Below are 72,089 nucleotides of genomic sequence, written 5' to 3' on the forward strand. Positions count from 1 at the left end.
GCCTTGACATTCTTGACCCCAGGGCGAAAAGTGACAATGAAATTAAATCTGGTAAAAAACAAAGACCATCTGGCCTGCCTTGGGTTCAAACGTTTAGCCGACTCCAGGTAGGCCAGATTTTTAGGATCAGTAAATACAGTAATGGGATGACTCGCTCCTTCTAACCAATGACGCCATTACTCAAAGGCCAACATAATGGCCAGCAGATCTCTATTGCCAACTTCATAATTTCTTAGAAAAATTTCTTAGTTTTTTTAGAAAAATAAAGCACAAGGGGGCCATTTGCCAGGAGAAGGACCCTGCGACATCTATCTGAACTTCTAAGATCTCTCCCAGAGCCGGCAGTGACAACCTAAAAGCAAAGAATTTGGGATTCTGTGGCTGGAGGTACATTAGGCGGTCACAGGATAAATATGTAACTGTCGTCCAGTACAGGCCCCAAAAATTAGCCAATAGGGGTTCACCTGACAGCAAAGAACGTTGAATTCTGTGGCTGGAGGTACATAAGGCAGTCACAGGATAAATATGCACTTGTAAAGGAACCACAGCACTCTCCAGTCCTCAATTTCCAAAGGTTTATTCACCAACACAATGCAACGTTTTAACCTGTGTGGTCTTTTTCAAGCAACTGACAATGTGAACAAAGCCAAATACATATACCCTCTCAGATAGGTCACATGACCCAATTAATTATGCTAATTAACAATTACATATTCAAAATTTGTGCAACCTCTTTCTGTGTTTCCCACCTATGGTAACTATTAATCACCTAGTGCCAAACATAATACTATATAATACATTAAGAACGTACTTACTGCAATACTTGACGAGGACCTGGGAAACACATCGCTAAGGAGACCATTCACTTAGTGTATATCCAACGGAGGTACATGCTCCGCTCGGCGTACCTCTATACCTAGTGTGCATGCATGCCATTGTCCATAGGGTGTGATGCTATCTCATGGTGCCTGCATAGGGCACACCCAGCAGGTGTCATGGGAACCGGACGCCATGCAACCCTGCGTCTCCATGCGTACTCTGCGCCTGCGCGCCCGACACACGAAACCACCGGATCTGATGTCAGGCTCTCTGTTCCTGCGCAGTGCGTCCCCAGCCGGCGCCATGGCAACACAATAAATAGTCCTGATATCGCTCTCCTTATAGTGTATCGCCGCAACATTTCTCTTGGTTTAATCAGTGCGGCATTCATATTTTTAATAGCATGTTCTATTATATTTTATATAAATCTCTCAGTTGGTTATACCATTATTAGTGCCATTCTTATTTTTCACCCATATTGACAAGGGCAACCCTGCCTTTCGTCCACAGGATCCATGGGGGCTAGTTGGAAAAATAATCCAAAAACTAGGAGTCCAAAATTTGAGCATGATTCAAGGGTAGAGTACCTAGTCCCATTTTAATAAGATTAGCTTCATGGTTAGACAGTAGTAGAGGGCTCATATGTTCATTCTATAGGGGGGCGTCCCCCACCCCGACCAAGTAGGGGTCATTAACCACCCTTAATCAAGAGTGGGTCATTACCCTCCCTCATAGAACCACTCTAGTGTCCAAATGGGTGGCACATCTCCCCACATCAGACATATGGGGTGGACGTACCCACCACGGGCACATAACAAACAGTTCAAGGTGGGCGTATACTCCATCTGGTAATAGGAATGCCCCTCCTCTAATCCAACCACAGCTGACCTGCCTAGTCGGGTGGTAGGGTTACCCGTCCCCGGGTTACCCCTCCTAATCTCAGCTAGGCCGTCCCATTCAAACCAACCCCTTTTAAAAACCATATAGGTAATGGGCTAAAATAGTGTAACTTAAATTCCCAATCATGGCACAAACTGCAGAATCCTTATAGTAAGAAACATTTGATTCTTAATTATCTCTAGGCCCCAATAGAACCAAAATGTTGCCAGACCATATGTTTGCCCTTTCAATGGGGTGAATGGATAAAAAAAACAAGGTATTTTAGATCTCTTTCAATTTTAGTGCTACCGTATAGACTTCCTGTGTCTGGGTCTCTTCTCAGTATATGTCCCCAGGTCCCATCAGTAACGCAGATTTCTGTAAAAGATAAAAGTATTATTAATACTAAATCATTAATAATCAATCACAGCCTTTAGGTTGGGTACAAAACTTTATTAAAAAAAATACATCCAATCAATGGATGGGGTACAGTATTCATAAACCAGTGAGGTAAGGACAAGAGCCCGTACGGCTCAGTAGAGTGGACCGAACTTTAACTCCCTGTTGAGGCCTCTGGGTTCGAGCGTTTGTAGTTCGAAGATCCACCTCAACTTCAACCTCTAATAATTTTTCCCTGTCACCTCCTCTCCTTTGGGGAGGTACTCCATCAATCACACGGAACCAGAGTTGTGAGATATTATGTTTGTGTTTCAAGAAATGCTCTGGTACAGGTAGTTCAGTCCTTGAAGTGTCAGTCTCTCTTTCTCCTGAAAGTAATTTCCGTATGTGATAACGGTGCTGATTTAGTCTGTTTCTGAATTCCTGGGTTGTTTCTCCCACATAAAAAGTCCACATGGACATTGAAGCACATAAATCACAAATTCTGATCTACATGTGTAGTAATTCCTAATTTGGTATCTCTTCCCTGTCCTGGGATGTGTAAAGGAACTCCCCTTTAATATTCCATTACAATTGCAACAGCCCAGGCAGGGAAAGCATCCCTTCCTCTGGACCTTGGGCATAGTAAGATGTTTAGTGTCTGTATGTATTAGCCTATCTCCCAAATTATGTGGCCTTCTATAAGACATGAGGGGAGTGGTATGAAATGCCTCAATGTCTGGAAATGATTGTGCAAGAATGTGCCCGTTACTTTTGAGGATATGTGCTATTTGCTTGCTACATGCTGTGTAAGTTGAGACAAATGGGACACTCTGGTTCTCCTCTCGCTGTTTTTTACTTTTTAATAGTTCTTCTCTTCTCAGCTCATTAACCCTCTGCCTATGCCTCTGTACCATGGCTCTTGGGTAACCTCTATCATAGAATCTATTACACATCTCCCTCAATCTAATGTCAGGTCAAACTGTGTCCATTACTATCCGTTTCACCCTGAGTAATTGACTATAGGGTAATGATTCTTTCATGAATTTGGGGTGGTCACTCTTAAACAGTAGCATGTTGTTTCTATCAGTGGGTTTTACAAACAGATCTGTCCGCAACACCCCCTCAACACACTGCACTGTCGTATCCAAAAACTGCAGACTTGTCTGTGAGTACACTGCCGTGAACTGTAGTTCTGCATGGATTGAATTAATGTGTCTTTGGAACTCAAGTAGATCTTCCAAAAATACTGTCCAGATAAAGAATATGTCTTCTGTATACCTCATCCAGCCCCTCACAAAGGTAAAGAAGCTGGATGGGTATATAAAGGACTCCTCAAATCTACTCATGTAAATATTTGCGTACGTTGGGGCCACATTGGACCCCATTGCAGTCCCACACTGCTGTATATAGTAAGTATCCTCGAATAGAAAATAATTACAGGTGATTACTATCTCTAGTAGGGAGAAGATAAATCTTGTAATGTCTGGTTTGATCCTATCCGTAGAGAGGGGCCCATTCAACTGAATCTAGTCCCTTGGTGTGGTCAATACTCGTATAGAGACTGACCACATCAACTAGACCAGATATTGTCCCTCTTCAATATGTAATGTTTGTAATTTATTAAGTAAATCTGTTGTATCTTTCACATAAGACCTTGCAGACATGGCATAATTTCTAAAATATTCATCGAGAAAAGTGGCTGCGGGTGAAAAAATGGAATCAGTCCCAGAGACTATGGGACACCCTGGTGGATTAATCAAACTTTTGTGTATTTTTGGCAGTCTATACAGTAGTGGTGTTACCAGTCTTTCTACAAGCAGATATTCCATGTAACTTATCGTCTATCAAGTCTGAGGCATAGGCATCATCAATTAACAGTTTTAACCTCCTCTTAATAGCAAATTTGGGGTCAGCATCTAATGGTCGATATACTTATCTGTCACCCAATTGTCGTTGTATTTCTGCTATATATTTATCTGTGTCCATTATAACCGTCGCCCCACCTTTATCAGCTTTTTTAATAGTGATCTATTTTCTACTGCTTAATGTTTTTAAGCCCCTTTTCTCTCCCTTGCTCATGTTGTTTTTACTGTCATTTCTATTGACATTGGTTTTGATTCTTTCTACGACTTTTTTGACCAGGTCTATATATGTGTGTACTGCATCCTTAATAACAGGGGGTTGAAAATCACTTTGTAGATATAGGCCCATATCCCTCAATCTCAGCGTCTCTGTGTTACTAATACCCTGTGTGTTAGTAGTAGTGTTGAGCGCGAATATTCGAATATCTAATTTTTTTCGCGAATATCGGCACTTCGCTAATTCGCGAATATTTCTAATATAGTGATATAAATTCGATATTTCGAATATTCTTTTTTTTTTTTTATTGTTATATTTTTTTCTTTCCCACTTCCCTAAAGTTGTTCTTACCTGTCCTTAGGATTCCTGGCTTCCTGGCAGCTCCAGTCAGTGCCCGTTGCCGCTTCTGCCGACTTCCGTGCTCATGGAGCGTCCCCATCACCATGGGAACGTCTCCATATACTAGAATGTACTGTCGGATTTGAGAATTACGTTGAAATCACAATTAGATTATTTCAAGTTATAATAATCGAATTTCGATTTTAACTTAAAGCCTACTCTCCTATTGAAATAGCAATGCGATTAATTCAAGCTATAAAAATCGAATTTCGATTTTAACTTAGCACTGCTATATTCCATATTCGTTAATTCTAGCCTAATATGGAATATAGCAGTGCTAAGTTAAAATCGAAATTCGATTATTATAACAAATTAATTGAATTGCGATTTCAACTTGGACCTGGTTTACTATGGTTGGTAGAATTAGCGAATATGACGAATATATTTGTCATATTCCACAAAACGAAGATAACAAATGTATTCTCCATCTTCGTTTTAGCTTCCTATTCGTCAACTTCGCTAATTCTAGCAATCAAATATGAAAGTTTACTAAAGAGACAGATAAGTTTAATTCGCTATGCGATTATATGACTGCTTTTTTTTTAATAAATAGTATAATTATAATAATTATCAGGTATTATAATTATTCTATTTATTAAAAAAAAAAGCATAGCGAATTAAACTTAGCTGTCTCTATAGTCAACTTTCCTATATGATTGCTAGAATTAGCGAAGTTGATGAATAGGTAGCTAAAACGAAGATGCAGAATACTTCGTTATCTTCGTTTTGTGGAATATAACGAATATATTCGCCATATTCGCTAATTCTACCAAGCCATTGAAGCCAACCATATATTAAACCAGGTCCAAGTTCGCATGGCGATTTTAACTTAGTAATGCTATATTCCATGCTCATGCAGCGTCCCCATCACCATGGGAACGACTCCATATACTAGAATGTACTGTCGGATTTGAGAATTACGTTGAAATCGCAATTTGATTATTTCAAGTTATAATAATCGAATTTCGATTTTAACTTAAAGGCTACTCTCCTATTGGAATAGCAATGCGAATAATTCAAGTTATAAAAATCGAATTTTGATTTTAACTTAGCACTGCTATATTCCATATTCATTAATTCTAGCCTAATATAGAATATAGCAGTGCTAAGTTAAAATTGAAATTCGATTTTTATAACTTGAATTAATCGCATTGCTATTTCAATAGGAGAGTAGTCTTTAAGTTACAATCGCAATACGCGATTATTTAAATCGCATATTAATCGCGATAACAAGAATAATGACGAATATTCGATTTCGACGAATATAAAACGAATATTCTATCGAATATTCGCGAATTTCGTCGAAATCGAATATGGCACCTGCCGCTCATCACTAGTTAGTAGGAGTAGTCACATTCTGAGTATCCTTAAAGAAAACTTGCAGCTTAATGCGTCTAAAAAAAAATTCCAAATCAATCTCACAATTGAACTAAACTATATCAGATGTCGGACAAAAAGACAGCCCTTTTCTAATAAAGATATTTCATCATTAGATAAGTCAATGGATGATATATTTACCACTAGAGTGTTTTCTTCCGTTTCTAGTTCCATTGTCCTTATTTCGCTAGTTGTTTCAGGGTAGTCTGTCCATGTCTGTAGTCCAATGGTGGCTTTCTTGAGCGAGTCATCTTTGTCATGTCGCTTCCTCTGCCTGTGGTGTTTACGCCCCCTCTTCTTGTTGGTTTTTACCGCTTTGTGTCGTTTTCTGCTCTAAAAAGCGCTGGTCCTCACTTTTTCCCCCAGAAGATTCTGCATCTGTGTTATGGATCTTCCTTGTCTGTCGTCTCATAAATATTTGTCTCCCCTGAGTTTTCTTTCTTTTGTCCACCTTCAGTGGCATTTTTTTTATATATATCACACTTCAGATAATCTTCCTGGTCCCGGAACCACTTTTGTCTTTTTGAGGTCTCAATATTAGCCCTGTATGCCTGGAGGTCTTTATCTGATTGTTCTTTTATTATTGTATAATCCTGAATTGTCATCATAGATTTTAATTTCAATTCCAATCCCTCTATCCTTTTCTTATTTTCTATCAATTCTTTTTGTAAGTACTCCATATTTAATAGCATTTTGTCCATGGAATAGCGGTTTGAAATCTGCATGAACTTAGTGCAAAAATTGGTATTGTTTGGTAACAGGATTGGGTTCTCAATCCTCGTGGAATCCGCTCCGCAACATAATATTCTATCAAAGTGGAAAGATGCAGTTCATAATTAATATATTGTTTTATCTCCAACTCCTTTTTCATTTTGATCAGGTCATTGGTTGGTTTATTAAAAAACTAACCATCTCCCACCGTGCCATCCAAAATTTGTGTCGCCTCATCACTGGAAAAAACTGATTTGCTTGGTGAATCCATTGTAGACTACCACATAAAACCACAAATGCAAAATAATGTTGATATGTGGTACCGTGTGCACGCTACCAGACTGCTGCTACACTTTGTTTTTTCATGTCACGGGATAAATATGTAACTGTCGGCCAGTACAGGCCCCAAAAAGTAGCCAATAGGCATTCACCTTACAGCAAACAACTTTGTAGGATTCTGTGGCTGGAGGTACATTAGGCAGTCACAGGATAAATATGTAACTGTTGGCCAGTACAGGCCACAAAAATTAGACATTCAACGGACATAAAAGGCCTTTTATGCCGCTGTATTTACCTAAGACAGGGACCATGATTTGTTCTGGGTGGTGGCGGATATTTGTGGGTGTAAATTTAATCAAACATGGTCGACTCGTCACATGTGTTGAATTCCTCCGAGATCCATGCCTCATTCATTTTTAGAATTGTGAGGTAGTTCACACTGTCGTGAGCTAGGCGAGTGAGCTTATTGGTCACAATCTCCACTGCTGCCCTGAACGTCCTTTCGGACAGGACACTGGACGAGGGGCAAGCCAAGAGTTCCATGGCAAATTGTGCCAGCTCTGGCCACGGGTCAAGCCTGCACACCCAGTAGTCCAGGGGTTCATCGCTTCTCAGAGCGTCCACAACAGCCGTTAACCCGATGTAGTCAGACATAGTGATAGACGAACATCTGCCGCAAGTTCGCGGCGGGTCCCATTCATTTTAATGGCAGGCGAACCTGAAAAACCTTCAGCTCATATTTGCAGCCAAGAAAAATTTACTAGAAGTGCACAAATAGCCCCACAACATGGACCGTTGCATACCAGATGTATTATTTAAACTTGCAATCTCCATTCATTTTATAACACCCCGCTTCAATCAGTTTTTTGGGAGGATGACTGGTATCTCACACCAGTAGAAATTATTTTTTCCAATAACGCTTGTCCCTCTATATACCTGCAGTATCGCAGCAGAACCGCACACAACTGCCGCACAATACAGATGCACTATAATATACTGTCTAACATAGAAAGTATATTATAACATTGTACAAGGAAGGTAATCCATTAGAATATACATAAAGATAAAACGTAACCTTTAAGAATTTTTACTATGAAGGTCCATTCACACGTCCGTAAGTTCGCAATGTGCATTCCGCAATTTGTGGACCGCACATCGCCGGCACTATAATAGAAAATGTGGTAGGGCACACCAATATTCGGAATCACAAGGATAATTACAATATTTTATTATTAGGTGACATACACTGTTAAATAGCACACATAAAAATTAAAAACTATAAAATACAATAAAATAAAAATAAAACAAGCATATAAATCAATAATCTTACTGATGTTGCCCTAAAGTCGATTTAAATAGTGAATGTTATCTTTCCAGGTGGGTTAGTTAGCCCAATCAATGTCCCAATAAATAAATGAAGTGGGAAGTAAATCCGCTGTTTGGATAAAGTCTTTTCTTTAGTAACAGATATTGCGACTAAGTAGTCGCTGCGCTTACGTGAGCGCTACAATGTTGCTGCCTGCAAAGGCTGTTGTACTCACAGTTTATGGTGAAAATAGAGTCGGCTTGCTGCTTCACAGGTGGCGTCCCACGTGTGATCAGCAGTAATGATGCAGGTTACAGCAAAGTAGATTCGGGATCTTCAGTGCTTCTTATATGGACGTGCTGTCTCGGAGATTAGCCGACAGGTATTTAAGCTGATCTTTTTCCAAGAATAGACCACAAAGTCGGCTCTCCCAGTACGCCAATTTCACACCGATCCCTTGCGTCTTTACTTTTCTTTTCTTTTAGCGCTTCCAGTCCTCCGGTATTATGTTCTGTTCCATAGGATAGTTACCAAACGCGTTTCGGAGTTAACTCGGACTCCTTCTTCAGTGGCTAACCTATCCATGGGAATGACTAGCTTTTATATCCTTAAAACAGGTGCGGATTAAATTAATTAATTAACTTGAAATCGGAAGTGACGTGCAGTCTTTCTCGAATCAGAAAGGGCAGATATATCGTTTGCATAGTTCAATATAAAAGTACTAAAAGTGAATTAAATATATACTGCATGTGTATCGCTATGTATGTATATCACTATCAAACTACAATATATGATATCTATTTAAAAACATTCGCATATATTTATACAAACTGCAACACAGAATATACTCTACTTTAATGGTTCAGCATCAGCTATTCTATTTCATTTCTTACTATTCATTTATACTAATGGAGAGAAGGTACTAATTATTACTGAATACCACATAATATTTATACAATAAATATTATAATTTTTTATGTTGCGGTTTCATTGCGTTTTTATTAATTCTGTGTGGCGGTTTCGTTGCGTTTTTATTCAAATTCAATGTAATTTCGGTATTAAACTTTCCAAAGTTTATATTGACTTCTCAATATATAATAAAACAAAAAAAAAAAAAAAAAAAAAAAAAAAAAAAATATATTATCCTAAACATGTAAAATAATTGCTATATGCATAAAAATTCATAAAATTACATAAAAATATATATAATAACTGTATATGTGACCATGGACAAAATGAAGAAAATGAGGAGGAAAGTCCATCACCGGGGGAAGGCCCGGAGATCAAGAATACTCACGGGTCTCTCCCCGGTCAAGGACCCCCCCCCCCCCCCCTCCTTAAAACACGGCTATAGAACAGATTAAATATCTGCAGACTGTTACCCAGTATATTCTGAGTCATAACTACTTTTGGTTTGACTCGAATATATATCTGCAGATATGTGGGACTGCAATGGGTACCAGGTTTGCCCCCAGCTACGCCAATCTTTTTATGGCGAATTGGGAACAAGAAGTTATCGATCCGAGGCTGGGGACAGACCTGGTACTCTGGAAGAGGTACATCGACGATGTCCTCTTCATATGGAAAAATGACCAAGAATCACTTGATAGATTTTTAGAAGATATAAATAAAAATGATTATAACCTACGGTTCGTAGGAAAAACTAGTCAAGAAATGGTGGAATTTCTAGATCTAGAAATTAAAATAGAAGAATCCAAAATAATTTGTAATACATTTCGGAAGCCAACATCAAAAAATAGTTATATCCTTTACAATAGCTGTCATTTACCACAATGGCTCCTAAACATACCGACAGGACAATTTAGAAGAATTAGGAGAAACTGTTCAAAATTAGAGACCTTTGAAAAAGAAGCTGAAATTATGAAAAACCAATTTTTGGAGAAAAAATATCCCACAGAAATTTTGGAAACTGCATTAAATAAAGTTAGACAATTAGATCGGCAGTCTTTCTTTGATACAAAAATAAGGGAACAGAAAGATGAGAATATAAGATTAATTGTCCCTTTTAATACTCAATATAAAAAAGTAAAATATATATTGAATAAACATTGGCATTTTTTAAATAAAGATAAAGTAATAGGCCAATTAATTCCAGATTTTCCACAAGTGATCTTTACTAAAGCTCCAAATTTAGCACTTATGGTAGCACCCACGATCCCAAAAACCAACAAAAATAAAGTAGATCCGTCCATACAAAAATGGACGAATACTACAGGTTTTTTTTCGATGTGGAAAGTGTATGGGATGTAAAAATACTATGTTTCCAAAAAAAACAGTGGTAGTAAAATCTACAACAAATAATCATCAACATACAATTAAAGACTTTTTTACATGCAATACCAAAAGTGTTATTTATGTTATACAATGCCCTTGTAAGAGACAATACGTGGGAAGAACGAAGAGACAATTAAAGGTCCGTATTGCAGAACATATCTCTAACATTAAAAAAGGTTATGTAAAACATACGTTGTCAAATCATTTTAAACTCAAACATAACCAAGATCCTAAGGGACTTGTTTTTTCGGCTCTTGAAAAAGTTGAAGCTGATTGGAGGGGTGGAGATCATATTAAAAAAATGTCAAGGATTGAATCACGATTCATCTTTGACTTTAATACATTACTGCCGGCAGGATTAAACGCCGAAATTGAAATATATGGATTCCTATAGCCGTGTTTTAAGGAGGGGGGGGGGGGGGGTCCTTGACCGGGGAGAGACCCGTGAGTATTCTTGATCTCCGGGCCTTCCCCCGGTGATGGACTTTCCTCCTCATTTTCTTCATTTTGTCCATGGTCACATATACAGTTATTATATATATTTTTATGTAATTTTATGAATTTTTATGCATATAGCAATTATTTTACATGTTTAGGATAATATATTTTTTTTTTTTTTTTTGTTTTATTATATATTGAGAAGTCAATATAAACTTTGGAAAGTTTAATACCGAAATTACATTGAATTTGAATAAAAACGCAACGAAACCGCCACACAGAATTAATAAAAACGCAATGAAACCGCAACATAAAAAATTATAATATTTATTGTATAAATATTATGTGGTATTCAGTAATAATTAGTACCTTCTCTCCATTAGTATAAATGAATAGTAAGAAATGAAATAGAATAGCTGATGCTGAACCATTAAAGTAGAGTATATTCTGTGTTGCGGTTTGTATAAATATATGCGAATGTTTTTAAATAGATATCATATATTGTAGTTTGATAGTGATATACATACATAGCGATACACATGCAGTATATATTTAATTCACTTTTAGTACTTTTATATTGAACTATGCAAACGATATATCTGCCCTTTCTGATTCGAGAAAGACTGCACGTCACTTCCGATTTCAAGTTAATTAATTAATTTAATCCGCACCTGTTTTAAGGATATAAAAGCTAGTCATTCCCATGGATAGGTTAGCCACTGAAGAAGGAGTCCGAGTTAACTCCGAAACGCGTTTGGTAACTATCCTATGGAACAGAACATAATACCGGAGGACTGGAAGCGCTAAAAGAAAAGAAAAGTAAAGACGCAAGGGATCGGTGTGAAATTGGCGTACTGGGAGAGCCGACTTTGTGGTCTATTCTTGGAAAAAGATCAGCTTAAATACCTATCGGCTAATCTCCGAGACAGCACGTCCATATAAGAAGCACTGAAGATCCCGAATCTACTTTGCTGTAACCTGCATCATTACTGCTGATCACACGTGGGACGCCACCTGTGAAGCAGCAAGCCGACTCTATTTTCACCATAAACTGTGAGTACAACAGCCTTTGCAGGCAGCAACATTGTAGCGCTCACGTAAGCGCAGCGACTACTTAGTCGCAATATCTGTTACTAAAGAAAAGACTTTATCCAAACAGCGGATTTACTTCCCACTTCATTTATTTATTGGGACATTGATTGGGCTAACTAACCCACCTGGAAAGATAACATTCACTATTTAAATCGACTTTAGGGCAACATCAGTAAGATTATTGATTTATATGCTTGTTTTATTTTTATTTTATTGTATTTTATAGTTTTTAATTTTTATGTGTGCTATTTAACAGTGTATGTCACCTAATAATAAAATATTGTAATTATCCTTGTGATTCCGAATATTGGTGTGCCCTACCACTTTTTCTTCTGATCCTGCCACTTTTTACTTAGAGGATTGGGTGAATCCTCTTGGTAGGTGCACCCACTTCCACTCTTGATTATACAGGTGAGCCCTCTCTGAATATTCATATTTTTACTATAATAGAAAATGCCTAATTTTGTCTGCAATTGCGGAGAAGAATAGGACATGTTCTATTATTTTGCGGAAACGGAAGCACAGATGCGGAAGTGCGGATCCGTGGATGCGGATAGCACATTCCGGCCCCATTGAAAATGAATGGGTCTGCACCCGTTCCGCCAAATTGCGGAACGGATGCGGACCCATTTTGCGGACGTGTGAATGGAAAAGATATACTTTAAATTGAAAATAAATTAAATTATTAAAGTTAACCAAAAAGCATAGATGTGGGAGGCAATAACAAGTGCTCGGCGGCACTAAATCAGGTGCTCGACGGCACCAAATCAGAAACCATATGTCCTACCACAATCCGGGGGGTTCCAATGCACATCGATGAATCCAGGAGGGAAAGCAAAAAAAAAAAACATCCCTGGGCTAGATGATGATGTGGTATTGAAGGACAGGGTGGGCAAAGAACTGTCCCTGATATTGCTCTACAGGGGGGTGCTATTCTGGCCCTGATAGCCTAACCACAGACCACCCGCCCTGATAAGAGCGACCCCATCTGGAACCTTACCCTATATAAAAATGGCCCTAGTAAGCCCCTAGCCCCTAAGCCCCTGACTTCCAGGTGATCACTATATAGATCTATGTGTTTTTGACTCATTATAAAAGTATATTATAAGTATATTGCACCCCTCTGTGTATCACACCTATCAATAGCACACCTGTACTAGTCCTTAAAATGACTTTTGTGGCCCTATTAGCTAGCGTTTGGTGTCCCTAACAGCCTGTCCCTGCTCCACACAGCAACGTCTCCCTACACTGGCAAAACACTGAATGTAAAATGGCGGCCAGATCAGGTTTATTTATAAGGTAGTGGGTATGTCCATGTGCTGAAATGTCTCAATTAGCTGTCCTGTACCACCTGATGGATGTGTCATGGGTCAAAGTTCTTCATAATGTAAAAGAATATGGCGGGCACGAATTTCTTCATATGTTCGGCGGATTGCGAACAAGCGAAGTTCGCCGCGAAACTAACGCAGGGCGAACTGCAAGGCTATCTCTAGTCGGACACCTGTCGTCTTGGTGTTCTTTGAGGCTGGGTCCGGAGGACGGCTGTCGATGGGTTGCCTGCAAGAATGATCTCATATTCAAAGTGACCAACACATCATCTTCCATGCACTGTTGGATTGGTACCCGCAACTGTTTCTCTGTGAGTGGAAACTCCTCTGCCAGCGCCCGCAACAGCAGACTGCAGCATTTCTCGAAGCAAGGCCTGGAATTGCTGCATTCTGACAGCCTTCTGTGATGGTGTTAACATCTCCGCTATTTTGTGTTTGTATCAGGGGTTTAACTACGTTGCCACCCAGTACTGGTCCTTGCCCTTTATGCTTTTTATACGGGGGTCCCTCTTCAAACACCTTCCATTGCAGTGTTCCAATGGCCACAAATTTTCTAAAGGCCTCCGAGTCCACCAGTTTATATAGCAGTAGCTGGGAGGCTAGCAGTTCTGACAAGCCAGCAAAATAGCCGTTGGGCAAGAGAATTATCCGGCATCATCATCTTTTTTCACTTGAACATTTGGGGCAAGGAAGCCTGCCTTTTGCCAGATGAACGCGACGACGGCACGGTGGAAGGTAGAGGGGAGGATAACTAAGAGGAGAGAGGAGAAGGAGAAGAGGCAGGACGGTGAGTGGCGGGAGTGTGGCTTTTTGGGTTCTGACGGTGTTGCTCCCACAGGGCTCGGTGATGGGAGGCCAGGTGCCTTCTTAAGGCGGTCGTCCCTAGGTGAGTGATGGGCTTACCGTGAATTATGTGTTGACAGCACAGACTGCAAATGGCAACACTATTGTCAGCAGCGGACACATAAAAAAAAAAGCCCACACTATGGAGCCATGTGCCGGCGTCCTGGGAGCGCCAGATGTGAACGTGCATGGTGGATGTTCGTTCCAGATACACTAGCAGTCTGCTTTTTGCCTCCTGTGCACTGTAAGTTCTGCCTGCTTCTCCTCCCTATCTCCTGCTCCGTCTCTCCCTCTGAACTCCCCTCCTCTTCCTCTCTTGTGGGCACCCACGTGACGTCCATTGACACATTATCATCGGATTCGTCACCTTCACCACCACTGACATTAGAGATCTCGGAGTAGGCAGCAACAGTGGGGACCACCCTCCTTGGGCTGATCTGGGTACTGTCGTCAGACTGCTGGGTGGCGACCATTGATACCTCCTCTTCCTGATCCAATGCCAATAATGGCTCCGCATCGGTAAGGTCTTGTAATTGACAGGAAAATAATTCCTCTGACTCGAGCGGAGGGGATATGGTGGTGGTGGTGTCTTTGGGGATGGACACAGCAGAGAGTGAAGAGGGTGCAGATAGAGACGATGAGGAGGGTGCAGAAGCGGAAGGCTGAGTGAGCCACTCAACCAAGTCTGTTGCGTCCTTTGACGTAATCGCATGCACCTTCTGCAACTTCCAGCTTAGGCTCCGGCCTGGTGCACCTGCCCGACCCCTACCATCCCTGCAGAATGGCCTGCCTCTTCCTCTGCCTGTCATTTTCAAAATGACCCTGTGACAAAAGTCCCTATAGAAGAGCAGTATTTGTGGAAGAAGGTATATCACACTCCTTTTTGGGGGGCAACAAGTATATCACACCAGTAGAAATTATTGGTTCCACTGGTGTTTGTCACTCTGTGTAGATGCGGTAACGCAGCAAAACCGCAGACAAATGCTGCACTACCCGAATGCACTATATAGAAAGTATTTTATTGGTATATAAAATCCCTGCTTCAATCAGTTTTTTTGGGGGTAACTGGTAGGTCACACCAGTATAAATTATTTCTTCAAATAGTGTTTGTCACCCTGTGTAGATGTGGTAAAGCAGCAAAACCACAGATAAATGCTGCACTACCTAAATGCACTATATAGAACGTATATTATTGGTATATAACACCCCTGCTTCAATCAGTTTTTTGGGGGGGCAACTGATAAATCACACCAGTAGAAATTATTGTTTTCAATAGCGTTTGGCACTCTGTGTGGCTGCAGTATTGCAACAGAATACAATTGCACTATAATATGCTTTCTATGTTAGAAAGTATATTATATCACACCCCTCAGTAAGCACACCTATACCAGTCCTTAAAGGGACTTTTGTTGCCCAAATAGCTAGCGATTTGTGTCCGTAACAGCCTGTCCCTGCTCCACACAGTAATCTCTCCCTACACTGGCAAAAGACTGAATGTAAAATGGCGCCCAGATCAGGTTTATTTTTAAGTTAGGGGGTGTGTCCATGTGCTTAAACGTCTCAATTGGCTGTCCTATATCACCTGATGCATGTGTCATGGGTCAAAGTTCTTCACAATGTAAAAGAATATGGCGGGCGCAAATATCGCCATATGTTCGCATGTTCTGCGAATCGCAAACGCACAAAGTTCGCCGCAAAACGACCGCTGGGCGAACCGCAAGACCATCTCTAATTGTATGCCATCGGCTCGGCTCCACTTTTCAGAGAAGTTGAGCTTCTTGAGAACAGTCAGCATCCACTGCCCAGCCAAGATGTGGAGAAGAGATCTGCTGTTTCTTCCGGTAGGCAGGCAAGTAGCGATGATTAGAGTCACTAGGGAGCTGGTATTGCAAGCAGAATTTTTCATCAAACCACCAGTGGAAGCCAGTGTGGCCTTTTTTTTTTTAACTGTGGGCAGAAGGCGAAGCTTAGCCTGGCTGCCAATGTTGGCACCACATTTCTGCATCAACACATGCAGCGTCACCATAAGGTGGCCTGTGAAAACCGTGGTGTTAATGCTCCAGCAGTCAATGCTCTACCACCTCAGCAGAAGGAAGCTGAATTTCCTTCCCATCATCTACTGATCCTGATGCTCCTGATCCTCCTCCTCCTTCAACTCTTTGTCACTTGTTTTGTCAGCAATCACTGAGGCGATTACAAAAATAAAATTGTATGCGTGAACTCATCCAATGGCGCAGAAGCTGAACGTGCTCCTGGCCAGGTTGCTGGTACTACAGTGCCTCCCTTTCCATTTGGTGCACTCTGCACCTTTCAGAGAACTGATGGCTTCTGCTTAGCCAAGGTGGAGAATACCAAGCCAAAATTTATTCTACAAAAAGGCTGTACCAGCCCAGCACATACAGTATATGTTGAACAGAAGGTGGGCCAGTCCTTGAGCCTGTTGGTGTCTGCTAAAGTTCACAGCAGCGCTGATATGTGGAGCTATAACTACAGTCAAGGATAAGATATGTCCTTTACGGCTCAATGGGTAAATGTGGTTCCTGCCCAGCCACATTAGCAACTTTGCCACGTGACGGCACTGCCGCCTCCACGTTCTCAAGCTTTGGGTCCTGCACCAATGTCATCCTCCACCTTTTCCTCAGCCTTCACTGCAGTAACAATTTGGAGTGCTACTCCAGCAAGCCACCTGTGCAGAGCATGGCGGTATCACAGTGTTCTGCAGCAGGAAGAAACTGCTCCATGTCCTTCAAGAGAAAATCAAATCCTGGCTCTCTACTCGCCAACTAATAACCAGAACCATGGTCACCGACAATGGGAAAAAACATTGTGTCGGCGATGCGTAAAGGAGGGCTGAGCCATGCTCCCTGCATGGCGCATGTCTTTAATCTGGTTTTAAAGCAGTTCCTTAAGATTTCCACCCAACCGCAAGACATTTTAAAAATGGCCAGAAAACTGTGCATGCATTTTAGCCACTCTTATACTGCAAAACATGCCATCTTTGAGCTGCAAAGACAGAATAGTGTTCCCTAACATAGCCTGATATGCAACGTATACACCCATTGGAAATTTACCCTCCACATAGTGGACCAACTGTATGAGGAAGGCCGTAAATGATCTCTTGATTATGCAGGAGGACAGGAGTACTCCCCTGTATGACTTAGACATTAGCCAGTGGCAGCTTATGCGTGACACCTGCCATTTGCTCAGACTCTTTGAGGAGGCCACTTTATTTGTCAGTCGCCAGGACTATGGGATGAACAGAGTCATTCCACTCCTTCACGTCCTGGAGCAGATGCTGCTAAATAGTGTTGAGCGCGAATATTCGAATTGCGAATTTTTTTCTCGAATATCGCAATTTCGAGATTTCGCGAATATTTAGAATATCGTTCTATATATTCGCGAAATCGAATATTCGTTTTATTTTTTTATTTTTTATTATTATATTTTTTTCTTTCCCACTTCCCTAAAGTTGTTCTTACCTGTCCTTTGGATTCCTGGCTTCCTGGCTGCTCCAGTCAGTGGCGTTTTGAACTTACTGCTATATTCCATATTAGCTAAATTACAATCCAATCTATATGTGTATTTTACGAAATTTCGCAATAGTCGAAATTGCGATGCGAGTAATATAACACGAAATAATCGCATGAAGATTTCAACTTAGCACTGCTATATTCCATATTCTAGCCTAATATGGAATATAGCAGTGCTAAGTTGAAATCTTCATGCGATTATTTCGTGTTATATTACTCGCATCGCAATTTCGACTTTTGCAAATGTTCTTAATATTGCTCTAACTTCGTCTTTTAGAATATTACGAATATTCTAAAAGACGAAGTTAGAGCAATATTACGAAATTTCGTAAAATACACATAGATTGTATTTAAGCTAATATAGTGCTATAGTAATATTTTTTAATAGTATACATATTTTACAAAACTTAAGTTCAGAAGAGGCAAAAAAACATTTGAGGAAAAAAAAATGATTATAGCACTATATTAGCTAAATTACAATCTATATGTGTATTTTACGAAATTTCGTAATATTGCTCTAACTTCTTCTTTTAGAATATTCGTAATATTCTAAGAGACGAAGTTAGAGCAATATCACGAAATTTCGTAAAATACACATATTAGCCTAGCCATAGTCAATTAGCATAGGAACGTTGCCTTATACTATCAAGATAAATAATCGCAATACGCGAAAAATAAATCGCATATTATTCGCGATAATTGGAATAATTAAGAATATTCGATTTCGACGAATATAACACGAATATTCATTTGAATATTCGCGAAATATCGCGAAATCGAATATGGCACCTCCCGCTCATCACTACTGCTAAATCTGTTTGGCCAGGAGACATGGCTCCTACATCTTATGGCCACCTGATACCTTTGGGGGCTGAACTAGAGAAGGAGGAGGAGAAGGACAATCACGCACAAGCAATGTATACAGAAATGAGTGTTTTTTTTCTGAAAAAGTGACAGGAGAAGAGGAGATGAAGGAGCAGGAGGAGCTAGAAGGAAATAAAAAAGATGAGGCAGATGACCCCGAAACACAGTGGCAGTATGCAGTGAAGATGGAGGCAGGTATTACCTCAGAGTCCCTTGTGCAAATGGCACAATGCATGTTCGTTTGCTTGTGTAGTGACAGCAGAATTGTCAGAATTCCGCAGAGGGATGACTACTAGTTCTTCACCATGTTAGACCCTCGCTACCGCTCCAAAATCGGGGCCTTTTTACACCCGCTGCCTATGACATTGCCCATTCTCATAAAGGTCTGACCGGAGGGCCCACTGCATTCACATTACACTGTCATGGCTGCTGGGGGTGGGGGGGTGCAGGAGCAGTACCATCTCCATAAGCAGCAACCTAAGTCTAGAGTCTCTGATGAGCAGTTTTCTTCACCCGCCTAGTCAAGAAACCACCCACCAGCAGCAGCAGCTAGACCTGGAGCAGGACCTGAATAAGCAGGTGGTGGCATACTTGGACTGCACCCTGCCATCCCACATGAAAGATCCCCATGGTGCCACCCAGAGACCTGCTTCAGTCACTATTCGGATGTTGCCACCTGCCTGATGCTACATACTTGCTGCCATGTTCTCCTACTGACACCAGCCATCTTGTGCTGTTACTGCTACTGTATTTGCCCCCCACCTCACCACTCTGTGACAGGGCCACTGTGTTGAGTCCACATGCTATTGCCACCTCACCACTCTGGGCACTGTGTACTATGTTGACTCCTCATGCTGTTGCCACCCTCACCACTCTGTGACTGACCACTATTTTAACTCCTCATGCGGTTGCCATTCTCACTACTTTGTCTTCTTGGCAAATACATTTTGTACAAAATTATTTGGGCCCGTCTGCCAAACGTCAAGGAGATCTCTATAAGACGGAATTTAACACTACCTGTTATGTGCCATAATGGCCACTATAAAATTCAGGGAGTGCAGGTTCCACATACATGATGGATCCACTCTGCCTTTTACTATTTTTGGTGCCATAATGGCCTCCATCAAATCCAGGGAATTCAGGTACCAACATGCATGCCGAGCCCATTCTATACCTCTCCTGGTGGGCTCAGCATGCATGTTAGTACCTGCATTACCTGTTGCATTGAGTTGTTTTTTTTTCTTTATGTTTCTAGCCTTGGCGGCGTGCACCTGCACATTGGGATGTGCTGACTGACCCCCTTTTTTTCAGTTACCCTCACCACTCTGTGATTGAACACTGTGTTAACTCCTCATGCTGTTGCCACCTCACCGTTTTTTTGTAACTGCGCAAATAAGTGAAGTGTGCAGTGATTCTAAGAGCAACTCCTGTCATCTGCATGTCATACAGCAGACTCCCTATGCATGTTACTGCAAAGGACAGTGTTCTACACCACTATACAGACTCTCTGCAGCCAGGAAATAGCCGTTTTTTAACACAAATCATCTGAATCAAATTTTTAAAAAATTCACTTATCTCTAATTGTGAGCCAAAACCAGGTGTGGGTCAAAAATTCTGAAGAGGTACAAATCATTCTGTTATACCTTATCTATGTGGAGACTTCACTATTGTTTTTGGCTCAAAATAACTGATGGAAATAACTAACCAAATAACTGAAGTGTAAACTTGAACTTTTTTTCCCACCTAGCTCATGTTACACATAGCTATGTCAACCAAACTATGCCATGTACAGCCTTCTATGGCTGGTTAAAGCTTTAAGTACGTGTTGGAAATTGAAAAATATGTAATACTGTCTTTTTTGGGTCCCACTTTTAGGGCTCGTTCACACGAACGTTTTTTGCGTTCCGTATATGGGCCGTTTATTGTGTTCCGTAAATGGTCCGTATACGGAACCATTTATTTCAATGGGTCCGCAAAAAAACTGATGTACTCCGTGAGCAATTCTGTTCCGCTAGATTTTGAGTCTTGTCCTATTCTTGTCCGCAAATCACGGTCCGTGGCTCCATTCAAGTCAATGGGTCCGCAAAAAAATGGAACACATACGGAAATACATCCGTATGTCTTCCGTATCCGTTCAGTTTTTTGCGGAACCATCTATTGAAAATGTTATGCCCAGCCCAATTTTTTCTATGTAATTACTGTATACTGTATAGGCCATACAGAAAAACGGAACGGAAGAACAGAACCGAAACGGAAACACAACGGAAACAAAAAACAGAACAACGGATCCGGAAAAAACGGCCCGCAAAACACTGAAAAAGCCATGCGGACGTGTGAAAGAGGCCTTACTTTGTTCGCTGTGCAATAAAATGACTGGTGAATTTTTTCAGTAAATCATTATGATTACAGACATGTCACATTTATATAGTTTTTTGTTATGTTCAATATAATAATTCAACTTCAAAAACAACAAAAAACAAAACATAAAACAGATCTTTCTACTGACAGTCGTGGGAAGTTCGAGAAAGCTGTAGTTTTGCTTATACCATTTTTGTTTGCAGGTGATTTTTCGATAACTTTATATTAATATTTTGGAGGTGACTAAAAAAAACTAAGAATTCTGGAATAGTTTTAATATTTGGGATATTTTTGGATGCAGTGATTTCAATTATGTTTTTTTTTTTAAGTTATTTTTTTTATTTTCTCTGTGAGAAATGGGAACAAGTTTTATTTTTATTTTTTCATATTTATTTTCTAACTCTTTTACAAACGTTATTCAGCTGATTTTATTGTTATTATATTAGCCTCCTTAGTATATAATTTGACCACACGTTTTATTCACAGCAACACTTCTGTAACTTAATCAGCATCCTGTTAAACCCTTCATAGGCTACCCCGCTGCTATAGCAACTGAGCATGTTGTGGCGATGCCGAGGGGAGGGCAGAGAGAACGCATTCTCTGGGGGAGACTTATCAAAACTGGTGTAAAGTAGAACCGGCTTAGTTGCCCATATTAACCAATTAGATTCCTCCTTTGATTTTCCAAAATGTAAGGTGGAATCGGATTAGTTGCTATGGGCAACCAAGCCAGTTTTCCCTTGCCACAGTTTTGATGAATCTCCCCCTCTGTCTTACTGCACTATAGTGACCTTCCGGATCTGAGGGTTTAAAGTGTCAGGATTGGATCGGGATGAGTTTGTGAGCTGGTTTCAACGCACTTTGCCCCATCTTGATTGGTGGTCTTGACTGCAGGGATTAGTGTATGAACAGTACAGGCCTGAAGCTTGTTGGACGGCAGGAATCTTTTCTGCTCATGTGTCGATGACGTCGCTGTGCACTCAGAGGAATTGAACTTCATCTGCAGTACATATTCCTTCTGCCTGGCCAGGTTCAGGCTTGTACTGTGTGTGCAATGATCCCGAAGGTGAATGCACAGGCTTGAGAGTTCATGGCCAGGTGTGATTAAAGGGTATTCTGGTTGCTTAACCTTTTGACGTCATGGCATTAGGTTCCTATCAATAATATGGCATTAGGCTCCTATCGACATATAAAGGTGCCCCGTGCTGCGATTAGACAACTGCAGTCACAGGGAGAACTCACAAAGTCAGCAGGAGTGGTCAGGCTGTGATAGATCCTTGAAGCACCCTGCTACAAGGACCTATCACAGAGTTAGGGCGGGTTCACATCTGCGTTATGGATTCCGTTATTGCTTTCCGTTATAACATGGTTATAACGGAATCCATAGGTCGGACGTCAAAACGGAAGCATTTAAGAGGAATTCCTTTTTGATCCGCCATAATACAAGTCTATGGGAATCATAACGGATCAGTCTGGTTCCCGTTATGCAAGTCAACAGGACTTTGTTTTCTGTCTTTCATAATGGGAACCAGACGCATCCTTTGTGATTCCCATAGACTTCTATTATGATGGAAAGCAAAACGGAATGCCTTATAAAGGCTTCAGTTTTGCATTTCGTCATAATGCAAGTCTATGGGCAGCAGAACGGATCCGTCCTTGTTTCTGTTATGCAGGACTGGACTCCTGCATAATGGAAACCAGGACGGATCCGTTCTGCTGCCCATAGACTTGCAGTATGAAGGATGAAAATGGAATGCCTCTTAAAGGCTTCCATTTTCACGTCCGTCTTATGGATTCTGTTATTTATAACGGAAAGCCATAACGGAATCCATAACGCAAATGTGAACCCACCCTTAAATGTAAAAACTGGCAAGGAGCACTGATCCTTATGTAAGAGCACCGTCTGCAGGCTGTGAATTAACCACTTCCAGCCCTGACTGTAGCAGAAAGGGGTTAATTCACTTAAAATAAATAAAAAGTAAAAATAAATAATTAATAAAAAGAGAAATACAGAAAAAAAAAAGTTTTAGCAATAGTTACTAGTATTAGCAGTAGTATAGCAGACTATATGCATACCCATAAAAACTCCCCCGCCCTTTTTCGTTCATTAAAATAAAAAATGTATTAATTTTAGCAATAGCATAGTGGAATTTATGTGTGTATAATATACAAACACACACATTTTTATTTATTTTTTACTTTAAAAAGCTAGGCATTTGTTTTAGCTATATTTTGTACAGCAGGGCTTTTTTTTTCTACGCAAAATATACAAGCGGACGCATATTTTTTTTATTTATAAAGGTAAAAAAATAAATAAAAATTACCTTCAAATGTCCAAATTTCCCTAGGATGAATACTAGTGATGAGCGAGCATGCTCGGCCGAGTACCACATGTGCTCGAGGGCCATGCTCGAGTCTCCTCCCGGCACGTTTAGCGCCAGGGAGTTACATAGAATCTTATTTAAATGAACCACGCAGGCGCCAAATATATCTTTAAGCGCCTGCGCATATATATGCGTTCCGCCTGCATTCCACCGCTGTCAATCTGCATACACATTACCGTTGGACGCACTTCCGGATGCAGATCTCTGACATCAGTGCGTTCCACGGTGGATACCAACGGATGTGCCGGGTGACAAGTTTCCGGCTCCGCTTCATGGAGGTGGAACACACACTATGGACGAATGTAATTCAGCAAGCAGTCTTGATTTGTACTGTAATTAAACAGATGTGCGCACCATAGGGTAATTCTGCGAGAACCAGAGGGTAAGAAAATAAATTGCAAGGCTCACCTTGTAGGGCTGTTCTAATATTAGGCACAACTCTAATGTATGCTCATCAGAAGGAACCTGAAAACCTGGAAAATGGCGGTCTGCAGCCACAGGATCAGAGTGAGTCTTCTTATCGGAGATGCCTGGGATCCCCAAGAAGGTAAGTAGTTAGCAGAAACAAAAAGTCTCCGGGCGCCAAAAACGTCCACAGGTCACCAGGATCAGGAGTACAGTATTTTATTGCAGCAATACAACGCGTTTCGGGGAATCACTCCCCTTCATCAGGTACAAGAGGCTGCACATATATTGTATATGTGCAGCCTCTTGTACCTGATGACGGGGAGTGATTCCCCGAAACGCGTTGTATTGCTGCAATAAAATACTGTATTCCTGATCCTGGTGACCTGTGGACGGTTTTTGCGCCGTGGGACGTTTTGTTTCTGCTATGGACGAATGTAAGTTACACACATGTATTAACTTTATTTGACTATAATGGGTATATTAGGGAGCAGGTTCCAGATATCGCCCTGGACTGCACTTCACCAGTCGGAGCATCAGCTAGAGCTATCCAGCTAACAGCCATCAAGCTGTATTTTCATATTTTTATCCCCTGATGAATCTGCCAATGCATATTGACAGAGGAAACGCGTTGGGACTATGCTAGACGGAGTGGGGTCGCTCTCTAGGGGGTGATTCTTCCGCATTTAGGCAGGAGACCTCTCCGTTTTCAGGCAGGGCCTAATAGAACTAATAGGGACATATCTCCCATCCCTCTCTTCCTATCTTCTTCTTAGTAAAGGGGTAAAAATATTGCTTAAACCTTTGGATCCTATTTACAGCAGACAAATCTACAACTAAGGTCTACGGATCCAAAAGGAATCTTCATCAAACACGGCCTAAGACCCAGATCCACAACATCAGCCTGAAGGAAATGTACAGTCCTGATCAAAAGTTTAAGACCATTTGAAAAATGGCAAAAAATCCTATTTAGCATGGCTGGATCTTAACAAGGTTCCAAGTAGAGCTTCAACATGCAACAAGAAGAAATGAGAGTAAGACAACATTTTTTGAGCATTCAATTTAATGAGCTGATCAAAAGTTTAGGACCACATGCCTTTAAAAGGCCAAATCTGTGCAAAGATGTAGATTCATTGTCATTCTCTGTCAGGTACTAGTAGAAGACAGGGCGGCACTACCTGTAAAGTTTGCGGTGCACGTGTCCGTGGAATGGCGTCCAAACAAACGTTGCAGAGAAGAAGACCGGCACTTTGCAGGGATGTAGATCAAAAAGGATGATTTATTTGGTCACATATTAAAGTGGCATAGTGACGCGTTTCAGCACTGGTGTGCTTTCATCAGACTGCAATGAAACATCTTACACTCAAGCTATTTATACACAAATGAAACACTAAGGAACTGACATCATCAGAGGAGCTCCGCCTCCCTCATTAAACATAAAATTCGCATGTCGAATATATCACAATTAAAAATTTGCAATGAAAAATTTGCAATAAAAATTTGCATCCACTCTGCACTGGCGAAGATATTCAATCAAATATAGTCCATTTTTGCAGTGATTAGTCACGCTGAAGAAAGAAAGAAATATATTTATCAAACTCCATAAGGCCGAATGCCTCATAGGAAGCAAGACACATTGTATTCACGATTGAGGCCCCTGGGCTCCATTGTCAAATGATGGATCCAGTAAGCCTCTCTTTTCAATAACAATGTATTTCTATCGCCCCCTCGACGAGGTAATGATACACCTTCAATGATCTGATACCTCAACTGCGAAATATTATGTTTATATTCATGAAAGTGAAGGGGTATTGGAAGTAATAAATTCTGTTTACGGATAGTAGATTTGTGTTTACTTAGTCTGTCCTTCAATCTCATCGAGGTTTCCACCACATATAGTAATCCACATGGACATTTGAGAATGTAAACCACAAATCTACTATCACAGGTGAACGTGCCCCTTATTGGAATATTTTCACCTGAGTGAGGATGGGAGAAACATGAACCCTTTATAACGCTGGAACAATTGACACAATTTAAACAAGGAAAAGTCCCCCGTCTAGGTGTAGATAAAAAACTGTGACCTCTTTCTATTTTATTACTTCCCACATCTGCCCGGACTATTTCATCCCTAATATTTTCTGCCCGTTTGTAGCATATCATGGGTGGCCTCTGAAACTCACCTATCTGTGGCTAGGACTTAGATAATATATGCCAATGTTGATTGACAATAGTCCTCAGGCGCTGGGACCAGGGATGGTATTTAATCACTAGAGGGATCCTTGTTTCTTTTTTAATTCTATCTGGCAGTATATTCTCAGCTTTAGGCCTCTTTCACACTACAGTATGTTGCATTCAGTGTTTTGCGTTCCGTTTTTCACGGATCCGTTGTTCCGTTTTTTGCTTCCGTTGTGGTTCCGTTTCCGTTCCGTTGTTCCGTTCCGTTTTTCCGTATGGCATATACAGTATACAGTAATTACATAGAAAAAATTGGGCTGGGCATAACATTTTCAATTGATGGTTCCGCAAAAAACGGAACGGATACGGAAGACATACGGATGCATTTCCGCATGTGTTCCGTTTTTTTTGCGGACCCATTGACTTGAATGGAGCCACGGACTGTGATTTGCGGCCAAATATAGGACATGTTCTATCTTTTCAACGGAACGGAAAAACGGAAATACGGAAACGGAATGCATACGGAACACATTCCGTTTTTTTGCGGAACCATTGAAATGAATGGTTCCGTATACGGACCGTATACGGAACGCAAAAAACGGACCGCAAAACGGAAAAAAAAAACCGGTAGTGTGAAAGAGGCCTTATTGCGCTGTATTTTCAATAAATCAGGGGGGTAGCCTCGCTCTCTAAACTTATTGGTCATGTCGTCTAATCTTGTTTGACACATATCCTTCTCACTAACAATCCTTCTAACCCTCTGGTATTGTGAATATGGGATAGATTCCTTGATGGTTGCTGGGTGACTACTTGAAAAGGACAGCAAACTATTCCTATCAGTGGATTTCACAAATAAATCCGTCTGTATCTTACCCTCTTTGTCCTTAATCACCCAGGTGTCCAGAAAGGAAATTTTATCTGGACTATGGTGTACAGTAAATTTCAGTTCATCCCAGATGGAATTTAGATACGTGGTAACGTCACGTCCGAGATTTCGTCAAACCGGTTCTATCTCATCGGGGTCCGGCAGCGAAACCTCAAGTGGCTCTCGGGGGCCTTTTTTAGGCCAACGCCGTACAAGAAGACCAAGACCAACAACCGGCGAGCCGGCCGTCATCATCGGCGAGGCAGAAGCACCGAGGAAAACGCGGTCACAGGTACGGGAGAAAACTTAGTGTTAAACTTATCATCTAAGAGCCTCAGTCCTGCCCAGATGAACTTATTGAAAAAGGGCTTATCCTTTAGCCCGACCGGGAACTTTGATACGTTCACCTTGGACACTGACTTACATTGTTTTTTTCGTAATTTGCGTCTAAAAGCTCAATTTGGTGGTAATGAAACCACTGGTAATATGGAACAGGTGGAGGATAGCTCTTTCACTACTATGTTAACTGTTAAACCGTTCAACTTGAGAGTAAAAAGTAATTATACACCTCCCAGGACATATCATCCAGTTGAGATATTTGTTAATTTGGTGAAAAGTGATGTGGATAAACTGTTGCAACAATGCAAACAAGGAAAGTTACATGTACATTATAATTTACCTGTGGAGGAGAAACATGCCCTTGATTCCTTATTAAAGGAGAAATCCCTAATAATAAAACCTGCTGATAAGGGGGGTGCTATCGTTATCTTAGACAAAGAATATTATGTAAGTACTACTATAGGATAGTAGTACTTATAAAATACTAAACGGTGATCCAGTCTACCATATTAAAGAAATGTTACAGCGAGTGGTAGATAAAGCTAAAGAGAATGGAGTAGTGGACACCAAATTGGGGGACTTTCTTATAAATCAACACCCGATTACCCCGGTGTTCTATACTCTACCAAAAGTGCATAAGTCACTAATTAATCCACCAGGTCGCCCAATAGTGGCGTCCACCGACTCCATTCTTTCAAACCCTGCTATTCTTCTTGAGAGGGTATTAACCCCTCTAACTAAACAAGCACCATCATACATTCGCAATACTGGCCACTTTCTGTCTGAAATCAGCTCTCTCCAGGTGGATGAAGGCTGCATATTCGTCACCTTAGACGTGTACAGTCTTTATACATCTATTATTCATGAAAAGGGAATCAATGCAGTCGTGGGTCTCTTAGGCTCAAGCATATATAAAAAGGCAGAAAAGGAATTTTTTCTGGAAATTTTGAAAATAGTTCTTGAGCAAAATTTTTTTTTGTTTCAAGATTCTTTTTACCAGCAGTGCCGTGGGACCGCGATGGGATCGAACGTCTAGTCCTCTATAGTATCAACATTGTATATTTTGGCGTCGATTTATCGACGATATTTTTTGCGTACGGCGAGGCGACGTCCGATCCCTCACGGAATTTACCACGTATCTAAATTCCATCTGGGATGAACTGAAATTTACTGTACACCATAGTCCAGATAACATTTCCTTTTTGGATACCTGGGTGATTAAGGACAAAGAGGGTAAGATACAGACAGATTTATTTGTGAAATCCACTGATAGGAATAGTTTGCTGTCCTTTTCAAGTAGTCACCCAGCAACCATCAAGGAATCTATCCCATATTCACAATACCAGAGGGTTAGACGGATTGTCAGTGAGAAGGATATGTGTCAAACAAGATTAGACGACATGACCAATAAGTTTAGAGAGCGAGGCTACCCCCCTGATCTATTGAAAATACAGCGCAATAAAGCTGAGAATATACTGCCAGATAGAATTAAAAAAGAAACAAGGATCCCTCTAGTGATTAAATACCATCCCTGGTCCCAGCGCCTGAGGACTATTGTCAATCAACATTGGCATATATTATCTAAGTCCTAGCCACAGATAGGTGAGTTTCAGAGGCCACCCATGATATGCTACAAACGGGCAGAAAATATTAGGGATAAAATAGTCCGGGCAGATGTGGGAAGCAATAAAATAGAAAGAGGACAGAGTACTTTATCTACACCTGGACGGGGCACTTTTCCTTGTTTAAATTGTGTCAATTGTTCCAGCGTTATAAAGGGTTCATGTTTCTCCCACCCTCACTCAGGTGAAAATATTCCAATAAGGGGCACGTTCACCTGTGATAGTAGATTTGTGTTTTACATTCTCAAATGTCCATGTGGATTATTATATGTGGGGGAAACCTCAATGAGAATGAAGGACAGACTAAGGCTACTTTCACACTAGCGTTCGGAGCGGATCCGTCTGATGTTTCATCAGACGGATCCGCTCCTATAATGCAGACGTTTGCATCCGTTCAGAACGGATCCGTCTGCATTATAACTTAGAAAAATTTCTAAGTGTGAAAGTAGCCTGAGCGGATCCGTTCAGACTTTACATTGAAAGTCAATGGGGGACGGATCCGCTTGAAGATTGAGCCATATGGTGTCATCTTCAAGCGGATCCGTCCCCATTGACTTCCATTATAAGTCTGGACGGATCCGCTCGCCTCCGCACGGCCAGGCGGACACCCGAACGCTGCTTTCAGCGTTCAGGTGTCCGCTCACTGAGCGGAGCGGAGGCTGAGCGCTGGCAGACGGATGCATTCTCAGCGGATCCGCCTCCACTGAGAATGCATTAGGGCCAGACGGCTGCGTTCAGGGCCGCTTGTGAGCCCCTTCAAACGGAGCTCACGAGCGGACACCTGAACGCAGGTGTGAAAGTAGCCTAAGTAAGCACAAATCTACTATCCGTAAACAGAATTTATTACTTCCAATACCCCTTCACTTTCATGAATATAAACATAATATTTCGCAGTTGAGGTATCAGATCATTGAAGGTGTATCATTACCCTGTCGAGGGGGTGACAGAAATAAATTGTTATTGAAAAGAGAGGCTTACTGGATCTATCGTTTGCAGACAATGGAGCCCAGGGGCCTCAATCGTGAATACAATGTGTCCTGCTTCCTATGAGGCATTCGGCCTTATGGAGTTTGATAAATATATTTCTTTCTTTAGCGTGACTAATCACTGCAAAAATGGACTATATTTGATTGAAAATCTTCGCCAGTGCAGAGTGGATGCGAACTTTTCATTGCAAATTTTTCATTGTGATATATTCGACATGCGAATTTTATGTTTAATGAGGGAGGCGGAGCTCCTCTGATGATGTCAGTTCCTTAGTGTTTCATTTGTGTATAAATAGCTTGAGTGTAAGATGTTTTATTGCAGTCTGATGAAAGCACACCAGTGCTGAAACGCGTCACTATGCCACTTTAATATGTGACCAAATAAATCATCTTTTTGATCTACATCCCTGCGAAGTGCCGGTCTTCTTCTCTGCAATCTCTGTCAGGTAGTCACACATTGTGATGGCAAATGCAAAAAAACTCTCCCTTTTTGAATGTGGTCGGGTTGTTGAACTGCATAAGCAGGGTCTCTCACAGCGCGCCATCGCTGCTGAGTTGGGATGCAGTAAGACAGTCATTTGGAATTTCTTAAATTCTTAAATGATCCTGAGGGTTATGGAACAAAAAAGTGGAAGACCCCAAAAAATGTCATCACCACTGAGCCGGAGAATCCAATTGGCTGTCCGTCAAGACACTGGACAATCCTCGACCCAAATTAAGGCCCTTACTAGTGCTGACTGCAGCCCCATAACCATCAGACGGCATCTGAGACTGAAGGGCTTCAAAAACAAAAAACGTCTTCAAAGACCTCGTCTCCTTGAACTCCACAGAACTGCTCGTTTGGACTTTGCAAGAGAGCACCAAACATGGGACATTCAAAGGTGGAGGAAAGTTTTATTCTCTGATGAGAAAAAATGTAACCTTGATGGTCCTGATGGTTTCCAACATTACTGGCATGACAAGCAGATCCCACCTGAGATGTTTTCTACGCGCCACAGTGGAGGGGGCGCCATAATGGTTTGGGATGCTTTTTCCTTCAGTGGAACAATGGAGCTTCAGGAAGTGCAGCGGCGTCAAACTGCCGCTGGCTATGTCCAGATGTTGCAGATAGCATTCCTCATGACTGAGGGCCCTTGTCTGTGTGGTAACAACTGGGTTTTTCAACAGGACAACGCTATAGTACACAATGCCCGCAGGACAAGGGACTTCTGCAAGGAGAATAACATCACTCTTTTTTTTTTTTTTTTTTTTTTTTATTATATTTTTATTGAAAATTTTTCAAAGTATAACAGAAGTTAACAGGGAGTACCAAGATATATGCTCGCAGGCTACATCAGAATACAATCAATATTCAGAGTGACATCATATCAGTAAGACAGTACAATACAACAAATGGGTGAGTGTACATGACCACAATGGAGATTAAGACTATCCAGTTACAGATGATAGAGGTAGTTTGTAAAGAGCGCAATGTCAGACATTCGAAAAGACAATAACATCAGTAGCCAGAATATTTTTGTCCACTCTTATGCTGAAGTCTGATAGTCAGAACATGAAGTGCATTGAGAGGATGTTGAGGAAGGTTGCTTGTGCCCACCAAAAGAACTAGACACCAGCAGTACTCTGAGATTTAGGGGCTCTATAGTTGGACCATTTGTTCCATTTTTTTAGGAACTTTATGTGCGTACGAGTCTCCCAAGCAGAGAGTTCCTCAAATCTGTGAATCTGGTCGATCTTTTGGATCCACTGATCTATAGGGGGAGTGGTCGACTGAAGCCAGAATTTAGGGAGTTGGAGACGGGCCGCCAGTATCATTTGTGAGAATACATATGGCTGTTTGAGGGTCTCCTTTCCCTAGGAGAAGGAGAGAAGTGCAATTTGAGGGGAAGGTTGGATCGAGGAACCACAGACCTTGTTGGCAGTTGAGAACACCTCGCACCACCATTTATATATAGGTGGGCACGTCCACCAAATATGTAAGAAAGATCCCTTCCCCCCCTGGCACCTCCAGCAGGTATCTGACGTGGACCCAGTATATTTTGCTGTCCTATCCGGTGTATTGTACCACCTAGTTAGAATTTTGTACCCATTTTCTTGAATCCTGACACATCGAGAAACTTTGTGTGGGGATTCTAATAATTTAGGCAGGGACGTATAGGGAATTGTGATGTTTAAGTCCGATTCCCATTGCCTAATTAAGGATGGCTTAGCCATCATGGGAGGTAGGCGGAGCTTACCGTATACCAATGAGATGATCTTTCTGGGTAATGCTTGTGAGGAAATCAAAGCCTCCAGCCAAACTAGAGGGCGGTGCAGGTCGCCCACTGTGATGTGCTATTTAAGGTATGCTCTAAGATAAGCTACAGAGAGAAAATCTCGTGGGTGAGGGTTTAGCAGAACGTTGGTGTCTTCCAAGTCCATCCATATTCCATCGGGTAGGGCGAGGGATATTATTGGGATTGAGGAGGAAATCAATTCTTGGGAAGTTGAGCCTCTTAAGGGAGGGGGAGCTGTATTGATGACATCAGATATGGACAGCAAGGGCGAAGGGAATGGGATCGAACAATGTGTGAATGATAACCATTTCCATGCCTCCAGAGTGGCCCTAATAATTGGATAGTGAGACATGCGGCCAGGGAAGACCGTCTTATGTCCCAAAATAAGCGCTCTAGATGGACTATTCAAAATGTCCAATTCCATCTGGACCACAGCGGAAGCAGGGGAAGGGCTCAGCCAGGCAATTGCGCGCGAGAGAAGAATAGCTTTCCCATACAGCTCTGGGTTTGGAAGGCCTATACCCCCTGCGTGTCTAGGCTTGGTAAGGAGGGCAAACGAGAGTCTCGCCTTTTTTCCACTCCAAATAAATGCTCTGAATTTTTTCATAAGTTCTTCGTAATAGTGTTTAGGGACAGGAATGGGAAGGACCTGCTGTAAATAGGTCAGCCTGGGGAGGATTAAAGAGGAAATAAGGTTTTTTCGACCAAACCATGAAAGCGTAGGGTTTGTACGGGCTAGATTATCGATTGATTCAATGAGCGACTTTTTCAAGGGAGTATAATTTAGTGAAAAAAGGTCATTTATATCGGGGCTAATCCTGACCCCCAAAAACGTAATGTTAGGAGAGGACCAATTGAATGGGAAGTCTGCCATCAATCGACTTTTAATTGTCTGTGAAATCCCAGAGCAGAGGGCTAGTGTTTTGCTGGCATTAATTTTGAAATCTGATATGGCACTGTACGCATGAAGGTGAAGTTGGATTCGCGGAAGGGATATTTTCGGGTTAGTCACCATCATAAGAACATCGTCCGCAAAACCGGCGACCTTTTGTTCCTTGCCTCCAACACATAGACCCACAACCTCTCTGTCTAGTCGTATAGTTGCTAGCAGTGGCTCAAGAGCCAAAATAAATAAGAGGGGTGAAAGTGGGCAACCTTGGCGGGTCCCATTTCCAATAGTGAAGGGAGCGGACAAGCTTCCGTTAACTAGGACTGAGGCAGTTGCATGTTCGTACATCGAAAATGTTGCTTTGACGAAAGGATCAGGCAAACCAAAGCTTGACAAGACTTGCTTTAGATATGACCAGTTCACCCTATCGAATGCTTTCTCAGCATCCGTGCTGAGTAAAAGCAGAGGGGAGGATAACTGTTTAGCGTGACAGAGTGCATTGATCACTCTGCCGGTATTATCTTTGCCTTCTCTGTTTCGTACAAAGCCCACCTGGTCCCCGTGGACAAGTTGAGGAAGCAGTAATGCCAATCTATTAGCTAGCATTTTGGCCAATAGTTTGAGATCTACATTTAGGAGGGAAATGGGCCTATAGCTGGGGCATAATTTGGCGTCTTTCCCTTCTTTAGGGATTAGAGTGATTTGGGCTGCCGTCATATCTCTTGAAAGGGGGATACCCTTCAGGGACTGATTACAAACTTCGAGGAGATGGGGGAGAAGCAGCTCTTGAAATGTTTTATAATATGTCAGCGGAAGTCCATCAGGGCCTGGACTTTTCCCAGTCGGCATTTGATGTATTGCTGTTTTGAGCTCGCTTAGTGAAAAGGGGGCTTCCAAACTCGTTTTTTGGTTTACGGAGAGGTTAGGTAGTTTGGCGGCAACTAGAAATGATGATGTGAGTGAGGCTTGAACTTCAGGGTTCATTGTTGTGGGAAGGTTGTAAAGATCCCTGTAAAAGGAGCGGAATTGGGCTGCAATTTGGTTGACCGAAAATATTGGGGTCCCATCATCTGCCGAGAGCTGATGGACGTAATTTGCCGACCTCCTCCCTTTAATCCTGTTCATCACAAACTTGGTGGCCCTGTCACCGTGCGCAAAAAATTTATGTTGGGCGCTCATGTAATATTTGGCCGCTCTAGACGCTAGAAGGGTTTTAAGTTTGGCCCTATATTCTGACAACTCCTGAAATTTGGTGCCCGAGGGGGAATTTTTGTGCTGAGATTCAAGTCGCCGAATATTTCCTAGTGTGTCGTCTATTTCTCTTTCTCTCATTCTTTTGTGATACGTGCCTATGTTAATGAAATGTCCCCTAATCACAGGTTTGTGAGCATCCCACTTGGTATTGACTGATAATTCAGAGCTTCCATTTAGGGAGAAATACTCAGCCAGATGTTTGGAGATTTGTTCAACTGAGTCTTTGTAGCCCAATAGGGATTCGTTTAATCGCCAGTTAAAACACTTAGGCGTTTCGTTAGGGGCCACAACCTTAGCATAAATTGGGGAATGATCTGACACATGTATTGAGCCAATAGAAGTCTCCCTGCACAGGTGGATGTGTTCTTTGGAAATGAACAGATAGTCCAATCTGTGGTAGGTGCCATGTGTTGGGGAATAGAAAGTGAAATCTATGGTGCTAGGGTTGTGAGATCGCCACACATCCACCAAGTGCAGATCCCAGAAGACATTACGTATATGTTTAAGAGATTTCTCAGAGTGGACTGATTTGTGTGTGGAGATGTCCAGCCGCGGAAAAAGTGCCACGTTTAGATCACCCCCTGCTATCACCACCCCCTCTTTAAAGGATTCTATTACAGGGAAGATGTCAGAGAACCAACGGGAGTGTTTAGAATTTGGGGCGTATATGTTGATAAAAGTATATATTTGCGGCCCTATAGTACCTTTGAGCAAAATAAACCTACCCTCTGGGTCTAAAGTTTGGCTAATAAATTTAAAAGGGATTTTCCTTTGAAACCCTATGCTAACTCCACAAGAAGCAGAGGAGCTGCTTCCACAGTGATACCAATTGGAGTAGTGAGAGAACCGCATGTCAGGATAATGGTTGAAGCGGAAATGTGTCTCTTGTAGAAACAACACTCCGGCCCCAGCTTTCCTCAGAATGGCAAAGATTTGGCTCCGTTTTGAAGGGGAGTGAAAACCTTTGACATTGTAGGAAGCAACTGACAAATCAGCCATTAGCTATGGTGTGTGTTAAATTACCTTGCGGCTGGTGCTGCTTTAACTGAGAGATATCGTCAGGTTTGTGATGGTCAGTTGTTCTGTACGTCAAAGAAGTTGAATAAGAAAAGCATTCACTCCGTATCAGTGAAATAAGCAGACACCTTGGATTAAAAGAAGGAGAAGGAAAGGGAAAAAAGGGAAACAGAACATAACTGGTTAAACAGACGGTAAATAATAGAACATACAGCATAGTATACTCTATATTCCTAATCAAGGGGGATTATTTGGTCAGTAGACCGACAGGGAGAATGTATAATGCCTAAAACAAGGCTATGCTAAGGCGAAAATGGAAAGGCTCTATGAGCAATGAAGCAGGCTATATATGCGGGAACAAATTAGCAAAAGAATCTCATGGTCTAGTATAACATTATAACATGTCCTTCAACTGTTATCATAGCCTAAACCTGTAAGAAGACAGGCATTTAGGACCATCTAATGATCCTGAGAGAGACTTCTCGGAGTGAACTGAAGACCTCTTTTCTTGGAGCGAGAGGACTTCGGGGTACGCGGCGCCTCAAAGGGGGTCACTTTGGGAATATCAGGCAGTGTGCATAGACCTTGAAAAAGTTCCCAATTTTCGACCGGCATAGGAGGTATTTTCAGAAGATCATAGGCGACTGTGAGATCTGTAAATGAAGCAATATTGACTCTTTTGCCCTCATAGGTGAAGGACAGGCCAAATGGGTAGGACCACCTATACAAAATTTTTTTGGACCGAAGCCAATCTGTGAAGGGCTTGAGAGCCCTGCGTTTTCTCAATGTTGAAGGGGCTAGGTCCTGATATGTCAATCTTGGACTCTTCAAACAAGAGGTCAGAATGATTGCGTGCAGCATCCAATATAGCAGTTTTAACTTGAAAGTTGAGGAACTTACATATTATGTCCCTGGGTGGGTCAGCTGGCTTGGGCTTGGGCCTCAGGGCTCTGTGCGCTCGTTCTATGATCACTTCTTGTGGGAAGTTAGGGCCCAGCAGTAACCCGCAAATTTCAAGTATGGAAGCTGCAATGTCACCGGTGGGGACCGATTCGGGGACACCCCTGAATCTCAGGTTGTTTCGGCGCCCCCGATTTTCCTGATCTTCTAATGAATTATGGAGGTCATTCAAATATACTGCGCACCGACGGAGGGAGTCCGATACCGCAGTCTGGTAGTTCAAGATCTCCGTCTCATGCAGCTCCAGGCTTTCTACCCGGTCTCCTATCTGTCTCACCTCGTGTCTGCACGCCGACAGCTCTGCGAGGATTGGTTCCATCACTCTGTTCAGAGCATTGTCAAGGTATTTCCTCGTGAGCGGGAGTTCTGCTCTGGGTTGCGGATCTTCTGCATCGCTATCTTCCTCCGCTTGTGCTGACGCGCGCTTCGGAGCCTTTGCCTGTGGTGACGGCGCCATCTTAGGTTCCCGTGCAGCCACCGTTGAGGCGGCTTTTTTCAGGAATTTCTCCATGTCTCCGCTTGTAGTTTGGTTTCTGGAGGGAGCAGGGGTGTCTCCATGCCTGGCGTTCCCGATCTTTACCATTTTCGCCACTGTTAGCTTATGTTAGCTGGCGTTAGGGACGATTCTCTTTGCAGAGCCGAGAGCTATGCGTCCATTCTCATCCGGCGCAAGCTCCGCCCCCCAACATCACTCTTTTGGCCCATCCAGCGTGTTCGTCTGATCTAAATCCAATTGAGAACCTTTGGCGATGGATGGCAAGGGAAGTTAACAAAAATGGACAACAGTTCCAGACAGTAGATGGCCTTCGTGAAGCAGTCTTCACCACTTGGAGAAATGTTCCTACTCACCTCATGGAAACGCAAGCATGCCAAAACAAATTTTTTAAGTGATAAACAATAACGGCGGAGCTACTCATTACTGAGTTTATGTTTGGAAGTTGGATTTCAGTTTTTTTGGGGGGGGGGGTTAATTTTTTTTTTTTTGGGAGGTGTGGTCCTAAACTTTTGATCAGCTAAAAAACTGCTTGTTTCAGTTTATTCATTGTTTTCATTAAATTGAATGCTCAATAAATGTTTTGTCTCACTCCCATTTCTTCTTGTTGCATGTTGAAGCTCTACTTGGAACCTTGTTAAGATCCAGCCATGCTAAATATGATTTTTTGCCATTTTTCAAGTGGTCTTAAACTTTTGATCAGGACTGTACATCAAATCGTGAGTGGTTACAAAAATTCAGTGTTGAAAGATACATTATTATATGGTGAATGTGGTGCTATGTACCTATAAATGCCTGTATATTTGCCAGATAATTAATTGCAGTCATCTACAACATTTATCTATTTGTAAGACGTATTTTAGAAAATACCTAATTTTCCAGTGATAATAAGTATTGCCATCACTAATGCCATTAGCCATGTTTTCTACTGGCATTACAGTGATTGGCGGGCCGGAACGCGTCATCAGGTGCTATATAGCACCCGGTCAACGCGGGTTCGGCTCATTGCGAGTCAGGGAGAGCTGCTGTTAGGAAGGGACAGAGAGTGTAGGGAGATTGTGATCGCAAATTACTCATTTTAAAGACGTTTCAAAGACCCAAAAGTCCTTTTAAGGACTACTGTGTGTGTTGGCAGCAATTTAAAGTGCAGATTTGCACTTTTTTTTTATTATTATTGCTTTTAAACCCATTAATCTCAGTGCTCTGCATTAGAATTCTGTCTGTGCACTTCAGGGCCAAATATTGTGATATAGTGGAAATCAATATACTGTATATACAAATTTCCCTGATTCTGCACACAGTTTTATTGTCTGTGGTAGAAACCGTTTATCGCAGCCCATTGCATTTCTATACCATCTGAGTGTTTAATCCCATATATTGGGAATAATATAGTCATAAATAAAAACAACATCATAAAACAGTGCCTGTACTGCAGATTACAATGATCTGTGGCTAAAATACTGTCCAAAATCTGTGCTTTTCTGTGTACTGCCCTGTATCTGAAAACTGTCTTTTGTGGACCGTAAAAAAAACGGCATCACAACCAGTAAAAAATCCATAAATATGAAGAAGGCCAGCACTAAGGGACAGGAAAGCGGGCATTATGCTAATGGTTCAGGCAGAGGTCGTGGCACTGGGCGCAATGAAACTGTGCCTGCTGCCAGTGCACCAAAAAAAAAGTAATAAAACCGTACCCAACTTCATGTCCAACTGGTCAGTTGGCTTGCTGACGATAATGCTTCTAGTCGGCTAAGCAGCACCCTCTCTTCCACCAAGTCCAGTCTCTGTAGCCAAGAGTCTGGTCAACCAACTCCTCGCTCAGATCATCCTTCCTCCCACCGTGGAGAGGCCTGCCAAACGAGTGATCCCACACTCGAATATTCCCAGGAGCTCTTTTCAGCTCCACTATTAGATTTGGCCCTCGCGGCCAGCATGCTTGAAGAGGGACCTGAGATATTGTGCACTGATTCCCAACCTTTTGAGCCTTCACAGCCTCAAGAAGATGACGGTGGTGAACGTCAGTCATCAGTTCACGAGGTGGATAACGATGAGACACAGTTGTCAATCACTAATGTTGTGGTTAGGTCAAGACAGGAGGATGATCATAGTGAGGAAGTGGAAGAGGAGGTGGTGGACGATGAGGTCATTGACCCAACATAGGAAGGTGAAAAGCCGAGCGAGGATAGCAGTACAGAGGAGGAGGGATCCGCAGCACCGCAACAGGCTGGAAGAGGCAGTGGGGTTGCAAAAGGGAGAAGTCGGCCCACACCAAACAGGCCCACAACCGTTACACCGATCACCCCCATGCGTAAATCAACCTTAGCAAGGGGTAGGTGTTCTGCAGTATGGCGCTTTTTTGAGGAAAGTGCAGAGGACAAAAGAGTGGTAGTTTGCAACCTGTGCAGTTTCAAAATGAGCAGAGGCATGAACACCAGCAACCTCACCACCACCAGCATGATCCGCCACATGGCATCCAAGCACCCTACTACAATATTTTATGGGGTTTGATCACCTGTAGGCCCTCACCTCCAATGTTTCATACGGTTTTCTTAGCTGTAGGCCCTCACTACAATGTTTTATGGGGTTCGCTCACCTGTAGGCCCTCACCTCTAATATTTCATACGGTCTGCTCACCTGTAGGCCCTCACTACAATGTTTCATACGGTCTGCTCAGCTGTAGGGCCTTACTGCAATGTTTTATGGGGTTTGCTCACCATAAGTCCTCACTACAATGTTTTATGGGGTTCACTTACCTGTAGGCCCTCACTCCAATGTTTCATACGGTCTGCTCACCTGTAGGCCCTCACAACAATGTTTTATGGGGTTCGCTCACCTTCAGGCCCTCACCTCCAATGTTTTCCAGGGTCAGCTCACCAGCAGGCCCTCAACCATAATGTTTAAGAGGGTCAGCTGAGCAGCGGGCCCTCACCCGTAATGTTTTAGAGGGTAACCAGCAGGCCCTTGTTCTTAATGTTTTTTGAGGGTCAGCAGCAGGCTATTATTAATAATTTTTAAAGGGTGTGTGTGATGCCCTCCTTTATGTCTAATAAAAGGTGCATTGGAGTGCCTGTTCCTTGTAAATTTTGGCAGGCCTTTTACTTAGTGCATAGGCTGTATGAGTGTAGGAGTCCCACTACCTGAACATTTGTAGGCACCATGTGAATGAGGTCCTCCTTTATGTGATATAGATGCTGTATCTCTTTTTCATTGTAATTTTTGGCAGCACTTCCACTGTATATACAATTGAATCTACACGAAAGAATGTTCCCTAACAATTTTTCCTATAAAAAGGATTTTTTTTTGTGGGGGTGGGGTTTTGGGTGTTTTTTTGTCCTGTCTGTAAAAGTGGCGTACAACTCGGACAACATGCTTCCCAGCAGCGACATTGGTGTCCAAGATGCATCCAGACATGGTCCCTCTGCTGTTCCTGATCAATTTCAGAGGTGTTTCCATCACTTTCAGATCTTTTCCTATGAACCAAGCCCCCTCCCCTCATCCGAGCAGGGGGTGCCTGGTCGCCTCACATTGACTTCCATTATACTCGGGTGCTCAGCCGAGCACACAAATATTGCGATGTGTTCGAACCGAACACCCGAACACTTTGGTGCTTGCTCATCACTAATGAATACCTTAGGGGAACAACTTAAAAACTCTTGTAGCGTTTTGGCCCTGTACAAGATTTTTCTGGCAGTACGGGGTGCCATAGAACCAGCAATAGAAAAATAGGCCGCCAAAATCCAAAATGCGCTCCAGTCTTTTAAAGTCTTGCGGTGAGCCCAGCCAGTAGATAAATTATATAAATAGCCTCCATCTTCAAGGTACAAACGTACGGTAATGGTTTTAGAAATGTTTTGTCTTTTGCAATAGCTAGAAAAAAGTATATCCATCATCTAATGGCGCAAGAGAAAGGTCTAAGGTGTCTAGTGAAAACTAATATCAAATACATGTAGGTGACTCAGAAATTAATCAGTTATTTGCAGTTAGATAGAACCATTGCTACAATTGAAAAATTGCCTGGAAAGGAAGGTTGATAAACTCTCTGGTAATGAAGTGGTTAAAGTTATCCTCTATCCACAGAATAAGGATAACTATCAGATCCATGGAAGTCCTGCTGCTTGAACCTCAAAGGTCACAAGAACGAGGACCTCATACCACCTGTAGCTCCCCTAAAATGACCAGAGTGGCCGGTCGAACATGTGCGTGGCTGCTCCATTAATTTCTATGGGACTCCAGGAGAGAGCCGAGCACTGTACTCACATGTGCAACCGATCACTCCTTTATTTTCAGCAGAGCTGAAGGGAGTATTGGGCCCCTGTTCTCTTGAACAGTTAAAGGTCCCTGCAGTAGTAACCCCAAAACCAGAATACCATTTTAATCACACCTGGACTCTCAAGACTGGGGGGGAAAGGTGCGTCTAGCATAAGTGAGCTTGAAGTGCAACAGTGATGTCCTCATTGCACCAAGGAACTAATTTGCATAATAATAAAAAAAAAGAATATCTTTGCAATGAGCCACAGGTCAAGATGGGGCAAAATATGTTGAAATCAGCTGGTACGTGCATAGCTAAAAACTAAAGTTATTTGGATTGATACGCTTTAATTTGGAAAACAAAGGGCAAAAAGAGGACCTCTTACCAGTCATGTCCAATTTTATTAATTCTTGATAATTGGAGTTATTTATCACACCTTCTACATTTTGAATGTTTAACTTAATAAAGAGGCTTCTCTGGCCTTTATTTTCAGCTAGAAAACCTACGGTCAATCGGACCAGATGTACACAGCTTTGGAAATGTTGAACTGATGGATTCTAAACCAATTTTCATGGTTCACTTAGATGAGCAGCACAGGTTATAGATATCTCTGGATAGTTCCCTGAAGGGCGTTCTTAATTTCCTTATTTCTCAAACTGTATATTATGGGATTGATCAATGGTGTAAACACAGTATATAGTAAAGATGCAATCTTATTAACATCTGATGATTGTCCTCTTGTTGGAAGAATATAAACAATGAACAGAGTTGAGTAGAATATGGAGACCACAATGAGGTGGGAGCTACAGGTGGAAAAAGCTTTCTGTCTACTGATATTAGCTGGAATCCGTAAGATGGCACGGACAATGTTCACATAAGAAGTAAAAATTATTATGCTGGGAATAATCAGTAATGGAATGCTTAGTAAAGACAAATAGAGTTTTATAGTAAATGTATCTGAGCAGGCAATATCTTCTAAGGGGACAAGATCACAGAACAAATGGTCAATGATATTTGCTCCACAGAACTTCAGGTTTAATATTGATAAGATGTCAGTGAACACTACACAAAAACTGAGCAACCAAGAGCTGATGGACAATACCAAACAATGTCCATTTGTCATTAGAGAAGCATAATGGAGGGGATTACAGATGGCCACATATCTGTCATAAGACATCACTGTGAGAAGAAGACATTCAAATGATTCTGCAAAACAGAAGAAACAAAACTGTGTCATGCAGCCAATAAAAGTTAATTTCCCTCCATCATTTAGTATAATGTTGAGCATGTTGGGGGTAACATCTGTGGACAACAAAATGTCACTCATGGACAATTGTAAGATGAAGAAGTACATTGGAGTGTGGAGGTTCTTGCTGGTGGACACCAGGGTGATGATCAGGAGGTTCCCACAAATTGTCCCAAAGTAAACCACAAGGAAAAGATAGAAGAGGAACATTCTTAGCTGTGGGCTGAATTTAAAACCCAAAAGAATTAACTCCTTGATCTCAGTCAGATTTTGAAACTTCTTTTCGTAAAAGATAAAAAAAAAATACAATTAATTTGAGTAATTTAGTATAGTACATGTCCAAAAAGCAAAAAGAATAGCATTTGTTTATAATAGGAAGCAGAATGGTGTTATCCCAGTGTCTGGAAGCATACTGCTCATATAATACACGCTACTGTTCACTAACATACTATTTCCACGTATGCACATTAAATAGGAGCATACCAACTTTTATTTGTGCCTTTGCTATCGTTAAAATAATATACAGTATGGTAATATAGGGGTCATTTATTAAGACTGGCGTTTTAGATGCCGAACTTAAGTTCCTGCGTTGGCGATGGATCCGCCGAGGTTATGAAGAGGCGCCGGAATCGGCATATCGTTGGCGGATCCATCGCCAATACTAAATGTAAGACAGCTTCCTACCGGTCTTACATTTAGAGCATTTTCTATGTCTAAAACAGGCATAGAAAATGGTAAATGAGACAGGACTGCCGGCCCCTTAGCCGCCCATGCTACGCCCACTTTTTCAGACCTCTGCGCCACAATCTGCACCAGAAATACACATATTTCTGTTTTAATAAATTACCTCATAGTGTTTTCTAATGATGCCACCAGCTTTTACTTTTATTGCTCATTTTTAGGACTTGCATTGATTGTTCTTTATTCTCTTTTTGTTTTTTTTTATTGTTATCCTTTTTTTAAACAATAATAATTCCATACAAAGTAATACATAAAAGTTATGTCATAAAGTTCTATTTCCTTGAGACCCCCCCAATTCCTTCCCAGTCTCCCGCCCTTTTGAGATGGTTATCCAATCCCCCCAACACACGACTAGTGGGAGGTTAAAGAAGGAAAAGTCAAGAAATCCATTCTCCCCCACACCTTAGACCATATATCCTCAGAATTTCTTTGCCTATATAAGATGCTTTCATACCTTTTTAACCCTTTCAGGACCAAGCCATTTTTCACCTTCCTGCCCAGGCCATTTTTAGCAAATCTAACATGTGTCACTTTATGTGGTAATAACTTTAAATCAAGTATGATAAAATAGTGATGGTAAAAAGTAAAAAAAAAAATATATATAACCGGAACTAAGGATAGCAGCAGTCCTATGTGGTGTATAACAGTGTATAACTAACAGCAGAATTCAAAAAATCTAATATCCTAATTTAAATGCATAAAATCGATTGTCCCATAAAATATATTCAAAAATATGTGCAATACAAAGAGATAATAGCAGTCCAGTAGTAGTCAGGAGCGTTGGTCCCTCCAAACCATATGGTGTGTGACTAGGTACATAAAATCGTATAAGTTATATTCGGATCCTTTCAAAAGTACATGAAGCTGTCTTCAAAATCCGAGAGTGAACCAATGTTCATATACTGTATGACCATAAATTTGTATAGTTATTAGTGTAGTAACTCTAAATAACGCTACTCTAAATACACAAGCGGTGTCTCGCTTCATAGGAACTTACTGAAAGAGACTCTAATTGCTGGTCTTATTCTTGTATAATTTCTTATACAGTCTTAGTTTTAATGTCATGAGATCTCTATTAATTCGTGAGAAGTATTACACTTTAGTGCGATTTGTTAAACTCACGATTTGGCGTCCTCACCGCTTCTCTCTCCCACGCTGGCTAGCACTGCACTCTGACCTCTGTCTGTGTTCCGGTGCAGGTTCACGTATGACTGATGCTTTCTTACGCGCAGGTAAATCTGTGTTGAGAGGTAAGGATGGTTTTCGATGTTTTCAATCGCAGGAAGTTCTTTTGTGTTGTATTGATAGACCAGCAATATTTGACAGTAAGAGTCTTCCTAATATTTAATGGGGGATTGCCACAAACGCATTTCGGGACTAAGGTCCCTTCTTCAGTGGGTGGTGGATCGATTAGCGGTGAGTTTCTCATCAATCAATCACCGATGACACCAGTATTCTATGTACTGCCAAAGGTACATAAAACACTAATCGATCCACTGGGTCGCCTTACTGTGGCGTGGCTGGAATCGATTTTATCCCCGCTTGTGATTCTTTTAGAAAAAATACTAACACCGTTGGTTAGAAATACGAGATCTCTTTTATTGGATACCTCCCAATTTTTAAAGGTTATCAGAGAGATAGGGAATGTCCAGAGAGATAGCTGGCTTTTCACGATGGACGTGGTCAGCCTTTACACTTCCATCGATCATGATGGGGGTGTGGAGGCTGTATCACAATTGTTGCAAACTGATATGTATAGTGATACACAGAGAAGCTTTTTTCTGAAATTATTAAGGTTGGTTCTGTGTAAGATCTATTTTATGTTTGGGGATAATTTTTATCTCCAGCGACGCGGGACCGCGATTGGCTAGAATGTGGCCCCGCCCAATTCAAATGCGTTTATGGCATCATTTTAGGAGAAACTCGTGTATAATGATTTAGATTTTCATCAAAATGCTTTGATTTGGAAGAGATTCATTGATTACGTGTTTTGCATATGGGCGGGGACACTCGAGTCACTCATAGCCTTTCTTGATCGCCTAAATCAGTGGTTCTCAACCTTTCCAAAGCCGTGACCCCTTAATACAGTTCCTCATGTTGTGGTGACCCACAACCATTACATTTTTTTCCTTGCTATGTCATAACTAATTTTGCTACTGTTATGAATTGTAATGTAAATATCTGATATGCTGGATGTATTTTTATTGCTACAAATTGAACATAATTAAAGCAGAGTAATTAATCACAAAGACAAAATGTTGGGTCCCCCTCAAATAAATAAATCAGTGGTGCTTCAAGTCCCCCCCAAATAAATAAATCAGAAGTGCTCAGGGTCCCCCAAATAAATAAATCAGAAGTGCTCAGGGTCCCCCAAATAAATAAATCAGCGGGGCTTCAGGTCTCCCCCAAATAAATAAATCAGCGGTGCATCAGGTCTCCCCCAAATAAATAAATCAATGGTGCTCAGGGTCCCCCAAATAAATGAATCAGCGGTGCTTCAGGTCCTCCCCCAAATAAATAAATCAGAAGTGCTCAGGGTCCCCCAAATAAATAAATCAGCGGTGCTTCATGTCCCCCCAAATAAATTAAGCCTTGCTCAGCCAAATAATTAAAATAAAATTAGCCAGGCTAAATTAAATCATTGGTGGCAGTGGTGCTCAGCGGCGGTGTCATTAACGAAAAAACTCGGACCTCAGCAGACAGGTGGCCCGACTTACCCGTCCAGACGTCAGGCTCCTTCAAGCACAGGCAGTGATAGGACATCACTTCCTGTGCGCGAGGATAAGGGGCCGCTGCCGTTGTGCGGGCGACCCACAATAGGAAGCCTCAGGGGGTCGCGACCCCTAGGTTGAGAACCACTAGCCTAAATGGTAAGAGGAGTGGTTTAAGATTTACAATTACTTGTGATCAAATACAGGTGATCTTCCTGGATAATATAGTGATCAAAGATTTGGAAGGTAATTTGTCAACTGATAAGTTGACAAATATATATATATATATATATACATATAGCAGAAAAAGAGATTTGGCGGCACCAGTCTGTTGGCTCAGGTGCTATGTCCAAAGGAATGAGCTTTCACCTTCTTATATATGTAGAGAATCGGACAGCACTCCAAGACTTGAAAAAAGTAGAAATCTTTATTCACCCATGTGAAAAATAATTGCAACGTTTCAGCTCACAATCGAGCCTTTCTCAAGCGGCTTGAGAAAGGCTCGATTGTGAGCTGAAACGTTGCAATTATTTTTCACATGGGTGAATAAAGATTTCTACTTTTTTCAAGTCTTGGAGTGCTGTCCGATTCTCTACATATATATATATACATATATGTGGAGAAGTCAGGTGGATACACAGCTGATAGTCCTACTGAATGGACTGTTAGAATTTGTATTATGGCAAGAAAAAAGCAGCTAAGTAAAGAAAAACGAGTGGCCATCATTACTTTAAGAAATGAAGGTCAGTAAGTCCGAAAAATTGGGAAAACTTTGAAAGTGTCCCCAAGTGCAGTCACAAAAACCATCAAGCGCTACAAAGAAACTGGCTCACATGCAGACAGCCCCAGGAAAGGAAGACAGAGAGTCACCTCTGCTGCGGAGGATAAGTTCATCCGAGTCACCAGCCTCAGAAATCGCAGGTTAACAGCAGCTCAGATTAGAGACCAGGTCAATGCCACACAGAGTTCTAGCAGCAGACACATCTCTAGAACAACTGTTAAGAGGAGACTGTGTGAATCAGGCCTTCATAGTAGAATATCTGCTAGGAAACCACTGCTAAGGACAGGCAACAAGCAGAAGAGACTTGTTTGGGCTAAAGAACACAAGGAATGGACATTAGACCAGTGGAAATCTGTGCTTTGGTCTGATGAGTAGAGTTGAGCGGACACCTGGATGTTCGGGTTCGAGAAGTTCGGCCGAACTTCCCGGAAATGTTTGGGTTCGGGATCCGAACCCGATCCGAACTTCGTCCCGAACCCGAACCCCATTGAAGTCAATGGGGACCCGAACTTTTCGGCACTAAAAAGGCTGCTTCATGTCAGCAGAGAATTAGTCTGCATGTCATAGCAGAGAATCTGGCTTCACATCACCCACCACTGGAACAGTCCATTCTCAGATATTTAGGCCCCGGCACCCAGGCAGAGGAGAGAGGTCCCGTAACAGAGAATCTGGCTTCATGTCAGCAGAGAATCAGTCTGCATGTCATAGCAGAGAATCAGGCTTCACGTCAGCCACCACTGCAACAGTCCATTGGCATATATTTAGGCCCAGCACCCAGGCAGAGGAGAGAGGTCCCGTAACAGAGAATCTGGCTTCTTGTCAGCAGAGAATCAGTCTGCATGTCATAGCAGAGAATCAGGCTTCACGTCAGCCACCACTGCAACAGTCCATTGGCATATATTTAGGCCCAGCACCCAGGCAGAGGAGAGAGGTCCCGTAACAGAGAATCTGTCTTCATGTCAGCAGAGAATCAGTCTGCATGTCATAGCAGAGAATCAGGCTTCACGTCACCCAACATTGGAACAGTCCATTGGCATATATTTAGGCCCCGGCACCCAGACAGAGGAGAGGTTCATTCAACTTTGGGTAGCCTCGCAATATAATGGTAAAATGATAATAAAAATAGGATTGAATGAGGAAGTGCCCTGGAGTACAATAATATATGGTTAAGATGAGGTAGTTAATGTCTAATCTGAACAAGGGATGGACAGGTCCTGTGGGATCCATGCATGGTTCATTTTTATGAACGTCAGCTTGTCCACATTGGCTGTAGACAGGCGGCTGCGTTTGTCTGTAATGACGCCCCCTGCCGTGCTGAATACACGTCCAGACAAAACGCTGGCCGCCGGGCAGGCCAGCACCTCCAAGGCATAAAAGGCTAGCTCTGGCCACGTGGACAATTTAGAGACCCAGAAGTTGAATGGAGCTGAACCATCAGTCAGTACGTGGAGGGGTGTGCACACGTACTGTTCCACCATGTTAGTGAAATGTTGCCTCCTGCTAACACGTTGCGTATCAGGTGGTGGTGCAGTTAGCTGTGGCGTGTTGACAAAACTTTTCCACATCTCTGCAATGCTAACCCTGCCCTCACAGGAGCTGGCCGTGACACAGCTGCCTTGGCGACCTCTTGCTCCTCCTCTGCCTTGGCCTTGGGCTTCCACTTGTTCCCCTGTAACATTTGGGAATGCTCTCAGTAGCGCGTCTACCAACGTGCGCTTGTAATCGCGCATCTTCCTATTACGCTCCAGTGCAGGAAGTAAGGTGGGCACATTGTCTTTGTACTGTGGATCCAGCAGGGTGGCAACCCAGTAGTCCGCACACGTTAAAATGTGGGCAACTCTGCTGTTGTTGCGCAGGCACTGCAGCATGTAGTCGCTCATGTGTGCCAGGCTGCCCAGGGGTAAGGACAAGCTGTCCTCTGTGGGAGGCGTATCGTCATCGTCCTGCCTTTCCCCCCAGCCATGCACCAGTGATAGGCCCGAGCTGCGTTGGGTGCCACCCCGCTGTGACCATGCTTCATCCTCATCCTCCTCCACCTCCTCCTCATCCTCGTCCTCCTCGTCCTCCAGTAGTGGGCCCTGGCTGGCCACATTTGTACCTGGCCTCTGCTGTTGCAAAAAACCTCCCTCTGAGTCACTTCGAAGAGACTGGCCTGAAAGTGCAAAAAATGACCCCTCTTCCTCCTCCTCCTCCTCCTCGTGGACCACCTCCTCTTCCATCATCGCCCTAAGTGTTTTCTCAAGGAGACATAGAAGTGGTATTGTAACGCTGATAACGGCGTCATCACCACTGGCCATGTTGGTGGAGTACACGAAACAGCGCAACAGGGCACACAGGTCTCGCATGGAGGCCCAGTCATTGGTGGTGAAGTGGTGCTGTTCCGTAGTGCGACTGACCCGTGCGTGCTGCAGCTGAAACTCCACTATGGCCTGCTGCCGCTCGCACAGTCTGTCCAGCATGTGCAAGGTGGAGTTCCAACTGGTGGGCACATCGCATATGAGGCGGTGAGCGGGAAGGCCGAAGTTACGCTGTAGCGCAGACAGGCGAGAAGCGGCAGGATGTGAACGCCGGAAGCGCGAACAGACGGCCCGCACTTTATTCAGCAGCTCTGACATGTCGGGGTAGTTGTGAATGAACTTCTGCACCACCAAATTCAGCACATGCGCCAAGCAAGGGATGTGCGTCAAACCGGCTAGTCCCAGAGCTGCAACGAGATTTCGCCCATTATCGCACACCACCAGGCCGGGCTTGAGGCTCACCGGCAGCAACCACTCGTTGGTCTGTTGTTCTATAACCCGCCACAACTCCTGTGCGGTGTGGGGCCTGTCCCCCAAACATATGAGTTTCAGAATGGCCTGCTGACGTTTACCCCGGGCTGTGCTGAAGTTGGTGGTGAAGGTGTGTGGCTGACTGGATAAGCAGGTGGAAGAAGAGGAGGAGGAAGCCGAGTAGGAGGAGGAGGCAACAGGAGGCAAAGAATGTTGCCCTGCGATCCTTGGCGGCGGAAGGACGTGCGCCAAACAGCTCTCCGCCTGGGGCCCAGCTGCCACTACATTTACCCAGTGTGCAGTTAGGGAGATATAGCGTCCCTGGCAGTGCTCACTGGTCCACGTATCTGTGGTTAGGTGGACCTTGCCACAGATGGCGTTGCGCAGTGCACACTTGATTTTATCGGATACTTGGTTGTGCAGGGAAGGCACGGCTCTCTTGGAGAAGTAGTGGCGGCTGGGAACAACATACTGTGGGACAGCAAGCGACATGAGCTGTTTGAAGCTGTCTGTGTCCACCAGCCTAAATGACAGCATTTCATAGGCCAGTAGTTTAGAAATGCTGGCATTCAGGGCCAGGGATCGAGGGTGGCTAGGTGGGAATTTACGCTTTCTCTCAAATGTTTGTGAGATGGAGAGCTGAACGCTGCCGTGTGACATGGTTGAGATGCTTGGTGACGGAGGTGGTGGTTTTGGTGGTACATCCCCTGTTTGCTGGGCGGCAGGTGCCAACGTTCCTCCAGAGGCGGAGGAAGAGGCCGAGGCGGCAGCAGCAGAAGAGGCCGAGGCGGCGGCAGCAGCAGAAGAGGCCGAGGCGGCAGCAGCAGAAGAGGTAGCAGGGGGAGCCTGAGTGACTTCCTTGTTTTTAAGGTGTTTACTCCACTGCAGTTCATGCTTTGCATGCAGGTGCCTGGTCATGCAGGTTGTGCTAAGGTTCAGAACGTTAATGCCTCGCTTCAGGCTCTGATGGCACAGCGTGCAAACCACTCGGGTCTTGTCGTCAGCACATTGTTTGAAGAAGTGCCATGCCAGGGAACTCCTTGAAGCTGCCTTTGGGGTGCTCGGTCCCAGATGGCGGCGGTCAGTAGCAGGCGGAGTCTCTTGGTGGCGGATGTTCTGCTTTTGCCCACTGCTCCCTCTTTTGCTACGCTGTTGGCTCGGTATCACCACTGCCTCTTCCTCTGAACTGTGAAAAACAGTGGCACAACCTTCATTCCATGTGGGGTCTAGGACCTCATCGTCCCCTGCATCGTCTTCCACCCAGTCTTGATCCCTGACCTCCTGTTCAGTCTGCACACTGCAGAAAGACGCAGCAGTTGGCACCTGTGTTTCGTCATCATCAGAGACATGCTGAGGTGGTATTCCCATGTCCTCATCATCAGGAAACATAAGTGGTTGTGCGTCAGTGCATTCTATGTCTTCCACCGCTGGGGAAGGGCTAGGTGGATGCCCTTGGGAAATCCTGCCAGCGGAGTCTTCAAACAGCATAAGAGACTGCTGCATAACTTGCGTCTCAGACAGTTTCCCTGATATGCATGGGGGTGATGTGACAGACTGATGGGCTTGGTTTTCAGGCGCCATCTGTGCGCTTTCTGCAGAAGACTGGGTGGGAGATAATGTGAACGTGCTGGATCCACTGTCGGCCACCCAATTGACTAATGCCTGTACCTGCTCAGGCCTTACCATCCTTAGAACGGCATTGGGCCCCACCAAATATCGCTGTAAATTATTGCGGCTAATGGGACTTGAGGTAGTTGGTACAGAACGGCCATGTCCTCTCCCAGCACCAGAGGGTCCACTAACACCACCACGACCTTGTCCGCGTCCTTTACTAGATGTTTTCCTCATTGTTATCGTTCACCACAACAACAAAAATATTATTTGACCCAATGTATTGAATTCAAATTCAGGCCTTTTTTTTTTTAAAGACACCTAACACTATCTGGCTATCTATTTAGGTACCATATTACACTAATACAGGCACAGCAGTAACCACAGATTTAGCTGACTATAAATTTGAGGCCTATTATTTAGGCGCTGGGTGACAGGTTTAGGGTTACTGACAGAATTAGACTTGGAAATGCACAGTAGCGTGTATGTGAAGTTATTCAGAATGACCCTATGTGCACCTTGAATCTTATATACCCTTTTAGGGATAGATTTAAAATAGCTCTGATACAGCATAAACCACTAAATTAGGAAATTGCTAAATTGGGAATTGTATTTCAACCCAGAACAAAAACTGTGCTTTGACGGACACTAAATAACTTGACCAGCCACAGCAGTAACGACAGATTTAGCTGGATATAAATTTGAGGCCTAGTATTTAGGCGCTCGGTGACAGGTATAGGTTTACTGACAGAATTCGACTTGGAAATGCACAGTAGCGTGTGTGTGAAGTTATTCAGAATGACCCTATGTGCACCTTGAATCTGATATACCCTTTTAGGGATAGATTTAAAATAGCTCTGATACAGCAGAAACCACTAAATTAGGAAATTGCTAAATTGGGAATTGTATTTCAACCCAGAACAAAAACTGTGTATGACGGACACTAAATAACTTTCCCAGCCACAACAGTACAGCAGTAACGACAGATTTAGCTGGATATAAACTTGAGGCGTAGTATTTAGGCGCTGGGTGACAGGTATACGTTTACTGACAGAATTAGACTGGGATATGGCCAAAAACTAACCACACTATTGCTGGTTAAATGCACTTGGTGTGACAGCTTGACCAACCACACTACTGAGGGTTAAATGCACTTGGTGACAGGCGCAGCTTGCCCCTGATGTAGTATATGGCCAAAAAATAAACAGACTATTGCTGGTTAAATACACTTGGTGTGACAGCTTCACCCTGATGTAGGATTTAGCCAAAAAACAACCACACCATTGAGGGTTAAATGCACTTGGTGACAGCTTGCCCCTGATGTAGTATATGGCCAAAAAATAAACAGACTATTGCTGGTTAAATGCACTTGGTGTGACAGCTTCACCCTGATGTAGGATTTAGCCAAAAAACAACCACACCATTGAGGGTTAAATGCACTTGGTGACAGCTTGCCCCTGATGTAGTATATGGCCAAAAAATAAACAGACTATTGCTGGTTAAATGCACTTGGTGTGACAGCTTCACCCTGATGTAGGCTTTAGCCAAAAAACAACCACACCATTGAGGGTTAAATGCACTTGGTGGCAGCTTGTGCTGGCACACAACAAGACACAAAATGGCCGCCGATCACCCCAGAAAAAAGTGACTGAAAAACGCTCTGGGCAGCCTAAAAACAATGAGCAATTCAATAGCAGCAGTTCAATCATCCACAGCTGCAGATCGATCTCTGAATGAAGTCTTTTGGAGGAGTTAATCACTGCCTAATCTCGCCCTACTGTCGCAGCTGCAACCTCTCCCTATGCTGATCAGAGCAGAGTGACGTGCGGCGCTACGTGACTCCAGCTTAAATAGAGGCTGGGTCACATGGTGCTCTGGCCAATCACAGCCATGCCAATAGTAGGCATGGCTGTGACGGCCTCTTGGGGCAAGTAGTATGACGCTTGTTGATTGGCTGCTTTGCAGCCTTTCAAAAAGCGCCAAGAAAGCGACGAACACCGAACCTGAACCCGGACTTTTACGAAAATGTCCGGGTTCGGGTCCGTGTCACGGACACCCCAAAATTCGGTACGAACCCGAACTATTCAGTTCGGGTTCGCTCATCCCTACTGATGAGTCCAAATTTGAGATCTTTGGTTCCAACCACCGTGTCTTTGTGCGACGCAGAAAAGGTCAACGGGTGGACTCTACATCCCTGGTTCCCACCGTGAAGCATGGAGGAGGAGGTGTGATGGTGTGGGGGTGCTTTGCTGGTGACACTGTTGGGGATTTATTCAAAATTGAAGGCATACTGAACCAGCATGGTTACCACAGCATCTTGCAGCGGCATTCTATCCGGTTTGCGTTTAGTTGGACCATCATTTATTTTTCAACAGGACAATGACCCCAAACACACCTCAAGGCTGTGTAAGGGCTATTTGACCATGAAGGAGAGTGATGGGGTGCTGCGCCAGATGACCTGGCCTCCACAGTCACTGGACCTGAACCCAATCGAGATGGTTTGGTGTGAGCTGGACCACAGAGTGAAGGCAATAGGGCCAACAAGTGCTAAGCATCTCTGGGAACTCCTTCAAGACTGTTGGAAGACCATTTCAGGTGACTACCTCTTGAAGCTCATCAAGAGAGTGCCAAGAGTGTGCAAAGCAGTAATCAAAGCAAAAGGTGGCTACTTTGAAGAACCTAGAATATGACATATTTTCAGTTGTTTCACACTTTTTTGTTATGTATATAATTCCACATGTGTTAATTCATAGTTTTGATGCCTTCAGTGTGAATCTACAATTTTCATAGTCATGAAAATAAAGAAAACTCTTTGAAGGAGAAGGTGTGTCCAAACTTTTTGTCTGTACTGTGTATATATATATATATATATATATAAGATACGGACAGAAACAGTGTGCTACACTTCTCTAGCGTACATCCTCCGGCTTTTAAAAAAAGATATTCCAAAATCACAAATACAAAGAGTAAGAAGGATTGTGTCTGATTCTGGGATGCAAGAACAAAGGGTACAGGAGACGATACAGAGATTTGAACAGAGAGGTTATCCACCCCAGATATTGAAGGTAGCCGCTGATTCTGTCCTGATAGCTAGAAAAACAGAAGAAACTAAAACTGAAGAAATTATAAGAGGTAAGAAAACTGATACTTCTCGTAGCGCATTTGTATATAAGTTTCATCCGTTTAGTGCTAGATTTGATCATATAGTACGTAAGCACTGGCCTCTTTTGGGGAGGGCATATCCCCAGGTTGTTAAGTTCAGAAATATGCCTTTGATTTGCAATAAACGTGGTTCAACCTATTGTGACAGGCTAGTTCATGCGGACATTGGCACTATGAGGGTCTCTTTGACACAGAAAACTATTGGTAACCAAAAAAATTGTACTTATCCATGCTTGCATTGTGTGCAATCTTCCCATGTGATTAAAGGTGAGTCATTTTACCATCCACATAGTGGGAAATCCTTCAAGATTTAAGTTTTTTTCACTTGCGACTCATCAAATGTGGTCGCCTCAATTAAATGTCCCTGTGGATTGTTATATATTAAGTCCGACATTCGTACTGGTAATTTATTATTACCATTACCCTCACACTTCAGTAAATTCCATCATTCAATTTCCCCACTAAGATTTCAGATATTGGAGCAAGTTCAACGACACAGGAGAGGTGGGGATATTAAATCCCATTTATTGCGAAGAGAGGGCTACTGGATCCATACCTTAAGTACGTTACACCCAAAGTGACTCAATAGGGAATATGAGGTGGTGAGGTTATAGATTGCAATATGGATTGATTTTAGGAATTTTTTGTTATGGAATAATTTGCTTTATGATAAAAAATGTGTTCATATGGATTTTTTTCTTATGGAATATTTTTCTTATGTATATTTCCTTTTTTTACAGATAGCAAATCAAAGATGAAATTTGAGCTGTATCAAGTTAAGCTCTGATTTATTTATGTGTCTATTGATTAATTTGTTTATTCTATTCATGGATTTATACATTGAGTATTGCTCAGGGGTAACATGGTGACTTGTTACTTAGTAACTAGCAAATGCTGTTTGGTTACTATGGAATCATGTGATCTACCGCCCGCAGATGGGCATCTGATGTCATCGATTATGTTAATTATATTGTTATATAAAGATGGAGATTCACTTCTATTTTTATGCGGATTAAAGCTGGATATGCTGAAACGCGTCCATGTATTTATTGGATATATTATGAAATAATAAAACCTTGAAGTTCGCTCACAAGCACCCGCTGGGATTTGTTTAATTAATAAAGCTCTAAGCTGGAGATGTATCTGCCAGGGTTATGAAGAGACGCAGGCATCTTCATAACTTCGGCGCATCCAGCACCAGTCCTAAATATAAGACAGCTTCCTAGCTGTCTTACATTTAAACCATTTTCTACGCCTAAAACAGGTGTAGAAAAATTATTAATAAGACAGTTTTAGATCTGGCGTGAGCAGAGAAAAGTTGCAGATATTTCAGCCGCCACCTGCGCCTGAAACACGCCTAATTTAGGTGTATTTCCCATTAATAAATGACCACCTATAAGTGTACAATATTGTATTTTTTGGTATTTTATCACATTCATTTTCTGAACTGTTTGCTTGTTGTATGTGAGTGCATGTTTTGGGGTACCCGTTAGCCTGGAATTCAGTAGGTGGTGGAAGCATGTATCTGGGGTATATGAACTGTATTAGGGTTTAATTGTTGCTCCGTTTTTTTGTCTGTGTGAAAGATGAGTCGAGTAAATTAACCCCTTGCAGTTACATCCACGTAAAGTGCTCGGACGGTACATACGTGACAAATTATCTCCCTGCTCCATGGGATACAGCTCACATTCTCCATTCAGCTATTAAAAATCCCCTGAGCAGTTCAAAGAGTTTTTATGAAGTCACATTTTACAAATATAGAGACAAATCAACAATAAATATTTCCCTGCCAAACACATAGTTATCGTTGTGCCCTTCTTCCTTGCAGTCATATTCATGTCACGTGCTAGAACAGTACATACTGTATGAGATATATTGGTACTTAAATGTAACATATTAAAGGCGATGTACACCTTCGGAGGCAATTTTATGGTTGCATTTTACTCATTTTTTGCTATGAAATCATATTTTAAATTGGCCTTTATTAAAAATATTGAGCCATTCTGTCAAAAAGGGTTAACTGTTTTTCTAGCTTTGTGACTGGTACTTTCATTATGCGCTGTAAATCTAATAAATCTTATTTCTAAACTATGAAGAGGTCATAAACACTTATTTAAGCCAATTCTTATCAGTAAGACAAGAACTGAGCTATAGTGTTTATAAGGTCAGAGAGCAGAGATAAGAAGCCCGTCAGCTCCTGGTCTGATGGAAAAGACAGAAAATTCAAATGGTGCTTCTGGAGCATGTAGGCTCTGTACAGAAAAAGGACTCTATATTTTTAGTAAAGACCAATAAAAAAAATATTTTGAGCTCAAAATGAGTACAATGCAATAATAATAAAAAAAAGATTGCCTTAAAAGTGTACATAACCTTTATAAAGGGTGTCTATTCAGCTACCAGAACTATTGAAATGCTTGGAGTGCTAAGACATCTAATAATAACTAAATCATAGGAGCAATTCCTCAGTAAAACATAAAACAGTGAAGTTTTATACAGTGGGATGCTAAAGTTTAGGAAATCTTATTAATAGTCATGATTTTCCTGTATAAATCGTTGGTTGCTACGATAAAAAAAAGTCAGTTAAATATATCATATAGGAGACACACACAGTGATATTTGAGAAGTGAAACGAAGTTTATTTGATTTACAGAAAGTGCTATAATTGTTTAAACACAATTAGGCAGGTGCAGACATGTGGTCACTGTTGTTGTCATTTTATTGATTCCAAAACCTTTAGAACGAATTATTGGAACTCAAATTAGCTTTGTACGCTCAGTGACCCCTGACCTACATACACAGGTGAATCCAATTATGAGAAAGAGTATTTAAGGGGGTCAATTGTAAGTTTCCCTCCTCTTTTAATTTTCTCTGAAGAGCAGCAACATGGGGGTCTCAAAACAACTCTCAAATGACCTGAAGACAAAGATTGTTCACCATCATGGTTTAGGGGAAGGATACAGAAAGCCGTCTCAGAGATTTCCGCTGTCTGTTTCCACAGTTAGGAACATATTGAGGAAATGGAAGACCACAGGCTCAGTTCAAGTTAAGGCTCGAAGTGGCAGACCAAGAAAAATCTCGGATAGACAGAAACAGTCAGAGTGAACCCACAGACCAGCACCAAAGACCTACAACATCATCTGGCTGCAGATGGAGGCACTGTGCATCGTTCAACCATTCGGCGAAGCCTTTTCTCCGCCCACAGCACAAAAAGTGCCGCTTGAGGTGGCCTAAAGCACATTTGGACAAGCTAGCTTGATTTTGGAATAAGGTTCTGTGGACTGATGAAACAAAAATTGAGTTATTTGGCCATAACAAGGGGCGTTATGCATGGAGGAAAAAGAACACAGCATTCCAAGAAAAACACCTGCTACTTACAGTAAAATATGGTGGTGGTTCCATCATGCTGTGGGGCTGTGTGGCCAGTGCAGGGACTGGGAATCTTGTCAAAGTTGAGGGACGCATGGATTCCACTCAGTATCAGCAGATTCTGGAGACCAATGTCCAGGAATCAGTGACAAAGCTGAAGCTGTGCCAGGGCTGGATCTTTCAACAAGACAACAACCCTAAACACTGCTCAAAATCCACTGAGGCATGTATGCAGAGGAACAAGTACAACGTTCTGGAATGGCCATCTCAGTCCCCAGACCTGAATATAATTGAAAATCTGTGGTGTGACTTAAAGAGAGCTGTCCATGCTCGGAAGCCATCAAACCTGAATGAACTAAAGATGTTTTATAAAGAGGAATGGTCCAAAATACCTTCAACCAGAATCCAGACTCTCATTGGAACCTACAGGAAGCGTTTAGAGGCTGTTATTTCTGCAAAAGGAGGATCTACTAAATATTGATTTCATTTCTTTTTTGTGGAGCCCAAATTTATGCACCTGCCTAATTGTGTTTAAACAGTTATAGCACACTTTCTGTAAATATAATAAACTTCATTTCACTTCTCAAATATCACTGTGTGTGTCTCGTATATGATAGATTTAACTGACATTTTTTATCGTAACAACCAACGATTTATACAGGAAAATCATGACGATTAACAAGGTTGCCCAAACTTTCGCATCCCACTGTATCTGGCTCCACCATTACCACATTTTCTAAAATGACACATGGAGAGGAAATGTATTCTTTCATAACATTTTGTAACATTTGCCAAATTATTGTCAATGGCCGGCTAAATATTAATTTTTAATAAAATAAAACATAAATGAGTAAATATAATTTGAAAAAATGCAATTTTCATAATATACATTTATCTGAATCTGAGTGAGATGAGAATTATCCTGTTTCTCTGCCTCAGGGATTGCTGCCCGTACTTACATCAGATATTTCCATTTTTTTGTTATCCTCAAGGCTGAGTAAATCTTTAGTTTTCACAGTTTCTATAAAATGACATGACAGCATTTACTCACAGAATAGAAACTGAATGGTGAAGTCTTATACACATTTATATTGTGGAGCTTCAAGACGATGGAGATGTGGTTGTTTTCATGTCCCATGTCTCCTAAGGTTTAATCCAAAAGGGAACATGAAGTGAGCTCATAGCTTTTCCCTGAGCTCTCCGAAGTAATGTACAGTATTCCATTTTCAAGATTAAAATAAAAAAACATGAAAAAAATAAAATAATTATTAATGTATTGACTTTACTTTACCATCACCCTTCTCTTAAATTTGAATCCTGACAAGGTTGAATCCATTTTCCTAAATTTCTAATATTACAAGTCTGGGAAGCAGCATCACAAAATCATCAGTGTTTTTATTGCCCCAAATTAGCAAGACTCAGAGACTATAAGGCAGAGTGAATGCTTTAAAAATGCCCACCCCCCAATAAATAAATAAAAAATTAAAATAACTTTGCATAGTTGCAGTTTTTTTCAACACCCTCAACAAATAATAAATGTTTTACATAATTTATATCCAATAATGAACCAGTTAAAAAAAATGGGCTGCCGAAAGAAAAGCTTTTATATGTTCAATAATTTATTTATTTATTTAAAGGTTGCCAGGGACTCAAGCACAAATTAAAGATAAGTCAGCTAGGAAAAGTCATCTTCCTTTACAAGATATTACATGGAGCAAAAATGAGGTAATAGGAACTGATAGGGGATTACACAATATGAGAAGAAACCTCAATAATGGCTTGACAAGATAATATATCTCAAAGGAGTGGCAAACTCGCTAGAAAGCCATGGCAGCCAATAACTATGGGACCTTATCCTGGACTGCAAGCAAAGTGCGAAGATGAGTTCACAATACATGTGATAATTTAATAACTGGCTCACCTCTGAAATGGGGGACATATGAGACCGTTTCTAATTTCTAGCAATCACCTAAGACGTAGCAGTAAGAATATGGGCAACCACCAACCTAACATCGTGAGGATTATAACACAAGCCTGTACCTAGAATTGTTAACTCTGGGCTTAAGGGGATCATCAGCTAAGTTGCTTCCTTGATTAGATCTAGTGATGAGCGGCATAGGCAATATAAATTTATTGTGATATTTTGCTGATTTTTCGCATAATATTCGCAATAAATTAGAGAATCCTAGATGTGCATATTTTTTGCACAATATATGCAACTTCACATTTTATCAGGTCTGAGTAGATATTACTGATTGTATTGTTGTGACATCACAGCACTATGTCTGTAGCATGTATGTGTGGACAGCAGAGAAAAAGTAATTCCTATCACACTACCTAACACCCTGCACTGGAACCTATCACCTACATTATATTCCAATTTAACCTACATTGACTATCTCCCACTATCTGTATTATATATATCAGCTAACTATCTAATGTAGTTGGATAAGGAATAGAATCCAGATGAAAGCACAGAGCACAGCAATGTCACTGCTCTTTCTCTCAGAACTGCAAAAAAACATCAGGAAATGGCTGCTGGGGCAGTTCTTATATAGTAAGGGGTTGGCAACTTTCCTATTGGTTGCTAGGGATGTTGATAAGCTCTGACAAAGATATCGCAGCCTTCTCATTGGCCCACAAGCAAGAAGGGAGGTTACTGATGGAAAAAAAATCTAGAATATTCACGATTACGAATATATATCACTATATTCTACATCTTCGTGAATTCTCGAAGTGCCGATATTCGCGATAGAAATTTGCGATTAGAATATCCGCGATCAACACTAATTAGATCTGAAGCAGCCTTCCACAAAGGGACTACAGAGGGACAAAACCACCACATATGAGAAGGAGATCACTTGAGATCACAGTGACACCAGCAAAAGGGAGAGTAAGTGGGCATCATATGAACTGTGAACGAATCGAAGTTGATGAAGTAAAATTTGATTGGAATTTCAGGAACAATTTAATTCAAATTAAAATTTCCTTGCGCTTCGTGTCAACAAATCATATTTTTTTTCTAAAATGGCTGCTGCACATGTTAGAAAGGGGAAGTAAGAAGCCTGGGAATAAATGATCACTCATAATTCCATGCAGATAGCCAATCAGCAGATTCAGTGATGTCACAGCCCTATAAAACGTCTCCTCATGCTCGATCTCTGCCATTTTACAGTTAACTTAGTGCAGGGAGAGATGTTACAGGCGTTAGGGACAGTGTTTAGGAAAGACTTTAATCACCAACAATTACTATTGGTCAGTTCAGGGACAGATTATTCACACAGGTTACAAAGTGTTATAATACTACTGATTTTAGGTTGTTTGCATTCTTCCATACATAAGTAATTCCAGTAACCCTTCATTCTGTTATTGGGGTGAAACTGTGGTCTGATACTACAGAATTTAGGGCATTCACAGTGTTTTATATATGATTTAATCCGTTAATCCTTGATTGTGTAATTGTGGTGAAAGAGTGGCCTGATACTACAGATTTTAGGGTTCTCAATTTCTATCATACATAAAAATATACTGTACGTTAGTCCCTATTTGTGTAATTGGGGTGAAATTGCGGCCTGATACTACAGATTTTAGTGTGTTTCTACATAAATATGTCCATTAATCCCAATTTGTGAAATTGAGGTGAAATTGCGGCCTGATACTGCACATTTTAGGGTGTTTGCGTTCTTTATTCCATAATTAAATCTGTTAATCCTCAATTGGGATAAATTGCGGCCGGACACTATTACGTAGTACAGTATGTCCAACAGACAGGCCCTTTCAAGGGAACCACCACATTTTTCTAGAGCTGGCAGAAGTAGCAGAACAAGGGTTGATTGTACAGCAGTCGCAGAGCTGCCAGTGTCACCTAATGGTTGTGTTTTGACCCGCAACCCAGATGTCCTTGAATGGTTGACTCGGTTTTCAACTTCATCTCAAGTAACATCGGACAGCCCTAGCCAGGAGACTGTTGGTTCCTTCTGCTTGAGAAGTATTGTATGCCTTCGGCTCGATTCCACTCTCCAGCGAGGTCAAGCTTCTTGAGGACAGTCAGCAGCCACTGCCCAGCCAAGATGATGAGGATAGATCTGCTGTTTCTTCAAGTAGGTGGGCAAGTAGCAATGATTACAGTTGCGTGAAAGCTGGTATTGTGAGCAAAATTTATCATCACGCCGCTGGAGGACATCAGTGTGGCCATTTGTAGAATCTGTAGGCAGAAAGTGAAGCGTGGCCAGGGTGCCAATGTTGTCAACACAACCCTGTATCAACACATGCAGCATCACCATAAACTGGCCTGGGAATACCATGGTATTAATGTAGTGATACTGCCTGACTGCATCACCCAGAAGATGTGAGTTCAAATCCTGTCACAAACTTTTTCAGAAATAGAGGCTAAACTTAATTTAAACGTATATATATATATATATGAGAAAGGTCCCAGCAAGCGGACCGAAACGTCACATGGGTGAATAAAGGTCCTCACTTTCTTTTTCACTTACGGATGTGCTGCGGTGTCTTCATTTATTTTGTATTATACACCTTGGTAAGGTGTTATTATCGCTGGCACCCAATCATCTACCACAAGGTGTGCTGCCCTGAACTTCTGCCTTAAATGATTTCTTGATGATGCAGGCGGGCAAGAATACTGCCCTGTGTGAATTAGACATTAGCCAGTGGCAGCTCATGCGTGACATCTGCCATTTGCTTAGGCACTTTGTGGAGGCCACTTTATTTGTCAGTCGCAAGTACTACGAGATGAACAATGTAATTCCACTGCTTCATGTGCTAGAACAGATGCTGCTAAACCTGTCTGGCCAGGGGACAGGAGATATGGTGCCTGCATCTTACGGCCTTCTGAGCCTGTGGGGGATCAACTGTCCCTCTGAGTCCCTTGTGCAAATGGCCCGATGCATGCTCGGTTGCTTGCGTAGTGACAGCCGAATTGTCACATTTCGGCAGAGGGATGTCTACTGGATCTCTACCATGTTAGACCCTCGCTACCAGTCCAAAATGGGAGCCTTTTTTTTTTCACCCGCTGAGTGGGAGGATAAACTAAACTACTATTGAGACATCCGAGTCGTTGGCCGCTGTCTTTGTGCTCCATCGCCCATCCTCGCGAAGATCTGAGCAGGGAAACCCTCTGCACTCATGTTCCACTGCCATGGCTGCCAGAGGGAAGGCTGAGCAGTACCAGCTCCATCAGCAGCAACTTAATTCTAGAGCCTTGATTCCATGTGGATTCTAGGACCTCATCATCCTTCATATCTTTCACCCACTCCTCACCCCTGGCATCCTTGTCCCGCAGCATTTGACACCTATGTTTCATCATCATCAGAGACATGCTGCGGTGATCTTTCCATATCCTCTTCCTCAAACATAAGTGGTTGGGCATCAGTGCACTCAATCTCTGCCACTTCTGGGGCAGGGCTAGGTGGATGACCCACGAAACCCCCACCAGCAGAGTCATTAAAAAGCATAAGAGACTGCTGCATGACATGGGGCTCAGACTGCTTGGCTGCGCACGGGCCTGAGGTGGAAGACAGATGCCTATGGGCCACCGGTGCCAAATCTGCACTTTCAGCAGGGGACTGGGTAGAAGACAATGTGCAGGAACTGGAGACACTGTCAGCCATCCAATCTAATACCGCCTCTAATTGTTTTGGCATCGCCATTCATACAGCGGTATTCGGGCCTGCAAAATAACGCAGAATGTCCTTTTGCCTGCGTGCACCAGAGAAAGGTGTCTCATTCGGGCTCATAGCTGGCACAGATCGACAATGTCCTCTCCCTGAAGCAGGAATTCAACTACCATCAGCAGCACGCAACCAAGGCCAAATCCCTTATTTCATGCTCTCCTCATTCCTTGAGGTTGCCCACAAAATTAACAGACTGATTAACTATTCTATTACAGTGTTACGGATGCAAAAGGCGTTGTTTTGCACCCCAAAAAAAGGGTTTATGTCACCGACAGAAATAACACACAGATCAACTATTCTATTACAATGTGATGGATGCAGGGTATGTGTTTTGTAACCCCGAAATGGGTTTATGCCAGCCACAGAATTAACAGCCTGATTAACTATGTGTGACAGATGCAAAGGAGATGTTTTTCGACTCAAAAGTATGGGTTTATGTCCCCGACAGAATTAACAGACTGATTAACTATCCTATTGCAGTGTGACGGATGCAAATGAGGTGTTTTGCACCCCAAAGAAAGGGTTTATGTCACTGACAGAATTAACACACAGATTAAATATTCTACTTTGGTGTCACAGATGTAAAGGAGGTGTTTTGCTCCCTAGAATGGGTTTAAGTCACCCAGAAATGTAACAGACTGACTATTCTATTTCTATGTCACAGATGCAAAGGAGGTGTTTTACACCCCAGAAAATAGCTATAGGTCACTTACAGAATTAACATCTAGATTAAGTATTTTTTTTCTGTCCAATGGATGTAAAGGAAGTGTATTGCACCCCAGAAAAATGGTTATAGGTCACCCATAGAATTAACAGCATGATTAAGTATTGTATTTGTGTGTCACTGTTGCAAATCTCCAGTGTCATCTCAGAGTGGGTTTTCAGTAGGGATGGGCGAATCAACTTCAGATGAAACATCGCTCTGTACAGTATTAGAATGTATTGGCTCCTATGGGCCGAAGTTATTACTTTGCGAAGTCTCGCGAGACTTTGCATAATAACTTCAAAAATCAATTTCTACTGTAAAAAAACAAAAACTGAACTTGGGTTCGATTCCAAGGTACCACTTAGAATTTGGAGTTTTGTGAAGTTTTACAGCCAAGCCGCATGCGAGCTGCGTGCTGTTCTCCGCCGCAGGCCGACCATTCCTGGGGCTAAACATTAGCTGCTTACCTTCCAACTATGGGCAAATCATCGCGGGAGAGATCCAGGGGCTCTCAGAACAATGCCAAGTCAGGCACAGGGCACGGTCCTAAAGAAAACGCCGGCAGTAGCTAAACCAAGCTCAGGCAAGATGGCGCTGAGCAAGAAGAGAGAGCCGTTTGCAGAACACGCCGACGATTTAGAGTCTGAGGGGAGCAGTTACACAGAGGACCCTGCAGCAGAAGGAAAGGACCAGAAGATCTCCAAGTCCTTTCTTAGAGAGCTGATGGCGCAGTCCCTGGAACCACTGGTATGTGAGCTTAAAGATATTAGACAGGATCTAAATGTTTTCCAGGCTGGAGACGCTTGAAACAACTCAAGCCTCCATGCTATACTTTAATACTGGAATGGTTCAAACCTAGACCACTGTCAAGCTCATGTAAACTACATATATTCCTTGATTGAGGACCAAGAAAACAGGGCGGTAGGAACAATCTGAGGTTTAAGGGTATTCCCGAATTAATAGGCCCAGACCCACTGACAACCTCACTTATCTCCATTTTTCTGCCTTATTGTGACAAGAGTGTAGCGATCTTGAAATATAATGTGCCCATAGAGCGCTGCAACCTCTACCTAAACAAGATGAGGCCCCAAGAGACGTTATATGTTGACTGGCTCATTACCAGATTAAAGAAAAAATCTTAGCGGCATGCAGAGCAAAGTCCCCTATTATATACAAAGGCTCTACCATTACTATATTCCAAAACTTATCACCTATGACACTTTGCAAAAGAAACCATCTAAGACCATTATTTGATACCCTCAGAACAAAAAAAGTTACATACCGCTGGCTATACCCCTTTGGCTTGCTCATTAACTCACCAGGCCGTAAATTGGTTGTGCGCTCACTAAATGACCTGCAAAAGGTGTATGAAACACTAGGAATAGAAGCCTTGGACATTACAGATTGGAACTCTGCCCAAAATATAGCTTCTCTACCTCCACTTCCAACAAAAACCCCGTGGACTCCGGTGGTATCTGCTTAAAACCACAGCTCTCAGGTCGTCTTCTATGAAATTGCGATCTATTCAGGGAGAAACATCAGAAGAAATATGAATCATATCAACGTCCTTTTATAAAAGCTTTGCCCATAAGAGGTCTTATACCCGTTTAACTACCCGCACAGCCCAAAAAGGTGGCTATAGGCCGGGTAGAAGGAAAATCCCCCCCTCCACAACAAAACGGCTGGGTTTCCAGTACGATTTCATTCTTATGTCAACAGTTTAATATGTTTTTTTTTTCTTTTTTTCTGCACGTATAAGCCGTATCTCTTGGTAACACGGGACACGGTTAAGCTCAGCCGTTATACATAGTGCTTTACTCTCTTTGTTTTTTCCTCTCTTTTCCCTCCCTTTCCCAAACCCTGTCACCTTAATGGAAAAAAAAATATTAATAGTGCTAATTATGGCGCCCAAGGTATACATGTGACCCTTTTTTGCGGACCAGCTTTGTGTATAGACGTAAATCTAACCGAATATTCAAATATGCTGCTAGTTCTTTCTCTTTCTTTTGTTTTTGCTTTTTTTTATGTTTTAGCTATGGTCGTCACTAAAATATGTACTTTCAACGTTAAAGGGATGAAGGCACCTGCAAAGAGGAGTCAGATATGCAACTTTCTAGGCAAACAAAAGGTAAGGATAGCATTTTTGCAGGAAACACATTTTAGAAACAAACATGTTCCTACCTTTCACAGTTACAGTATAATCAATGGTTTCATAGCACATCACCGCAAACCGCCTCTAAGGGAGTCATTATCGCAATCCATAGGTCACTCCCCTGATGTGTTCATCTCAAATAGATCCCGACAGGAGAAACATTTTTCTTAAAGGCGTTATTGGCACGCAGATGTTCACTTTGGGAAATATTTACGCCTCAAACACGTCCCAAATTGAATGAATGTGTAAGGCACTTTTGCAATTTAGAGAATTAGCAGAAGGCTGTATAATTCTATGCTGAGATATGAATGTTGCCCTAGATCTGTCAGTGGATTCCTCCAGCTCCTCCACATCCGCTTCAAAAGCAGCTCTGGGGAAGCTACGGGCAGCCCTGGCGATTGCGGGTTTAGTTGATACCTGGCGAACATTGCATTCAGGAAAGAGAGATTACTCTTTATTTTCCCATGTGCATCAGACCTATCATAGGATTGATTATTTACTCGTTCCTCTACAACAGTTGCATCTATGCCAACACTTGGAAATTGGCAGCATTTACATCAGATCGTTCCCCAATCTTCCTGAGCTAAAATTTACTGAACTGTAACATCCTTGATAAAGACTTAAATGTAAAAGGTATAACTAAAGCTCTTCAAGAGTATTTTAAACTAAACAATTCTTCAGGAATATCTAGAGGCCTTCTATGGGAGGCTCATAAAGAGGACATATTATAACTATAGCGGCACACACAAACTTAGAAAGCAGACTATACTAGATTATAGGAAAGGATTGAAGACTTAGAAAGGTCCCAAAAAACACAGGCCTCACCGGACGTACTTGAACAACTCATTTATACATCTTAAATGTTAAAACAGCTAAACTATTCTTTTCCACCAAGTATAAATACTATGCACACGGTAATAAGGCGTCTAAACTATTAATGGCACAAATAAAGAAAAGAAAAGCCAGCTCACATATTACTGGAGTTACTAATCCCTCGGGACGAGACCTGTACACTACTGACTTGATAGCTAAGCAGTTTAGAAATTATTATAGCAACCTGTACAACCTTAAACCTCAAGAGACACAAACTGAGAGAGAATTACATAAAATTAAGATTGATTCTTGGCTTTCTTCTCTTATATTGCCCTCCATCTCAGCCAACCAATATGCCCTCTTAGTTAAACCCTTTACCATGAGAGAACTGGAAAAAGCATTGAAGGAATCACCTTTAAATAAATCACCTGGCCCAGATGGGTTACAAATCCCATATTATAAGGCATTTAGGTCAGTTTTACTGACTAGAATGCTGGAGGTATTTAATGCAGCCTTGGAAGGTGAACCCTTCCTACCACAAATGTTATCAGCATACATTACGATGATACCAAAAGAAGGCAAAGATCTGACACAATGTGCTAATTACAGACCCATCTCACTACTTAATAATGATCTGCAATTATTTTACAAACTTCTAACTAATAGATTAAAACCATTCCTCCCTTTTCTAATTTCATCGGAAACAAGTGGGATTTATTCCAGGCAGGGAGGGTAAAATGAATCAGCGACACCCTTGGCCCTTCTCAGTACTGATGCTGAGAAGGCCTTCGATAGAGTGGATTGGCTGTTTATGACCAGGACCCTTAGTCGGTTTGAAATTCCAAAAAGCTTCATAACAGCAGTAATGTCCATGCATGCCTCTCCTACAGCGCAGGTTTGGGTAAATAGCACACTGTCGCCCTGCTTTAATATTAGCAACGGAACAAGACAGGGATGTCCTCTGTCCCCTATTCTGTTTGTCATACCACTAGAAATGATGTTACAAGCTATATGTCAAGCGACTGAGATTGAGGGGATTATTCTCAGAAGCACCAACCGGCTGCTTTTGCGGATGATATTTTTTTCTTCCTCACGAACCCTATAGAAGCACTCCAACCTTTACTCTCTATTTTAGACCATTTTGGTCAGTTATCTAATTTTAAAGTAAATATTAATAAATCACAAATATTAAATATATCCCTCCCTAACTGAACAGTCATAAACCTCCAAAATTTTATGTCCATGACTAAGTCAATAAAATTTTTAGGGATCAACATTACCCCTGAAGAATCGTTATTATATAGGGGTAATTACCTTGAGCTCCTTAAACAGATTGAAACTAACTTACAATCTTGGGATGTACCTTATATCTCCTGGTTTGAGAGAAGAGCCCTAATTAGAACTGTTATTCTACTGAAAATTTTATATACCATGCAAGTACTACCTATCCCTATTTCTTCAACCTTCATTTCTAAATTAAAAATAATAATCTTGTCCTTCTTATGGAAAAAAGTCAGACCAATATTTGCATATACATATCTAATTCATCATGTACGGAGAGGAGGCATGGGCCTTCTAGAATTTGGTACCTATTATGAAGCAATAAAAGCGACAAGATGTCTAGACTGGTTCCGAGCCTCTAGCGAGAGATTAGACATCCAAGTTGAAGAGGCCATGAGTAGTGTTGATCGAGCATGCTCGGCCGAACACCAGTTCGGCTCGAGCATCGCGATGCTCGGCACATCGCGGTGTTCACCCGAATACCTGCAGGTAATTACTGCCACTCACTGTGATGCCGTAGCCATGTTGTTTACTGGCATTACAGTGATTGGCTGTCCGGAACGCGTCATCGGGTGCTATAAAGCACCCGATGACACATGGTTCGGCCAGTCTTAGTCAGAGAGAGCTGAGCTGTAGAACGGACAGATAGTGTAGGGAATTGAATTTTATTTTTTGTTAGGCAGGGTTGGTGTTAGAGACCCAAAAGTCCTTTTAAGGACTATTGTATCTGGCAGCAGTATATATTATTAGCACAACCTGCGCTAAATTGCGTGCAATTGTTTGGCTGCTGCATTACTGCCCCGACATTACCTGTGCTACATCTGCAGTATAACGTTAGCGCATCCGACATATCAGTGACATTCAGTGTAATTTTTTTGCCGCTGGTGACAGCGACATTACCTGCACTACTTCTCCAGTATAACGTTAGCGCATCCGAAATATCAGTGACATTCAGTGTAATTTTTTTGCCGCTGGTGACAGCGACATTACCTGCACTACTTCTCCAGTATAAAGTTAGCGCATCCGAAATATCAGTGACATTCAGTGTAATTTTTTTGCCGCTGGTGACAGCGACATCACCTGCACTACTTCTCCAGTATAAAGTTAGCACATCCGAAATATCAGTGACATTCAGTGTAATTTTTTTGCCGCTGGTGACAGCGACATTACCTGCACTACTTCTCCAGTATAAAGTTAGCGCATCCGAAATATCAGTGACATTCAGTGTAATTTTTTTGCCGCTGGTGACAGCGACATTACCTGCACTACTTCTCCAGTATAAAGTTAGCACATCCGAAATATCAGTGACATTCAGTGTAATTTTTTTGCTGCTGGTGGCAGCGACATCACCTGCGCTACATCTCCTGTATAAAGTTTGCCCATCCTAAATATCAGTGACATTCAGTGTAATTTTTTCATTGCTGGTTGCGGCGACATTAGCTGCGCTACATCTCCAGTAGTGTTAGGCGCAAATATTTGAATAGCGAATATTAATTGCGAATATCGTCACTTCGAGAATTCACGAATATTTAGAATAAAGTAATATATATTCGTAATTTCGAATATTCAAGATTATTTTTTTTTTCATCAGTAACCTCCTTTCTTGCTTGTGGGCCAATGAGAAGGCTGCAATGTCTTTATCTGAGCTTAGCAACATCCCTAGCAACCAATAGGAAAGTTGCCTCCCCCTTACTATATAAGGACCTCCAGCAGCCAGTTTATGTAGTATTCTGCAGATCTGAGAGAGAGAGCAGTGTCATTGCTGTGCTCTGTGCTTTCCTGTGTCATTACATTAGATAGTTAGCTTATATATATAATACAGATAGTAAGTGGGAGATAGTTACTGTAGTTTAGATAGTAATATAGTGTAGCTGATATGTTCTACTATCAATACATTACATGCTACATACATACATAGTGCTGTGATGTCACAAGTTCACAACAATACTTAGTGCACCAATCACTAATAAGTAGTCAGACCTGTTAAAATGTGAAGTTGCACGTATTGCGCCAAAATATTCGCATCATTGGTGCCGATTTCGCAATCGCAGATATATTGGAGCACTCTATCTGCAAATAAAGCTATTGTAATGTTCTGCCGTCCCAACCATTTTTTCCAGTCTCAGGAAACTTCTAGCAGCTTTAAAAAATGTAGCTATAGTGACCCACACATGTATTTCGAGCGCATTAAGCGAATATTGCATTGCTGATTTTTTGCGATCAAGAAAATAATGTTAAATAATCGAATTTGCAAATATATATGACGAATATTCTACCCAAAATTTGCGAATATATTACCTGCTGCTCATCACTAATCTCCAGTATAACGTTAGCACATCCGAAATATCAGTGACATTCAGTGTAATTTTTTTGGGCCACTGGTGACAGCGACATTACCTGCGCTACATCTCCTGTGTAATGTTTTCCCATCCTAAATATCAGTGACATTCAGTGTAATTTTTTCACCGCTGGTGACAGCGACATTACCTGCGCTACATCTCCTGTGTAATGTTTTCCCATCCTAAATATCAGTGACATTCAGTCTGAATTATTTGCGCATACACTTACAAAACCTGCACTACTCTACGTGTGACATACTTGCAAGCATATATACCATTTAATATGCGGAAGGCAAGCATTAAAGTACGGTGAAGTGGCTGTGCTGCTGATGCACGCAGAGGCTGTGGTCCTGTGTGTGGTGAAACTGTGCCTGCTGCCAGAGCACAAGAAACACACTCATCCACGATACCTAGCTTCATGTCCCAGTTTGCAGGGCGGTGCAGAACACCACTCTAAACGTCACACCAGTGCGACCAGGTGGTCGGTTGGATTGCAGCAGATAATGCTTCCAGTCGGTAAAGCACCACAAAGTTCAGTAGCCAAGAGTCTGGTCAACAGAATCCTCGCCCTGATCCCACCATGGAGAGTCCTTGCAAACAAGTGATCCCACATTCGGATATTCCGAGGAGCTCTTTTCATCACCATTCATTAATTTGGGCCTCTCGCCAAGCCTGCTTGAAGAGGGACATGAGGAGATCTTGTGCCCTGATTCCCAAACTCTTAAGCATCTACAGTCAGAAGAAGATGGTGGTGGGGAACGTCAATTAGTGTTTCACGAGGTGGATGATGATGAGATACACTTGCCAATATGTCAACTGCAATTATTGTCTCAAGAGGTTGATGATGAGTATGAGACACATAAGTGAGGTTTTTGTTAGGTCAACAATTCAGAAGGATGACCAGAGTGAGGAAGTGGAAGAGGAGGTGGTGGACGATCAAATCACCGACCTAACCTGGAAAAATGGCAAGCCGAGCGAGGACAGCAGTACAAAGGTGAACGGATCCGCAGCTTTGCAACAGGCTGGAAGAGGCAGTGGGGTGGCAAAAGGGAGAAGGCGGGCCACATCAAACAGGCCTGCAACTGTTCCCCGGAGCTCCCTATTGCGAAAATCTCCCTTGCCAAGGGGTAGGTCTGGCGCTTTTTTGATGAAAGTGCGGACGATAAAAGAATTGTCATTTGCAACCTGTGCCATACCAATATGAGCAGAGAGGTGAACACTAGCAACCTTACCACCACCAGCATGATCCGCCACATGGCATCAAAACACCCTAATAGGTGGGCCGAATGCCTGGGTCCACAATTAGTGTCTGCGGATCATACCACTGCCTCCTCTTTCCCCGTGTTACACGCTGGCCAATCCCCTGTCCAAGACGCAGGCCCGGTTGCCTCCTGCCCTGCACCTGGACTTTCGCAAGCACCATCAGCTAGAACATACACTTCTGTGTCCCAGCGCAGTGTACAGATGTCCATACCCTAGGCCTTTTAACAAAAGCGCAAATACCGACCCACAGACCATAGCACTTTATGCGCACCTTTCCAAATTGCCGGCACTGGAAATGTTGCCATTTAGGCTTCTGGACACTGAGGCTTTCCACGGCCTTATGGCTGCGGCCGTCCCTCGTTACTCAGTCCCCAGCAGCCACAATTTTTCCTGGTGTGCCGTGCCCGCCTTACGCCACCATATGTCCCGTAACATCACCCGTGCCATGACCAATGCAGTTATTGGGAAGGTCCACTTAATGACTGACAAGTGCTGGTGGCCAGGGACAATACATTTCCCTGATGGCACACTGGGTGAACATTGTGGAGGCTGGGAGCGAGT

At 42.2% G+C, this 72,089-nt stretch overlaps 1 protein-coding gene across 1 annotated transcript; it reads right to left on the reverse strand.

Annotated features, from left to right (window-relative positions):
- Positions 1 to 41,493: 41,493 nt before the first annotated feature.
- Positions 41,494 to 58,419, reverse strand: LOC122919820 (olfactory receptor 1009-like). Its single transcript, XM_044269010.1, has 2 exons — positions 58,333 to 58,419; positions 41,494 to 42,420 (listed from the first exon to the last, which is right to left on the reverse strand). Exons 1-2 carry the CDS (start codon positions 58,417 to 58,419, stop codon positions 41,494 to 41,496), a joined length of 1,014 nt encoding a protein of 337 aa, XP_044124945.1.
- Between the last annotated feature and the right edge of the window lie 13,670 nt (positions 58,420 to 72,089).

The sequence above is a fragment of the Bufo gargarizans genome, chromosome 9, assembly GCF_014858855.1.
Source record: "Bufo gargarizans isolate SCDJY-AF-19 chromosome 9, ASM1485885v1, whole genome shotgun sequence".
Lineage (NCBI taxonomy): Eukaryota > Metazoa > Chordata > Amphibia > Anura > Bufonidae > Bufo > Bufo gargarizans.

Bases quoted from the DNA above. Each gene is read 5' to 3' on its own strand.
- LOC122919820 (XM_044269010.1), bottom strand. From the start codon at position 58,419: ATGGGACATGAAAACAACCACATCTCCATCGTCTTGAAGCTCCACAAT. The intron at 42,421-58,332 runs GTGAGTAAATGC...TTTTACGAAAAG, and splicing joins CACCATTCAGTTTCTATTCT to AAGTTTCAAAATCTGACTGA.